The 72,089-nt window shown below is 38.7% G+C and overlaps 1 long non-coding RNA gene across 1 annotated transcript; it reads right to left on the reverse strand.

Moving 5' to 3' along the window:
* Nucleotides 1–828: 828 nt before the first annotated feature.
* LOC126298461 (uncharacterized) lies at nt 829–53,539 on the reverse strand. The gene is made up of 5 exons (XR_007552611.1): nt 53,424–53,539; nt 46,130–46,227; nt 45,707–45,797; nt 23,199–23,273; nt 829–1,161 (listed from the first exon to the last, which is right to left on the reverse strand). It is a non-coding gene; the product is annotated as an uncharacterized LOC126298461 (long non-coding RNA).
* Nucleotides 53,540–72,089: the final 18,550 nt, after the last annotated feature.

The raw sequence follows: 72,089 nt of genomic DNA on the forward strand, positions 1-72,089 counted from the left end.
CTTCTATTTCACATGAACTATTCTTCTAGGAGTCTTATCAGCAGAATTCTTTAAGTTCTCTTCATTTGACACATTCAATAAAGTGAAAACTTCCCAATGCATACTTGTTTGGGGCAAGAAACAATGCAAACATCCAGTTCAAATAAAACTTAAGAACTTCCAGAAATGTTTGGTTGTTGAATTTACCTATACATTTTGTACCAGTATCCGACATGCAAGTAAGAAAGGAAGACTATCTTTTAATGTCTTGTTCACATAGTGGTCACTTGGGATGGAACAAAACTTGGGTTGGGGAAGGGAATCTATCTTATCCCTTCCAAAGGAACCATTTTGATCTCTACCTTAATGAATTCAGCAAAACCACAAAAAACTTAAATCTGGATGGATGGATGGATGATTATTTGTACTGCCAGCTTTCTGAAAGCCACTACTGTGTCTCACTGCTGTGCCACCTCGCTAATACATGGAAGTAAGGTCTCGTTGAGAGTGAATGGACCATTAGAACATAAAAACTTATATCTTCAATTTTATTCTAAGCTGTATGGTTCAAGTCACTACAAAGGATTTATGTATTTTAATTGTCATTTTTTTGACTGAAATTTTATGCTTTAAATAATGAAATAAATCAACTACACACCAAACAACTAAATGTGGTCAAACCTCTTCTGCCTTCCATTCTGACCACTGTAAACAGCAAAGCAAATGTCACGTACTACTGCACACGGCTGTCTTCATATTTTTATATGGTAGCATCCACATGTAAATATTCACCTTGTTTTTATGCAGTGTAGTACAGAAAATACTATTCAAATAGAACAAATTGTTGAATTATTTTTATAATTAGAATCAGTATGTATTTCAAGCTAATTTTTTGTGATTTTTTTTTTACAAAGTACTATTTCAGTTTCTTGAAGAAACATTATATTTCAGGTACATTACATCACAAAATGTTCATATCCATAATACCACACTCAAAAGCACTGTCAGTTGCTGCAACATCAGATTATCTGAAGTAAAGCTTAAAGCAAAGTGGTGGTTTTACATGTGAATATGCATTATCTGCTATTAAGAAGGTTTTCTTTCCATTTTTTCGAAGCCAAACTGACCAAGCCACACAATCTTGGTTGTCAGTGTTGGTTGAAGTTTGCTCCAGATGTTTCACTGTAAAGAAAAAAAAACCTTTATATAGAGTTGTAGAACTGTCTATAGCACACAAAAGAGTGGTGTAAAAATAAATCTTAGTCTTTATGGAAATGCTTGAAATTCCCCCCGTCTCACAGCAAATTGATAACACCTTATATGAAGGTTAAATTAAATGAAATTTAAACAACAGTTTTGTCGACGAGACACTTCCATTTCACAAATGATATGGAAACATGAAATAATCTAACACAGATGTTTCTAAACGATAATGGAAATGATTATTCGTGCAATATTGGTAGTCCTTAAAATCAGGCTAATATTACAAAATTGTGTCTAGTTTACCTCATGCGTGTGCTAGAACTACAGTATTTCATGACACACACACACACACACACACACACACACACACACACACACACACACACACACACACACACACAATATTACTACATTTAAAAAAATCTTTTACGAAGGCGGGGCGGGGGGGGGGGGGGGGGGGGATAGGGGGGAGGAGAGAGGAGGAGGAGGAGGAGGAGGAGGAGGGGACAGACAAGTGCAAGTAGAAGACTGACTCTGAGGGTTCCGAACAAACTTAATAACAATAACTTCATGTGCCTCAGTGACCTAGTGCAAGTCTTTCTACTGGGCATCACGTGGGTGACTTGTGTATCCCTAACCTACCCACATCCAACCACGGAAAGGGAACCAGCAGTTTAACATGGAAACTAAACCACGTGTGTTTTTGGCAGCAGCTCACATAATTGAGATGTGAAAGCTATGTTAAAAATAAGACAGAAAAATCTGTCCAACCAAGATTTGATCCCGTGACCCCTCTGTTTCTAGGCATGAGCTTTACCGCTACACCATAATGTGTATGCAGATAATTCATCTATTACTTTAGATGAGCGAGGCTGCATTAATTTAAAAGTTTAAATTGCTTACACTGCCAATGGACCATACACCTTAGTACCTGACATAAACTTCAACTTAGCATTTCTACTCATCGCTGAGAAGAAGAGTTCTAGACAGACAGACAAATGAAATTATCTTAAAAAGAGTTCCATTTTACTAATTGAGCTACAGAACCCTAAAAACCAAACAAGGTACTCTACTATTAACTTACATAACATATTGTGTGATATAATTCATAGATTTGCCGCCTAGAACTACAAGAAATTGACACCCCCTATCATGAGAATAATGTTAAATTCTTGTATTATTTTATCCATATACATATTTTTCAAACATACTGCACTGTACATAGTGGACAGTTCTTCTTACCACCATGTCTCATTCTTTGTATCCCATCTGTGAATGGTGTGAGGGTAAATTTACTGCTATTATTTTTGGAAATTTGTGGCAAGGTCTTATGGGACTAAACTACTGCCATTATGCTTCTGTATGCACAACAATATATCTTATCTTACTTTCATGACTCCTGTGAGACTTACATGACTGCAGTGGCAGAATTGCTGCACACTGTTCCTTAAACACCGATTCTCTACGTCTAACGAAGAGCTAATGTTTCTATCATCTTCCACCACCAGGTAAGTTTAATGAACAAGGTTCCGTAAGAACAATACTGCCTTTTAAAAAGGCTGCATATCAGCACACCAAGTGAAAACAATATGTAAGTGATTCTGAATTTCTTTAACGCATTCAATGAGGATACTTTCCAGTAAATAGCACCCTCAACAACCAATGAGATCAGTGTGTATTTACATCATTAGCAGTCCAATTTCACTACCTTGGGCCACACCCGATGTAACTTGCTTCAGTTACATATCTACTGTTCAGTACAACATATTAAATTGCATCAACCAAAAATTATGTGAACTAATCACATGCCCAAGAATTTAATTACTATGACTATTTCAATTAACAACTGACAGTGTAATAAAGTGTACAATGCTTGTTGAGAACCTAATAACACACACCTGCTCACCTGGAGTAACATTTTGCAAGATACTGTGTGTGAGAAAAGAGACTGTGTTTCACACCTTTAGTTTCCCATGGACCAGTGCTTGTTCTTGGAGATTTTTCCTTTCCTTTAGGCTTAAGATGTAATTTAGAGTCCACAACAAATGCATAAAGTTAATAATCAGTATCATCAATGTCCAGTAAATTAAAAAAAAAAAAAAAAAAAAAAAAAAAAAAAAAAAAAAAAAAAAAAAAAAAAAAAAGCACAACTAACCTTATACACTCTTTCAGTCGCAGGACTTCAATGCACACAAGATTTTTAATAAATAAAGCAAAGAGAGAGATGATTCTGCAGTGAATCCAAAGGAAAACCTAAAAGGAATTCTGTCAGAGCCTGGTACATAGCTCAACTTGAATAACCTTTATTTTCAATGACATTGTTCTAGACTTACCCTATACACTCACGATATGGCCGCACATGGCAAAAATATTGGTAGCTTCCTGTAGAATCTACACCTACCTGCACTGGCACTAATAAACTGTTAACCTTACACTTACTAGTCTTGCACTGGTATCTCGCACATTTGTGAGGCCTGCCGTTATAATGCTTAAGCCCTTAAATAGGTACCTACAGGATGTCCGTGGGTGACCACCATGTATTATTCTTACTGCTCGCATTGGTGCAATCAATACTTTCTTTCTAAGTGATGAGTTACCCTAGAAAATTATTCCGTACAACATTACTGAGTGGAAATATGCAAAATGTGTCAGGAGGCTGATGTGTGTTTCCAAGATTAGGAACTGTACAAAGAGCAAACATAGCTGAACTTAATTGTTTGAGAAGCCCTACTCTGTAGGAATCAACATGGATTCCAGAAACAGTGATCGTGTGAGACCCAACTCGCTTTATTTGTTCATGAGACCCAGAAAATACAAGATACAGGCTCCCAGGTAGATGCCATTTTCCTCGTATTCCGGAAGGCATTCGATACAGTTCCACAATGTCATCTGATAAAGTAAGAGCCTACGGAATATCAGACAAGCTGTGTGGCTGGATTGAAGAGTTTTTAGCAAACAGAACACAGCATAGACAAATGTAATGTAATGCAAATACATAGAAAGACGGATCCTTTATTATATGATAGCGGAACAAACACTGGTAGCAGTTACTTCTGTAAAATAACTGGGAATGTGTGTACGGAACGATTTGAAGTGGAATGATCATACAAAATTAATTGTTGGTAAGGCAGGTGCCAGGTTGAGATTCATTGGGAGACCCCCTTAGAAAATGTAGTCCATCAACAAAGGAGAACAAAGGAGATGGCTTACAGAACACTCGTTCGACCTATACTTGAGTATTGCTCATCAATGTGGGATCCGTACCAGGTCGGGTTGACAGAGGAGATAGAGAAGTTCCAAAGAAGAGTGGCATGTTTCATCACAGGGTTATTTGGTAAGCGTGATAGCGTTACGGAGATGTTTAGCAAACTCAAGTAGCAGACTCTGCAAGAGAGGCGATCTGCATCGCGGTGTACCTTGCTGTCCAGGTTTTGAGAGGGTGCGTTTCTGGATGAGCCCAAGGAGATCACAAATGTAAAATTAGAGAGATTCAAGCTTGCACGGAGGCTTTCCAGCAGTTGTCCTTCCTGTGAACCATACGCAACTGGAACAGGAAACGGAGGTACCATACGCAACTGGAACAGGAAAGGGAGGTAATGACAGTGGCACATAAAGTGCCCTCCGCCACACACCATTGGGTGTCTTGCGGAGTATAAATGTAGATGTAGATCTAATACACTACTTCACATTGAAGTTTTCATTAGTATGTACATACACAAAAAAAATTGGAGCAGTCTAACCTATTAACTGAATCCTGATCATGGGCAACATGAATTGTTGGTGTGGCTATTTGTGGAAGAGAACCGAATGGAACCTTTTTTTTTTTTTTCAAAAATTTAGGGAGAGTCCATTTTCAGAAAATCCTGTAATTATTTGGAAAATATCATTTACCAACTCTTGTTGCTTTCTCTAAAATGGTATTTATTATAACACTAGTACTGTCTGCAAAAAGTACCAATCTTGCTTGTTGGTGTTCAGTGGAATGTCGTTCACATATAGAAGGAATAAGTGTGGACCAAAATTGAATCCTGCAGGACTCCCTTTACGTTTTATCCCTGTCACTAAAATTTTCAACCTTCCTCACACGGTCTGAAATATTCAGTGCAACTTTTTGCATTCTGTCTGTTTTAATGCTTTAATCCAGCTGCGAGTAAAGCCATCAGTTCCATAAAACTTCAATTTTCTATGAGTGTATAATGATCTACACAATCGAGTATCTTAGAAAGATCACAAAAATAGCAACTGGTGATGTACCATTATTTAAGGCTAATACTATTTGGTGAGTGGATGTATAAATAGCATTTTCAGTGCAGCATACCTTCTGGAATCCAAACTGTAATAGGCTTACAAGGGAACCTCCCCATCGCATCCCCCTCAGATTTCGTTGTAAGTTGGCACAGTGGATAGGCATTGAAAAACTGAACACAGATCTATCGAGAAAACAGGAAGAAGTTGTGTGGAACTATGAAAAAATAAGCAAAATATACAAACTCAGTAGTCCATGTGCAAGATAGTCAACATCACAGATAGTCGGAGCTCAGGAGCGCCGTGGTCCCGTGGTTAGCGTGAGCAGCTGCGGAACGAGAGGTCCTTCGAGTGAAAAGTTTAACTTTTTATTTTCAAACAATTATTATCCGTCCGTCCGTTATGTTTTCATCACTTTTCTGGGAGTGATTATCACATCCACAAGAAAACCTAAATCAGGCAAGGTAGAAGAATCTTTTTACCCATTCGCCAAGTGTACAAGTTAGGTGGGTCAACAATATATTCCTGTCATGTGACGCACATGCTGTCACCAGTGTCATATAGAATATATCAGATGTGTTTTCCTGTGGAGTAATCTGTTGACCTATAACCTTGCGATCGAATGTTTTCGGTTCCCATTGGAGAGGCACGTCCTTTTGTCTACTAATCGCACAGTTTTGCGGTGCGGTTGCAAAACACAGACACTAAACTTATTACAGTGAACAGAGACGTCAATAAATGAACGGACAGATCATAACTTCGCGAAAATAAAGAAAGTAAAATTTTCACTTGACGGAAGACTTTTACACTGACTGGCTGTCCTGGCTCCCATTTGACAATGTTTCATAAAATTTTACTCTTATTATTGGCATCACTTATTTCTGTAAGGACACACACACTTCTGCACATCTTGAGGACTTTACCTTGAAACAGTACAGTATTTTTTGGAGTATACATGTAGTGTCAGATCTTTACTTGGGTCTTTACATAAATTTCTCTCTTCCTCTTATATGGAATCTTAATTCCCTTTGTTATCCACAGCTTACTTTTTTTTAAATTGATCTTCTGGTGAATTTTTTAGGGAAGTAAGTTTCACAAACTGACACAAACTTACTATGGAATAAACTGAATCTGATGTCAGCATCTCTTTCTACACATACCAATTCCATACCACCCCTTTAAGGTTATTCTTAAAATACCGCATCCTGTTGTCATTAATAAGCTTCCCTGCTTTATATTGGAAGCTACTGGATATGACGACTACTATATTACAAATCACTGATGGGGAAATTCAGTGTTTCCCAGTAAGTGACAAGAATGGTAAATGTTGTCATACCCATTACAACCATTGTACCTATGGGCATATTCCAAAAAGATAATGCAATACCCTACACTCCAGTTCAAATCACAGACACTTTGAGGAATCTATGGATCCTTGACTGGCTGCCCATTTTCCTGACGTATTGCCGACATAGCATGTCTGTGATGAAATGAGACTACTTTTACTGTCCTACCAGGCCCCAGCCTGCAACCTTCATGAACTACTAACATTGCATGTGTTTGAAGAATGGCAAAAAGTCCATCAGTCAGTCCCTCATGGAGTCAGTCTACTTTCATGCCATAGCAAACACAAAGGTGTATTTCTGCCTATGGGCGGGTGGGGTGGAGGGGGGTTTGGGTCACACTTAGAGGCATCATCATCATCATCATCATCATCATCATCATCATCATCATCATCATCATCAAGTTTGGGGTGTTCAGCATCCAAGTTGTTACTAGTGTCCGCAAATAATTCTGTGAACATGTGTGCTTTAAAGGTAGTAAAATCTTTCTCCTAAATACGTCAAAATGACAAGTAGTCATACAATAATATAATTCTCAGTAAAAAATACAATAATAAAATAGAAGCCTCAAAGTTTGAGGCTGGTTGTCCACCAGTAAACAAAACGAACAAAGAACTTGACAATGACAAATGTTAAAGCTTGTGGATGCATACAGTGCTAACAAGCAGCTCACTGCAAGCAGACCCCATTTTTCACAGCATTGTAGTAGATACTACACACACATCCTTGGCTGCTGCAGCCACAAATTTGTTACCCCAAATTCCCACATGCCTTGGCCCGTTTTAAATGGGCACAAATTTGGTGAGCATGAGGTTTCTGAGTGTCACCAGTCTTGTAACCTTAAGCTCTGGGGATGCTTCGACAACCACCATGCAGAATGAACATGTAATACCATATGTCACAGGGAGCAAGGGACACTTGAAAAAATTTCACGTATTACAGTAAGAAACTCTTTGGAATATATAACTCTCACTCAAATCAGGATGTAGCAAGCATTACTGCCTACTGTTGAAAGGGTTTGGCCTGTGTATACATAAAGTGTGTATAATCTCTCTCTTGCATATACTTATCAAATTAATCGCTCAAGGCAGTCATCAAATAATGCATTAAGTATTATTTAGCTACACATAATAAAATGACAACTGCTAGTTAGTCTCCACCATACAATTTCATAGAGTTGTCTATTTTTTATCCTGATAGACCTTATGTATCTGCTTGTTGCTACAAATACACAGTCCTCTGGTCACCTTTCTCATTCCTCTAAATTCTGCTTAGGGTATTAACTAATTCACAGTGCTCAGTATTATTCAAGGGCAGTTACTTTTTTAAATAATGGGGAGTTCTGGGTCTTTTCTGCAAACTTATGTGCTGTTAAATACTGGAATTTTTATTTTATGGCTACCAGTATTTCACACCCGATATTTTATTCAAATGTTGTTTGTGAGCCAGCATTATTTTATTTGAGGATATCTGACTTTGATTAATGTCAAAAACAGAACACATTAATTTTAAATCCACTCTGCTACCAAAATGACTGCTATCACTGTACACTTAACCTATCAACCACCTCTCGGTAGGATGCTGCAAATCAACTGTTGTTCTGGGACACTGTCACTTCTTGTGATCTACAGAAAGAAAAATTGCATCAGATCACAAGCAGTATACCTCATTTGCACCAACATTATAATGATCTACATCTAACTACAATCCATATTCTTGATTGGTATCATTATGACATCTTTCAAATTGTAGACAATTCCACCCAAAATGCAAAGAGTCCACAACGAATTTTTCCTCTCTTGTAACACTAATTTCTTAACAGGAAACACCAGTCAATTAAATCTGAACAGCTACCAACAAACAACCTCTTTAGCTTCCATCTGGTCTTCAAAGGTGGCATCAATAAATAGGGGCATGTTCTGCTGGTTCTTTCCTTCTCATCCGTGGGACAAAGTGTCTCAAACCTATTCCTTTGGAGTATGGGGTTAGTCTTGTCCAATTCTCTCAGAGATTTTCACCACACAGCAACTACAGATCTACTCAATGACTCACGAAAACTTCAAGTGTGTGTTGAGAATGCCAGAGCCCCATGAAGCAATCATTAATAATCACCAACCAAGGTACCAGCTGTCCACTGACTGGAAAAAAAACCTACTTAGAACTCCATGAAGTTTCCACAAATCTCAAACATGTCTATTGTTGAATGGGAAGCAATCTACTTTAAATATATCTACAAGATGAAAAGCATGCAACTAGACGTTACATGGACTACTGCACCAGAATGATCACAAGAAGTCCACAGTATTCAGCTCAGCAGCCATGCTACTTCTAAACTATAGGTCTGTATGGTTATACACTAACAACTTCTAAAACATACAATTCAGCACTACTAAACTGTTGTGTACTAAATAGTGTCTCTTAAGGATACAAAAATCTCATATTGGATAGAGCTTCAATCTACATCATTTTTACTCAATTCATACTAGGGGTTATGAGAAGTATTTACAGTTGTGGAAAGAAACAGTTTCCAAGTGATTCTGAAATGTAATAAGGTATGTTACTCAAAAGTCGTTCAAATTAGTGAAATACATAAAAAATAGACACTAAGTGAAGAGCTATGACTGATGTTTAATTTTTACTGATCACTTCAGTGAGGGTGGTACATGAAATATAATTCACAAAAATTAAGAGAAATCATAGCAGACTGGTTGATAAGGACAATCCTTAACAGATAGAAACCAGTAAATATGCAGTTTTATACAACTATTACCATCCAGTAATAAATACCATCAATATGCATACTGTTGTGTAGGGGTGGTGGGAGAGAGAATAAAAATTTGTAATATTCTATTCAGACATTTGGAGATTCCATGTTTACTCAAATCTAAGCTGCATTTTTCCCCCTGGTTTTTGTAATCCAAGAAACTGCCTGTGGCTTAAATCGAGTGCAAAGTAAGCAGAAGTTCTCAAAAATGTTGGTAGGTGCCGCCACAACTAACTTCTGCTTTCGAATATATGTAGCGCTACACAGGCATGCTTTGCAGGCCCAAAGGTAAATACTGGCGCCAAAACCTCTGCATTAGGAAAAAAGAGAAGAAGAAGAAGAAGAAGAGTAGAAGACGAGCTTTTTTTCTCTGCCCCAAGTTTTGACCACTGCATTTTCATACATTATCCAACAAAGTAAATATAAATTACATATTGTTCATCTTTCAATGTAGCAGCCTTTCAAATACTCGTAGCAACAAAAATAAATTTCCCTACACAAAAATACCAACAATGTTGCAGCTGGACTGATCTGTTTATGAAGTGCTGGGGTTTTCCACTTTGGAGGTGAACTTCAGTTCCATAGAAGCTGCCAAAAAATTATGAAGAAAAACTTGTGAAATTTCAGCACTTCATAATTAGGCGGCGCACAGAAAAGCAATACCTTCTTGGTCAGATACGAAATACTGACCAAACTCCCATATATTTTGAAATGCCATCTAATTGGATGGTTGACGCCAAAGGAAAGGAAGACGTAAGTGTTCTTACATCAGGGGGTGAAAAGCAGTTGATGTCCATCACACTTGCCCAGCAGATGGACATAAATTACCCCATTCATAGTTTTCAAGCGAAAGTCTTTACTGAAATCAGAAGTTTTTCCAAAGACTGTAATTGTATGAGCAAACTAAACTGGGTGGTTTTCGGAGGATATGGTGCTGGAACTTATTAGGCGTATGTGGAATCGTCGTCCTGGCACAATGCTTGGTTTACGCAATCTGTTGGTATCAGATGTGTATACAGGCCGTACAACACCTGCAGTAAAACGAAAATTACAGCAAAGCAAAATGGATTTTGCAGTAATTCCAGGCAGCATGACATCAATTCTGCAAGCACTTGACATTTGTTGGAATAAACCATTTATGGAAAAGCTGAAATGCATGTACAAGGACTGGCTTATGAAAAGCGACAGACAACTGACACCAACAGGACTTGTAAAATGTGCAAGTTTGTCATAAGTGTGCCAATGGATTTAAGATGCATGGAAGTGTGTTCCAAATCAGACTGTGCTACAAGCATTTAAAAAATGTTCAATATCCAGTGCACTAGATGGTATGGAGGATGATGCTCTGTATGAAGAAATGAGCAACAAATAATCGAGTGATGGTGACTCAGAATCATGACCGATATTTTAAACATTTCGTATATGATGTATTACAAACCTAATAAAATTTTGTTTTAAACTTCAGCATTTAATTTCTAATTTTCATTCTTATTTTGTAAGTGTTGCTACTCTGCATTGCACAGGATAGAAAAGCGTGGAGAGCTGCATCAAACTAGTCTACGGACTGAAGAGAACAACACACACTGCATTTGAAGTCATCACTGAAGATCTACTACGAAAATCCGACTGGCATGAATGTTTGGGATGTATGTCAGTATAGCCAACTCTACATTCTGAATTTTTTCCTACCTGTGACAAGAGATGGTTGCCAATAGGAACTTTTATGAATCATAAATCACATGCAGTTTTCTCTTCACCACAGGAATAATACCCCATGCGGAGCTGCTACTCTCCCATTGGGCGCCTCCCCAGGTGGCAGATTGGGGAATACGGAGTTGGCACACATCACATCTTTATAGATTTCAGAGCAGCTTATGATAGCATAAATAGAGAGCAGTTATATCAAGCTCTAGATGAACTGGGAATCTCTAGAAAGTTGGTAACGCTGGTGAGAATGACAATGAGCGAAACACAAGGTAGTGTAAGAATAGGAGGAATGATGTCCAACACATTGAGTATTAAAAATGGAGTGCGACAAGGGGATGCATTGTCATGCCTTCTCTTTAATGCTGCCCTGGAGGAGGTGACGAGAAACGCAAACCTTCTGAACAGAGGAATGGTCTTCTACAAATCGGTGCAGGTACTGGCCTACGCAGACGACATATAATTGCAAGAACACAAAAAGCAATGGAAGAGACATTTACAGCTTTTGAACAGGCCAGTAGGAACATGGGGTTAATTATTAATGAACAAAAAAATTCATATATGGCAGCTGGAAAAGCACAGAGAAAATATGCCGAATACAGTAACAAAGGGCAACTATACATTTGAGAGAGTTGAACATTTCAAGTATCTGGGCTTGATAGTTACACATATAAATGATACCTCCTTTGAAATTAAGCAGAGATTACTACTGGCCAACAGAGCTGAAATTAAGCAGAGATTACTACTGTCCAACAGAGCCTATTTTGCCCAAACAAGACTTCTATCCTCAAGGCTCCTGACTCGTACCACGAAATTAACTATGTATAAATCACCTATACGACCAGTGCTAACATATGCCTCTGAAGCCTGGACATTAACAACTAAAGATATTGAAACGCTGGACGCATTTGAAAGAAAGGTACTTAGACGAATTATTGGTCCAATCTGTGAAAGAGGAAGATGGAGGAGGAGATACAACCATGAGTTGTATACTACATACAAAGACCAACCCATCACAAGGATAGTGGAATCATCCAGACTGAGGTGGGTGGGACATGTGGCTCACATGAATGATACAGAAGTACCAAAAAGAATATTACAAGGAAAGCCAGGAGGGCATAGAGGACGTGGTCGACCAAGAGCCAGATGGGAAGATGAAGTAATCGAAGATCTTAGGAAGATGAGCTATAGAAACTGGAGAGTATTGGCAAAGGACCAAGAGAGATGGAAGGAAATTTTAGAAGAGGCCAAGGCTCATCATGAGCTGTAGAGCCAAGAAAGAAGAAGACTAGAATAATACGAATGTAAACATTATGCCATGTATTCTTTCGTGTTTGGTGCTACCTCATTTAAAATCCTGTCTGCCTAATAAACTATGAAAGTAGAGTGAGACAATAGCAAACGCAGAAGAATATACATATCATGTGATGTTTATATTTATATTATTCTTATGCTGTGTAGTGATACAGTCAGAAATGAAGCATGTCAACTGACTAGATTTTAAATTTAAGATGACTAATTTCTGTGAAGAATGTAATTTACCAAAGAAGTGCCTGCAAAGATTTTCAAACTGAGAAAATTTTTTGTTAAGCTCTCATTCAGATCATCATCTATTATACACAATCTATTATTTGGTTCTTGCTGATCATTATAAAAGAAAGCAGCAGTGTGAGCAGTCTCTTGCCATTGTTTCACTATTGAGACAATTCCTCTATTTTTTTATTGTAAGTGGCGGTAGCTCACACAAAAGCAAGCCATGCCGCGAGTGGCGACAGGTCGTAAAAACTCATTATCAGAATGTGACAAACAATGCATGACACAGTATGTAATCTAATCAACTGTTGGGGATAAAGTTTATCTCATGCGAAAAGTACGATGCCCACAGCAAAGAGTTAAGGTAATTTCATTATGTTGCCAGAAAATGTGTTTAATTTATTTAATTATGAATATTTTCTTTTATGATAAATAATGAGTTTATTAAGGTCAGTAGACCAAAGAATCTACAATGCAGGAATGTCTGCAACTTCCGGGCTCATGTTGGCTTGCCTGCCACTCCTTTGACAGTATTGGAGGGAGACGGACATGCTTATGTGACAAGTGTAGTATAATGGAATTAGATTAGCAATGTTAACAGTGAAAATGGTGTAGTTGCTAACAAAAAGTACGAATAATCTATAATTTATAGCTGAAAGTATTTCAGATCTGGTGTAGTTTATTTCCAACATAAGCAAACCCACACCATGCTTGTTGAAATGATTATTTTGCACACACAACTACAAAAAAACCCTAGACAAACGAGATCTGCACTGTGTAATCTTTCAGCAGCTACTAAAAAAATAATTCTTGTTGAAATTCTGCTGGAACTGCTCATAGTATCCCCATTCAAAACCACGTGGTGAGAGTGGTCCTACCACAATATACCACGGAAGATTCTACAAACAATTTTTCAGTTATCTAAGAAACAAAAAAGAGAACAACCAATACAATATGGTGGCGGCTTCTGGGATTATTGAAAAAGTTATCGAAATAAATTACCACCGAGATTGCAAAGACAACGACAGAATTAGTACATCCTGGATGAAAATGTTCAAGAAAGTCGTATGCCGATACCTTCAAGACAACAGAATGCAGTTACTGGAGCAAGAAAAACGGTGCAATGAACCAAGAAGGAAAAAAAAGTGTAAAGTGTTGTAAAAAAAATCAATATTCATATAAGTGTAGTGTTTCAGTGTTGTGAATTCCATCTGGCACCAATCAACAAAGAAGATTTTATAAGATAAGAAAATCAGTAAACTGTGAGTAATATAATTTAGTATCATTTAGCAAAGATAAATTTATTGTTTGTTTATTCCTGTGTAAAAACATGACGATTGTAAAAGAGGAAAGTATAGACAACAGTATCGCCGATGCTAGTACCGATGTAAATTTATCATACGAAAGTGAATGCAACAGTAATAGTTTGGATCCTGTAGAGGAAGTTGAAACTCGTACAGAAAGACAGGATGAAGTTAAAGACATGTTATCAACAATAATGAATTATATGGAGGGAAAATTTAAGGCAATTGATGACACTAACAAACGAAATAGGCAGTGGTTAGGAAATATTCAAGACAGACTCAATGCTAATGAGATTTGTTTGGAACAAATGGAGAAAAATAATGAGATTCGTTTTAATCAAATGAAGCAAAACAACACTTCTTAGTAAGACCAGAATCTTAAGGACATCTGTGATAGATCTGAGAAACAGTTCAAAGAATATGAACAGAAAAATGACAATCACTTTCAAAAAGTAGAAGGAAATATTTCCAGTTTGAGTCGTAATATGGTTAAGATCATGGGTAAGGTTAATTATGTTGGGAGAAAGGTTGAAAATGTAGATGTAAAAGTAAAGAAATTTGAAAACTGAAGTTAGCACGGGTAGAGAGAAAATCCGTAATACGTTTAAAGTTGTGCATGCCGATATCAGACATGTACAAGATACAGTATCTGATCGTATTTCTATTGTAGATGATAAAATTGTTCAAGTAGAAGGTAAATTTGAACAAAAGATAGGAATCATTACTGACAAAATAGATGTAAATAAGCAAATAAGCAAATAAGCAAAGATGAAGTCAAGAGTTTAGAAAATAGTATTAGTGACATCACTAAGAAACTTTAAAGTGCAACATTCCAGTAAAGAACTTTTCAGGTGAGAGCAGTATGCATCCGGTAGATTTCCTGCAGCATTGCAAAGATAACTTTTTACCAAATATGAATGATAATTTTAAGACTAAATTTGTGAAAAGATTTCTGGAAGGTAAAGCATTGTCACTGACTAATCAATATTGTATTCAGAGACAGAACAAGCTAGAATAAAAAGCAAATTCTTGAATGGTACTGTTTATAAACATGAGTTTGGTAGTATGAAGCAATTTTGCAAAAATCAGTTAAGGAAACTCACTCACCTAAGCAAACCTTTTGATGAACTCACTCAAATCGATGCACTAAAATAAAGGCTAACACATGAATTATAGTGGGAGTTAGCTTATGGACCGGATGACACAATAGACCAGTTTTTGAAATATTTAGACAAAATAGACAGAATTATTGAGACAACGGGTAAACCACCACACCATAGTCAAAACCATTTTCAAAAGATAAGAAATACAAATTGGGGAAACACACAACACGACAAAAAAGAACCACATAATTTTGGAAGTAATGATTCTCAGAGAAAACAACAGTACAACTTCAAGGGATAAGAAGGAAACAATTTCCATTACAAGGGTCAATATGGAAATAATCATAATCAATTTGGTAACAGGCACTTTGGAAATAAACCAAAAGAGTGGCATAGGCATAATGGTATGGGGAGAACTGAACAGGAATTAAAAAACTGAATAGGGCTCCTTTGGTGGTCCGCAAGGTAGGAGCTACTTATACACAAATGGAAAGGGCCAACCCAAATTGTCAAACTAAACAGAAAAATAGCAGTGACATAATAAGTAATTATTTTAAAGAGAAGTGTTATCCCATTAATGTGGTATCTGTTACAAGTGTCATACAAACAAACCAGAAACAAAAGGTAAATTATTTAAAGACACTGATTGCTAAGAGAACTGTGAAGAAGAATTAAACTTAGATTTATTCTACGAGTGGGCTGAGAGGGACACCTTGCTGGAAAATAGTTGTTCAAATGATCAAAGCGTGTTAGGAATTAGAGAACTTATGGAAAAGTCTGGTGGGCGAAGAATGAAAATTGCACCTAGTGAAGATGATTTAGATGTGTATCTGCACACTGAAGGTAAGGCTGCAGAGGATCAAGAGGATATTTCTTGTGATGATTGGGAAGAAAAGGAGATTGAGGATAGTAGTGAAGAAAGATGTTTTATTGGTGTAAGTGAAGAGTTGGAAGCTTTAGCGATACAAAAGTTAAGAAATAAATATAAAAGAGAGGTGCACAATACCACAAAAGAATGTATCTGGATTAATGAAATATTCAGGAATAGTAATCAGGCCAAAGAAAATTCAATTAGGTTATTAACAGCATATAACGCTGGTAATAACGATACTGGTGAGGACACTAGAAAGGGATATGGATTTAGTGAAATTCACAACGACTTATTACATGAGAATATTAACAAAAAATTTGACTTTGATGTAACCAGTCCATTTATTGATGTACAGATAGTATCATGGAAACGAAAGTGTTTAGTGGACACAGGAAGTCAAGTATCTGGGATATCAGAATCATTAAGTAAAAAACTGAAAACTAATAAGGATTATGTTGAATTACCTGTAGTACGAATTAAAATAAGAGGTGCCACTAGGAGGCACAGTAAATCAGTAAGGAGTCAGGCAATTGAAAGAGTACCATGGTCACATGGGTGTCTCGTTATTCCTGATCTCTCAGAGGATTTTATCCTAGGCATGTCTTGGATAACAAAATTAAATGCAGCATTTGATTGGGTGGGACAGAAATAAATGATTACTCTACCAACTGGTGAAGTCATAACTACGAAACTTCTTACATCAAATGTGTCGTGTATGAATAAGACTGAACAGTATTGAATTTACAAAAGAAAGTAAGTACATTGAAGACCATACCACAGATTTTGATACAAATGAGAGTGAGTTTGAAAACTTGGTAAATGAAAAAGTAGCAGAAGCTAGAGAACTAACTGAGAACCAGAAACGAGTTGAAATTATTTTTGTGGGAATATAGTAATGTATTGAGCAACATACCAGGTAAAGTAATTGGATACCAATGTACTTTGCAGTTTAAGCCAGATGAACATTCCTTTAGAAAACCATAAAGTATTCCAATCTCAAAAAGGATAGCAGAGGAGAAAGAATTACAAAAGATGGAAGTGTGTGAAATCATAATCCCTTGGTCATTGTGAATAAACCTAATAACAAGTCAGATTAGTAATAGATTCCAGACAGTTAAATGTTTATACAGAGAAACTGACCACCCAGAGAACATCAATGAGTTGTTATATAAATTTGAAAATATCCAAATTATGTCATGCCTTGACCTAACTTCGGGTTTTCATCAATTACCTCTTGCAGTTCTAGAAAGTACACTGCTTTCTTATACAATGGAAGATGTTACCAATATTGTGTAGTGCCTTTCAGATTAAGCTACTCAGTTGCAGAATTTGTAAGAGCACTAGACTATGTACTTGGCCAAGAAGTTGTGTCAGAATTAAACATTTATGTAGATGATATATTAGTGTCAAATCTAAGTTGGGAGAATCATTTGCAGTTATCGAAAAAGGTGTGTGAAAAACTCAGAAGAGGGGGAATGACATTAAAACTAGAAAAATGTAAATTATGTGTCAGAACACAAATTTTTATGTCATGTCATTACTAAGGAAGGGTAAGTGCAGACCCTGAGAAAATAAAATCTATCGTAAACTTTCCATCGTCTAGAAACCTAAAACAATTGAAATCTTTCTACGGAATCTGTGGATTCTCTCAAAAATATATAAATGGACAATGCCATAATGTAACATGTTTAAGCAACTTACTTAGAAAAAATGCTACATGGAATAGGTCCGAAGAGTGTCAGCACGCATTCGAGAAAATTAAGAATGAACTGTATAAGAACAATCTTTTACACAGGCCAGATTTTAGTTTGCCATTTTGTCTTCACACTGATACTAGTGATTATGGACCAGGAGCAGAACTATTTCAGTAGAGAGTCGTGAATGGAAAAGTATTCATTGTACTATTGCATTTGGCAGTAGATTGTTACTTAAACATGAGAGAACTTACACAGTCACAGAAAAAGAACTACTTGCGGTACACCTGGCATTTGCAAAATTTAAAACATACCTGTTAGGACACAAGATAAAAGTGTATTCAGACCACAAAGCTTTAAGTTATTTACAGGAGTGTAGACCATATCACAATAGATTGACCAGGTGGGCAATGTTCATGCAATATTGACTATGAAATTGTGTATATTAAGGGGTCAGAAAATGTAGTGGCTGATGCTTTATCTAGGTTACCAGTAGGAGGAGATGAGGAAATGTTTGATCAAGAGGAAGAAAAAGAATTTAAAATAAGATACATTAAGGGAATCCAATATGGAAAGCTCATAAGGGCACTTTGCAATAACATCAGGAGGGGACAAAATAATGATCCTAATTGGAAATTGGTTAAGGACTGTATAGGCAAAAGAGGGTATGATAAACTTGACAAAAAGCATAAGTTCTTTAAGGGAACACTCTTTAGAAGAACAGATGTGGACTCTGACAATTGGAAGCTATGTTGGCCAGAGTGTGAGGCAGACAAGTTAATAAAGTACACCCATGAAAGTTATGGTCACTGTGGAATACAGAAATGTGTAAAAAAGTTACAAGAAAACAACTACTTTTATAACACAGTAAAGCAGGTGAGGAACGAAATATCAACATGCGACACATGTCTAAGAGTAAAAGTAAGCAACAGAACGTGTCAGAGAGAAATGCAGAACATTATTCCGGATAAGCCATTAGATTCAGTAGCTGTAGACTTTTATGGTCCTTTACCTAAAAGTAAAGGTGGTCATTGTTTTATATTTGTCATGGTTGATGTATTTTCCAAACTAATTAAACTTTATCCTGTTCAAAAAGCTACAAGTAAAGAGATCTTTACAAAGATTGAGAGAGATTACTTCAAGAGCGTAGGGAAACCTAAAGCCATATTATCTGATAATGGTTCACAATTTGTCTCAACAAACTGGAAAGCATTTTCAAACCCAGCAGAAAAGTACATGAGGGAAATAGGAAGGAATTTGCAGGACGTATTGTAGTCATAAACATCCTAGTTTGTCCGACCATGTAAACAACTTTGATGACATCATCATGAACAGCATGCAGCATAACTCTACTGGATTTTCACCACATGAAATTTTATTTCATCTCAGACCAGCGAAACTGATTTCCGAATTAATAGACTTTCCACACTGTGCCTTAATATCAATGAAAGAACATGAAGAGACCATAAAGAAAACCATGAAGAAACTAGGTGAAACTAGGAAAAACAGACATGATAGGGAAATAAAGGTTACCACATTCAGAGTAGGTGACCATGTCTTAGTGAATCCCCATGAACGATCGGAGTTACTAACAGCAGAACTCAAGAAGTTTTTTGACATTTACATTGGGCCATTTGAGATTATTGAGAGCCCCCACCCAAATGTGTACCGATTAGTATATCCCAAGTCGAGAAAGCTCTTTGGTCTTAGGAATGATGTTTCTTTGAAGCTGTATATTGAGAAAAGGACAAGTTGAGCCTACAAAGACGCCTTTATCTGGAAAGAATTTTACTGGAAAAATGAAATGCTGTGAAGTAAAGTCACAGGAAACTGCAATCGCCATACTGTGCCATGTAACGTATCTCACGCAAAATTATGATGTATCTACGCCGATTGTCACTTAATTCTGCTGTAAGTTTAGATTTCATGATTCCAATGTGCTTGTTTACGTAATTGTACAGTATTTAATGAACTGCTATATACGTAAACTTGATAAATGAAGGATTTTATTTTACTGATTATGCTAGGTGACAATACATGTCACCCACCCCGACAATTTGAGAATAGCCAATCTCACAATTTTTGAAATCTTTCTTTTATTCATTTAAATAGGCCATATCGCTTATAAAATAAGTTCTATAGTTAATAGACTATACTTTCTTGTATATGCAAGTGTGCTTTTGTTTTACATCTTGCTCACCATGAATAACCATTTTTATTCGGCTGTGTTGATCACACAACACAGACACTTTATATTGGATTATTTCACCCCTCAATAGTAATATCTATCACATAATCTACAAGGTTCACGAGAGGATAGTATTGGTGAACTGAAACACTTTTGTAACATCAGTGATGGTATAAGAATTTAGTGCTATGTTTATTCTAATATGAGAAAATTTTTTACCTTTGGTATTATTTTATAGTAAGTTTCTGGGCAACAAACTGATATATGTGTTTATGTAATTGATGTTGAGAGACAGAGGAGGGAGTCAATGGGTGATGTAAGAATGAACAATTTACTAGAATTGTGATAAAAAGTTGTATACAAGCCAAAACAGTGATGCAATTTCTGTACTGGACTGACAAGTGGGCCAGTGTACACTTTTAAGTCCTGGTGAGCTATTGTAATGTAATCAACCATTGATTGGAGATAAACTTTATCTCGTATAAAAAGTAAGATGCTCACAGTAAAGAGTTAAGGTAATTTCATTATGTTACCAGAAAACATGTTTAATTTATTTAATTATGACTAGTTTCTTTATATAGTATGAATAAATATAATTTTTAATTGAAAGTATTTCAGATCCGGTGGAGTTTATTTCAAACATAAGCAAACCCAGGCCATGCTTGTTGGAATGATTATTTTGACATCCAACTACAAAAAACCCCTAGACAAACGAGATCTGCACCGTGTAATCTTTCAGCAGCTACTAAAAAAATAATTCTTGCTGAAATTGTGCTGGAACTGGTCATATCCTCATTCAAAAACACATGGTGATAGTGGTCCTACCACAATATACCGCGTAAGATTCTACAAACAATTTTTCAGCTATCTAAGAAACGAGAAAGAGAACAACCAGTACAAGTACAATAATGCATTTTCAGCTTATAGTGACAAACACCCATAATAAAGAGAATGGCAATTATCAGAACAGAGCAAAATAAGCAACCGATTCAAACCAGACAAAGCTCGTGAAAGGAAGGGTACCCGTATAAATACGGACGGAGAGCCTGACGTATAGCAAAGGCTACCTGCCAAAGCTTAACTGCTAAGCTCACGACTCTAACCAAACTACAGTAGCTGTATCTTCATCCATTCAACCTAAATTGTGTCCAATGTTACAACTGGCCAACTTTGTTTCGATTTGGAGGTGTGGTTTAAAACATATCTCTCACCTCGAATTTCGAGTCTCAAATTTCAGGTGCGGCTTACATTTGGGAAATTTTTTTTTCCCTTGATTTTGAATCTCTTTTTCATGTGCAGCTTAGATTCGAGTAGATACAGTACACAGAGATATTCCATTGGTATTGTGCGAGTTGGCATGGTACTGTCAAGAAACACTGCAGGCACAGTTTCAAGAGGCAGTGTTTGTGGCTGGATATGAAACAATTCTGTAGTTTCCAATAAATCTTTCACATACGCAGGGTGTATCGAGCCCTTTGGGTCAAATTGAAACAGGTGTTAGTGGTTCCACAAACGATTATATTGAGGCAGGGAACCAACAGATGGAAATGCATGTTTATTGTATTACTGACACATACACCATATAATAATGTAGCTCAAAGTAGTTGTTCAAAGTGGCGACCACCAGTCTCAATGCGAGTACTGCAATGGAGCATGGTGTTCTGCTGCACTCTCATGAAGTTCCTGACTGCTTGTTGTGCAATGGAAGAGGCAGCTGGCGATAAACAGCACAGACCCCTGTCCATCCTAAAGACATACTGCACACAACTTAACTCATAGTACATGTTGTGACTACCACATGCATTGCTCTGGTGCATTAGCCTGTGGTGCATGCATACTACTATCCCTGGTGTCAGTTTTCCATTGCATCAGACAGCTTGTAATGTGTCCATGGTAAGGTATGTTACTGTGTACAGCGTATGACGGATGGAACATTGTCACAAGAGTTGGCAGACATGTATTTAATGTAAGGTGTGGTAGGATGCAGTGCCCATAAAAACGGCATGAATGTACAGAGAACACTTTCCTAATAGGCATCATCCTAAATAGATTGAGTTTACTGCATGGATACTAACTTACGAGAGACAGGGTCATCCACATCACAGAGGGCCAGCCAAGGTGCCACCAAAGACACACCCAAACAGCAGACTGTGAGGAGATGGTGTTGGATCAAGTGACTGACTACCCGGCATTAATTAATCACCAACATGCCAGTGAAATTCAGACTTTGAAGGATAGTGTGTGGAGAGTACTGGTGGAACAGGTATTACACCCCCCATTATAAAGACTGCGTGCAAGAGCTAGGAATTTGAGCCCCATATGCACTTCTGTTAATGGATTATCCACTGCAGTGCTACAGTGCCAAACTTCATACAGTTTGCATTGTTCACAGATGAGGCCTCATTCACCTGTGGCTATGTTTTTAACAGCTGTAGCCGTCATGTCTGGAGTGAGGACAATCCCCACACCATCCCCATCCATCAGTGGCTACCAGCAACAATTCTCAGACAATGTATGGGCGGCCACTATCCAAAATTACCTAACAGAATCTTAGTTGCTGCCTCCCCATTTGACTGGTTCACATTACCTGGTGTTCCTGCAAGTCGACGGCACAGTTCTTTGAGAGAGCACCCCTTGTCCGCAAAATGGATGTGGTTTCAACACAGTGGTACATCAGTCCACTTTGGTGTTAATGCCTGTGAGCACCTGAACAGCACATACCCTCATTAGATTAGAAACAGAGCCCATGTCATGGCCAGTACAACTGCCGGATCTCACACCACTGTACTTTTTCCTGTGGCGATTGTGTCAAGACATTGGTGTACAAAACTCCTGTAGAAATGGATGAAGATCTGCTTACTAGGGTCCAAGCTCCCTATCTCCTGATAACAGACACCAGGTATCTTTGACAGTGTGTGGCAGACCTACATGCGTCACTGCTATGCATGCATTGAGATTGGTGGTCACCACTTTGAACAATTACTATGATCTATGTTATGTGGTGCACGCTGCATATGTCCATAACACAATAAATATGCATTTCCGACAACTGGTTCCCGCTCTTGATACAAATGGTTGTAGGCCCACTATGATCTGTTTAAATCTGCCCCAAAAAGTTTGAGACAATCTGTAGATCAGTGATAAAAATAAATGACCTGACCATGTATGGAGCGGAGGGGAAAAAAAAAAAACAGTCCTGTACTAATTTCTGTATTAAATCTGCATTTACTACAGAATGCATTCTTTGTGTAAAAAAAATGCCATTACCTGCTGCATTGTCTCTTTCTTCAAAAGCTTTTCAACAGGACAACGGTTCCATCTTCCAATTTTTGTGTGCTGGTCCTGAAAATATAGAGAGCTGCTTTTGAATACACACATTTTGTGAAAAGTTTAATGTTAAATCCTGTCCTAAACTTGTGATTTTTTCTGGTTTATTACCACAACATTCTTAGTAATCCAACATTTTATTTTCAGTTACAGTTACTTAAGCTTTCTGGACATAGCACCACATCTTTTCAACGTTATATGTTAATTGGAAATGTACTAATTGGGAGAGTTGCACGACTAAACAGTCTCTAAACACATTCCACCAAGAGACTTAATTTGAATGTAACTTAAGAGCTATGATGCAACACTATTTTATTTTTCCAGTGGCTGTAACCCAAATTTTATTACTCAAAAATTTTGAATAGTTTCTTAGGGCCTGTCCATGAAATGTACTAATATAAATTAGGCTACTCTCTAGCGCTCAATCTCATTTTCAAACATACGAGTATATTGCAATTTTATAGGCATAAAAGTAAATAAAATTGTAATACACCCGAAGTAACAAAAGCAATCTTTTTGTGATTAAAAGTGTGATTTTCAAATAAGAAAGAAGCTTGCCTGATGCTGAATACAAGACAGTAACAATGCAGCTTCACCTCTCTTTCAGCTGACATGGTGAAGCATTTATTGAACATGAAGCACAAATCATTTCTCTTGTAAAATTTGTGAGAAATGATCACCTGATCATCTTAGTTAGGGATTGTTGTTGCTCCTGACAAAGACGATACAGGTGATTATTTGAAACTTAATGTTTTACGCAGATCTGATGCACCAAGAAAAAAAAGAGTGTTTTCTAGAAGAATGTAATTGTGAGAAACTTAATTTTTGTAGTAACTACGACACTTATACCTGGATCAGAACAACAAAGTGACTGGCAACTAGGCACTTGAGACAGCTATGTGGTTGGATACATGATACTTGGGAGCAGAATATGACAGTGACAGCAACAGCTGTGCAGTTCAGAAGTGAAAATGTTACACACTTCCCTTTAATGTGTGGAAGCAGTTTGTTTTACAGCATCCCAGTAGCTTTGTCACTTTTCTGCTCACTTCAGCTGCCAGTTTCAGACATTATGGTACGTTAAAAAAAAGGGGGGGGGGACAGCACAGAGAAAAGAAATGAAGTACGCGCCCGTGCAGGCGTTTGACCAATACTGCTTGTCAGTATGACATCCGTAACAGATAGGATTGATAGACAAAATAGAGAAGGTCTGAAGGAGAGCACGGCACTTCATTTCAGATTCATTTAGTAAATACGAAAGCATCATGGAGATAATCAACTCCAGTGGCAGACACTGGATGAGAGGCATTCTGCATCACAGCATGGTTTACTGTTAAAGTTCTAAGAGCATACATTCTTTGAAGAGTCAACAAGGGTTTTGCTTCCTCCTATGTATCCATCATGGAGGCTTATTGACAATCTTTCTTCCCAAGAACCATTTGAAACTGGAACAGCAAATAATGGAGGTGACAGTGGTACACAAAGTACCCTCAGCCACACACCACTGTATGGCTTAAGGAGTATAGATGTAGATACAAAACATGCTATTACAGACTGCAGTCACACTATTTATAGCAAATTTTAACACAATGTGAATCAAGTATAGTTCACTCAAGACAGCAATAAGGCCAAAAGACTGTATTTTGTCTTAGTAGCAGTGTCAGTTAAATTATAAATTAAACCATAAAATATCATTGTTTTGCTTGAAATTTTTAGGAAACATGCAACAGTGGTACAAAAGTGTAGACTCATACTTGGGCAAAGAAGTAAGTCACTGCATTTGCAAAAACCATTTGGGATTGCACTGGAAACTATCTGTATCCTAGAACAATTAAGCAGTCATCAATTATTCCAAATACTCGCACTCATGTGCAACAATTACATCACAGGGAGTAAACATTAAATTACAGTTTTCACACATTACCTACAGATCTTGCAAATTACTAAAAACTGCAGCTAGTATTAGAGGAAGAGAAAACAATTACCTCCAATTATTTTAGTTTCACCTTGACACACAATAATTAATACACACAATGTGTTTTCAATAGCCATCATTATAGCTATGTTTACTATGAAACATGGAACATCCCTCAGTAATCAATACACCTGTCAAACACATTTTCCCCAACAAGGAATTAATGTTCCCCATGTTTTAAGACTTTTTTCTGAGAATTTGTAACACACTTCATTTGCTAGTAATAAAAATGTTCTTACAAATTATTTCGTAGAAGCAATTTGCTGAATATTCACTGACAATGAGCTGTCTACAAAATGCAAAAACAGTTACAACAGTAAGTATTCGACTTATTCTGTTGTCTGCTCCAGTATTTGTTTATGCTTCCCTTTGAATATAACCAGTCTGATCAGCCAGCCATCAGTAACCACAGACATTGCAGCTCCAGTGATATATCACAAAGTGCATTACAGTGGTATTCATTGTTACTTTGGCACAGCAATCAATTGACACCACCTGAGGCTCCCTACCTCTTTCTTTCCATTCTGCTTTTGTCAGCCATATTTCTCCTTTGTCATACTGTGCCTCTCAAATGTACTTGTGGTTTATAGATATTCTGTCGCATTTGTGCCAAATTTTAAAGATTGCCTGGGCATATTGCTGATTTGCTTCACTGTGAGAATCACAGTTTCTCAGCACTACATTTACTCATGCCACCTCTTCCTAATATCATTAAATATATGGGGAAAGATTGATAGGAGGAGAGCACAAGTTGTCACTGCTTATACCTTGATTCATCTACAATTTGATATTCATGGATACCAGTTCTTCTAGTTCTGACATTTGCTAGCAACTTCTTGTGCAAGAACTTTGTGTGGTAAACAAAAGTACCATAAGATGAGGTGAACAGAAACAACCAGTCCAACCATGTAAATAGACAATCTCCAGGAGAGTGATTTGCTGACCATGTGCCCCTCCACAACCACATCCAGTTACACCTATCATCTGAGGATGACACAGCATTTGGCTGGTACCGGTGGACCTTCCAAGGCCTGTTTGGATGGAGTTTAGTGTAGTATGTTAGAAACAATCAGTAAACATGTACTTCTTTTAAGAATCAAACTCCCATGAATAAAGCAGCTTCAGACTTCTGGTTACTTTACAAATGAGTTAATGGGTTAAATATTTAAAGTTAATCTAGAGACTGAGAAAAAGTTGAAAAACAGTTTCTGTGTTACAATTGTATAATTTTGCAGGTACATTCGGTGGTATATGTGAATACTGTACACAAACTGTGTTGCAAATAGAGTTGGCAGTAAAGAAGTAACATGTGGGCATGCTGAAATGTAATGCCTCCAGATTTTTATATGTAAAAACTCAAAGCTGTTAAATAAAACAAATTTCATTAACATCCTACATCTTTGTTGTTCATGTCTACAGATTTATTTCTCAACATAATCATCCTGGTGACAAACTCAATTTTCCCAATGAGAGACCAGTTTATTGAGATCATCACTGCAGAATGAATTACTTTGTTGACGGAGCCACATCCCCACCTCTGCCTTCAACACTTCATTACTATCAAAATGTTTATTAGTTGAGAATGCAGGGTTGTGTTTCTAGAAGAAGATCAGACTGTGATGGAAGTGAAGAATCGTCTGGCACTGTTCTCAATCCAATCAAGCCAGTGATTCAAATATATGCAGTTATAGATTGTATGGAAGTAAAATTTGTTATTTTTAAGCCAAAGTTATGTTGGTTTACAAAACACACACACACACACACACACACACACACACACACACACACACACACACCCATTCATTTTAGTATACAAGGATTCATTTTTCAGTCAATGAGATGTCTGGATGCTCTTCATTTGGGCTGAATGAGACAACCGAGGTTTTATGTTATATAAAACATGGGCTAGGTCCCAAATCTATTTATGAGTTAGGTACAAGACCCACAATTCTGATTTTCACATTTCCTTTTTAAAATTATCAATTTTTTTCTTTTTAAGTTAAACTTTTTCTATTAACTCCATTTTACAGTAGTTCAAAGGACGATCATCATCATAACAGCAGACATCAGCTCATCAGACAGTTGAAAAATCACACATGGAGGCAAATCTGTTGTGTTTAATAAAGCAAGGCCAAGGGCACACAGAAACACACATCATCCTTAAATTTCTTACATTGTTAACTGCTGTTGTTTCAGAATAAAGCAAAACCGAGTGCAAAATGTGGAATAGCAACAAGGGTCATTGGTGTTTGTTCAGGATATATATGATAGAGCAGAACGTATGCAAATCATTAGCCATTTCATTCTGTTGCCATTCCTATGATTTCAGGAAAACAGCCATGTGCGTGATATCCATAGTACCCAGTGTGTCTTCTAAGATGTTCCTGAACTCCACTACTCAGCACAATTATCAGATGGATCCACCATTGACCATGCATAAAATATTGGGGGGCATCGTTACTGGCAATATTCCTTTCCCTATTGCACCTACTGGTTGGAATCAGTGAAAGAGGCGTCGTCACTAGGTTGAGTCACTCTAACAAAGTTGTGCAAAAACAGAAAAGGAAACCTCTATGTGGAAACAAACCAATATGACTCATCTTGTATGAATGAAAAAAACAACACTATAGCCTTCCAAAATCAGAATGATGATTTTACTGCCTACTCCTGCTACTGGAAGCTCCAGCCAATCATTTCTCTCATGGCACTCAACTGTGTCTTGTCCAACAAAATCATATTTCATACTGAGCAATGCACCTCAGTTACAGTATCAGTAACGTCCCAGCTCTTTAGAAACAGAGCACCTTTCTCAATCTTTATACCAAGTTTGGAAGCTGGAGCATGTTTATTCTTAAAGCAATTTGTAAAGCAAAATAGATGCACCCATACTGGCTAAATGGCCTGTATTCTTTAAATTAAAAAAGATCAACAGAAGAAATGCTACCTTAATTTAGAATATAAATCCTGAATATCAAATTATGGGAATAAATTAGCAATTAATAGTCTTCATCAGTAAACAGAAGAACACTTCTGAAATTTTCATAGAATATAGCAAATACTTGTAAACATATGACATAACAACAAAAATACGTGTGGCACTGATACGGTGCAATATAAGTAATGGATCATATGTTGGCAGAGTAGGAACCATGTACTGAGCAATAAAACTGCTGAGCACAAAACAACCACATCTGACTTGCTGAGTGGTTCAATTTAAACACTGTGTGGGATTAATAATCATCAGTTACCCATCAACACAATGCTAACATGGGCAATTACGGGCCTACGACATGCTGAATGTTTCTTCAAAACTGTTGAAAATGTAGAACAAAGTTCAACAATATAAGAACAGTGTGTATACGCGGACAAGGAAAAAAATTTCCAGATTTTTCCAGGGTTTCCCGCTTAAAAATACACTTTCTCCCAGATGAAAAAACACTTTTTCCGCGTTATTAAGTGACAGTATATTTTCCCTCGGAACTGTAAAACTTGTCAATCCTTTTGAATGGTTATGTTTTTATATACGGGCATAGTCTTTCCCAGCACTTTAGAAAACCAAAACTCGGGGAAGAGAACCACTTTTGGAAAGATTTTTGATGCGCAGCAACATCTACGCTGCATGTTTTCGTATTATGGAAACATAAAATCTAATTCCATCAAACAACCCATGTTACTTTCCGACCCATTGTAATTGAGATTGTGATGCACTTTTGTAAGCCAGCCGTAGCTCATGTCACATGAGCTCGCCAGCTGATGACAGCAGACATCCAGACCCCAGAGCACATGATGTAGACAGCTAATAGCAACATCATTGTTAAGTAGCGCGGATACACAAACAGGAAAAGTTAATGTTTTAAATTAACATACATAGTGTGGCTACAAGAAAAACAAAGCTTTCACATATAATATTGGACTCTAAGGTTAATAAGCTGCAAGAGAAGCTAAGTTTTCACATATAATGTTTATATTTTTTGCACGTGTTACACTTTAAGATAGATCTCACAAATGCGTCGGGAAAATTTTTAGCAGAGTCCAGTGCCTTGTCCTCAAAATTTTCTACAAATAAATTAGCTACCACACAGGAAAGTAAGTTTCCTGTAGCACTACATCAATTTGCTCATAATAATGACATTAATGTCTGATCTTTTGGGCTCAAAATACTTCTAAATGGCTCGTCATCAAACGCTCTGCGATTTAAGAAATTAATCGTACATTCTCGCACACAGTTCAACTTGCGTAAAAGGATATTTACTTTGAACGTAACTCGTTTCAAACCATCATTCCCAATATTTTCCTGCAACCTGTTAGAAATAGGTTCGTTTCAGTAGTTGTCAGAGAGCGCCAGATAACAGGCGCCACCGCACTTTGGCAGCTACTATGATGCATGAAGCCCGTCTGTTCATGTGTGTAAATCATTAAAAGATCTTACATTGTGTCATAAAAGAAACAAAACATCAGAGAATACTCCAAGAGCATCAGAATTTCGTGAACCAAACTAAAATGGCACATTTGAAGTGCATACTTAGAGCACATTCATATATCCAAATTCCCAATGAAGTAGGCCTCGACCTGATATTAAGCTTTTCAGTGGGGGTTTCGGGATGTAAATTTTCTTGGAGTACCAGTACTGTATTAACTCATTTTTGATTCTTTATTATGAAATAATGCAGTATGTGCTAGAAGATGAAAACGTGCACTTTAAATGCAGCGAGCAGTTGAAATTAGCCAATAGTACAGAACTAAACACTTCCTTTCAAACACATTGACTGCCTTCTTCTACAAGGCAATTAACGCATGACTGTCAGAAAAGTGGAAATAAAATAAAATCTGAAACTAATCACATATATTAGCTTTCTATAATTATGTGAATGTATACAGGAAAATTAAAGAGACCTTTGGAGAAAAGAGAACCACTTGTATGAATATCAAGAGCTCAGGTGGAAACCCAGTTCTAAGCAAAGAAGGGAAAGCAGAAAGGTGGAAGGAGTAAATAGAGGGTCTATACAAGGGCGATGTACTTGAGGAAAATATTATAGAAATGGAAGAGGATGTAGATGAAGATGAAATGGGAGATACAATATTGCGTTAAGAGTTCAACAGAGCACTGAAAGACCTGAGTCGAAACAAGGCCCCGGGAGTAGACAACATTCCATTAGAACTACTGACGGCCTTGGGAGAGTCAGTCCTGACAAAACTCTTCCATCTGGTGAGAAAGATCTATGAGACAGGCGAAATACCCCCAGACTTCAAGAAGAATATAATAATTCGAATCCCAAAGAAAGCAGGTGTTGACAGATGTGAAAATTACCGTACTATGAATTTAATAAGTCACAGTTGCAAAATACTAACAAGAATTCTTTACAGATGAATGGAAAAACTGGAAGAAGCCGACCTCGGGGAAGATCAGTTTGGATTCCGTAAAAATGTTGGAACACGTGAGGCAATACTGATCTTACGACTTATCTTAGAAGAAAGATTAAGGAATGGCAAACCTCCACTTCTAACATTTGTCAACTTAGAGAAAGCTTTTGACAATGTTGACCGGCATACTCTTTCAAATTCTAAAGGTGGCAGGGGTAAAAGCGAAAGGCTATTCACAATTTGTACAGAAACCAGATGGTAGTTATAATAGTCGAGGGGTGTGAAAGGGAAGCAGTGGTTGGGAAGGGAGTGAGACAGGGTTGTAGCCTATCCCCGATGTTATTCAATCTGTATATTGAGCAAGCAGTGAAGAAAACAAAAGAAAAGTTTGGAGTAGGTATTAAAATCCATGGAGAATAGATAAAAACTTTGAGGTTCGCCGATGACATTGTAATTCTGTCAGAGACAGCAATGGACTTCGAAGAGCAGTTAAATGGAATGGACGCTGTCTTCAGAGGAGGATGTAAGATGAACATCAACAAAAACAAAATGAGGATAATGGAATGTAGTCGAATTAAGTCGGGTAATGTTGAGGCAATTAGATTAGAAAATGAGTCACTTAAAGCAGTAAAGGAGGTTTACTATTTGGGGAGCAAAATAACTGATGATGGTCAAAGTAGAGAGGATATAAAATGTAGACTGGCAATGGCAAGGAAAGCGTTTCTGAAGAAGAGAAATTTGTTAACATCGAGGCTAGATTTAAGTGTCAGGAAGTCATTCCTGAAAGCATTTGTATGGAGTGTAGCCATGTATGGAAGTGGAACATGGATGATAAATAGTTTGGAGAAGAAGAGAATAGAAGCTTTTGAAATGTGCTACAGAAGAATGCTGAAGATTAGATGGGTAGATCACATAACCAATTAGGAGTTATTGAATAGAATTGGGAAGAAGGTAAGTTTGTGGCACAACTTGACAAGAAGAAGGGACCAGTTAGGAGGACATGTTCTGCGGCATCAAGGGCTCGCAAATTTAGCATTCAAGGGTAGCGTGGAGGGTAAAGAAGTAGAGGGAGACCAAGAGATGAATACACTAAGCAGATACAGAAGGATGTAGGTTGCAGTAAGTACTGGGAGATGAAGAAGCTTGCACAGGATAGAGTAGCATGGAGAGCTGCATCAAACAAGTCTCAGGACTGAAGACCACAACAACAAACAGCATTTTAATTCACTTGATAGCTCCTGGCCACAGAAGTCCATTTTGTTTTCATTTGACGTAAGACCAGTAAACGAAGAGGAAACAGCAAAATCACTAGATGTAAACATGGTTCACGTGGAGACTACACACTTCCCCACTATAACTCTGAGTGCTCTGGGCATCAGTACTGGATCTAGGATATTTCTGAACCGAGGAAATACTGAAACCAACAGGGATACATTTCAAAATGAGGAGAGCAATTGATAGACCAATGAGCGCTCGATGCTAGGTGCTTTGTGATACGAGGTTTTTTCTCCGTAAGAATATGAATTTGGCAACAACAAATCTATGTCAATGAAATTGGCCGGTAATTATATGCATCCGATTTTCTACCCTTTTTATAGATTGCTATGACCTGGGCCTTCTTCCAGTCCCATGGAACATTCCCCTGCTCCAATGATCTGTGATAGATGATGGATAAGAATTGTGCTGTATCTGCAGCATAGTCAACATATAATCTTACGGGGATACCATCTGGGCCAGATGCCTTCCTGGCATCTAAGATCTTAACTGTTTTACAATCCCAGATACACTAAACACTATGTTAACCATCCTTGCATTTGTTCAATAATTGAAAGGGGGAATGGTGCTGCAGTACTCTACCAGAAATGAGTTTTTGAAAGCTAGGTTTAGAATTTCAGCCTTGTGTTTATCATCATCATCATCATCATCATCATCATCATCATCATGTCACATTACCCATACTGTTAGCAAGAGAAGCTATTTAATTATTCATAGTGTTCATAGATTTACATATGACCAAAATTTTTTGGGGTTACTTTTAGAATCCGCAGATAAAATATTGCTTTCAAATTTGTTAAAAGAATCTCTCATTGTCCTGACAGCTGCTTTCATTTCGCTTCATTTCTGTTTGTCAGCAGGGCAGTAACTACGATTAAAACAACAGTGCAAAATTATCTGCTTTCTCAGCAACTTCCTAATATGTCTGCTGTACCAAGGTGGATCTTTTCCCTCCCCTATATTTTTGCTAGGCACATACTTCTCTAGCACATGGTAGACAATACCTTTAAATTCCGATCAAAGATGCTAAATATCTTTGTGTCCCACGGTGAATGCTTGGAGCTGATTAACAAGATATTCATTAATGACACTTAATTGCTTTCCCAAACAAGAAAACTCTACTCCATTTCTTTTTAGCTTCCATGGACATAGAAGCCACAAAGACATTATGGTCGCTAATACCTTCTTCTAGATTAACTTTCTCAAAAAGATCAGGTCTATTTGTCTCCAAGATATCTAATATGTTCCCATCTCGAGTTGGTTTTCTAATCAAATTGCTCGAAGTTATATGTTGAGAGTGCTCCTAGAGTAATTTCACACGAATCTTTGCTTCTGCCTCCTGTGATAAACCTGTAATTTTCTCCGTCAATGGATGCCGGATTATAGTCCACCTATAACTAGTGGATAATTTGGATATTTAGTTCCTATATACTGAAAACTTTCCCTGAAACATTCTGCGACGTTTGTTGCGGATGCTGGTGGTCTATAAAAACATCCTAATACAATGGTCAATCCTTGCCCGATTGACAGACTATTTCACAGTCTGGCTCAGTATTTATCTGAGCTGCATTTAAACAGCTTTAAAACTGCAATGAACACACCACCTCCCATAGCATCAGTCCTATCCTTCCTAAACATTTCCCAATCCGAGTTCAAAATTTCACTGCTTTTCATGTCTGGTTTCAACCAGCTTTCGGTACCTAATACAATATTGGAATTGCTACTGTATTTCAGAGAGTAACTCGGGGATCTTGCTACAGACACTTCGACAATTTACTAACATGAGATTAAGCATATTTAAATCCTTTGAAATGACCTGTTTAGGCGAACTAACAATTTTTACTGTCACTTTAGTACAACAACAATGCAGTGTTAAGCAAACATAACTATTTCTACCTTTTCCTCCCTTTACTATTCTTTAATAATGGATTTTACCCTACATATTAGCAATGCATATTATCTTTAGCACTGTTTATTATCCGTAAGTGTAATGGCTTGTCACATATATATTTAATGCTTGACATTTATCTGTAATAAAAATGATTATGTATATATATATATATAATTTCATTTGTATCTATTGTTACCACATAAATTGTTAATTTCCAGAATGACTACATTTAATGAAAATGGCCAAAATGTAATTAATTTTATTGCATTCGTCCATTGTGTAATATGTTTATAATATATTTATTTACATAATAAATCATAGATTACCGATGTCACATTTATAGGGTATATTTTATAGGGCCTGAAGATGACGATGTTACAACTTTGAAACTAGCTGCCAAAATAAAATAGACACCTTAAATACTGCTCGAGGCATGTCTTCATTTTTAATATAAATTTATACCAGCTGATGTCTCACTGTCTTCCATTTAAGCTATGGATGTATGAACAATTTTTACAGTTCACATCAGTGATATGAACTGGTAATTTTTCAGGCCAACGGTTTGTTTCCCATGGGGAGGAACCTAATCATGCGTGAATGGAACAAGATATGCCCAACATCTGTTAAGATTGGAAGAAAGATTCTACTTAACTGCCTTGCATTTGCAGACAATTTGGCACTGTTAGAACAATATTTATGAAGCAAAGGTTCAGATAGAACAACTAGCACGGTTAGTGGCAAAGGTTGGATTGCAAATTTTGTTTGAGAAAACAGAAATGATGCCCAGCTTCCCAGTTGACACATCCCATATCATACTTCATAATGATCAAAAAATTAAGGTACTATAAAAGTTTAATTATCTTGGTGAGATTATTACCTGGAATGCTAATGAAAGAGCATCATTAATAGAGAGTAGAACACTAAAACTACAGCGAGCGCAGAGAACCACATGGCCAACCTACAAAAGACGATCTCTCCCAATGAATGCTACATTTTGACGTTACTCCTCCGTTGTTCAACCGCAAGCAACATATGCAAGTGAAATACTATCAAACTAAATATTCAAGCAACAACTTACAAACTGCAGAAAGTTGACAGAAGAATACACCGAACAATTATCAGTAAAAGACATCAAGTTAATCGGCAGTGGAGACTTTTGCCCAATTTAGTAGTGTATAAAGAAAGTGAATCCATTATTGAAACAATGCAGAAAAGAAGGATTGCATTTTTCAGCCACATATCTTGCCTACTAAATACTAGAGTCCTAAATCAACTTTTTGACTACTACATCTGGTTTAAAGAAGTACAAAGTGATCTGAATGAATTGAAGATCACCAGACACCAAATTCAACACAGAGAAGAGAAACTACTTCTGAAGAACAAATGTAATATCTGCAGAAGAGCGAGCAGCCTCATCACAGTGAATGAGGAAATTTTGGAAAACAAAGAAATTGCTCACTGCTAAGACCGTAATGGTGTATCAACATTCAATACCACACTTGTTAGGGGTTGCAGTTACCGACTGCGGTCCATATTAGTATCACTGGACCCACAAGCCGCGACCAGCACCGCTAGCATCGTTCCGTGGCTTGTATCAAGCTTCTAGCGAGCTCTCGTCCACTCTTGCTTGGGACGTCAAGTAGTAAAGTAGCATAGCCTTCAGCTGATCGGAAGCAACCTCTAACAAGGCACTCAGTGATGTATGGCCTAAGCGAGGCCTCAATAGCTATTAGTTTATAATTATATGTATGCAGCCAAGAAGAATCCTGCAATGACTTCTAATTGTTTTAGTCATTGCAGATCCAGACCATGCAGCCAGCAACTTATTGACATGATTGACAAACCTGCTGTGATTTGTGCATTTCTATTTAGTATTGGCCACCAATCAACATTGGCAATGACTCGTTCATGATCATAGTAACACATAACCCATGTAAATAAATAAATAAACAAATTTTGGGATATGTTTGTCTGTAATGTTTGTAGATTGAGAATGGTAGCAACTGTTACAGAAGCCACGAGAAGTCCATGAACTGTAGTGGTGTCATGTACTGGGCACTATTAATTCAGAAAAGTTCTGACAGTGCGTATATGAGAAATCTGAAACACAGAGTTTTACTTCAATTTACATTTCGTACTGGGCACTATTAATTCAGAAAAGTTCTGACAGTGCGTATATGAGAAATCTGAAACACAGAGTTTTACTTCAATTTACATTTCTCGTTTTAATAATTTTACACCAATTTCTATATTTCTAAACTTGTGCAGACTCCCCAATGTTTATTTCGATCAGCCATAAGAAGAAATAACAGGGTGTATACGGGGACAAGGAAAAAAATTCCGGATTATTCCCAGATATCTCGTTTAAAAAATATGCTTTTCCCAGGCAAAAACATACTTTTTCTGTGCTAAGTCACAGTAGGTTTTCCATAGACTTTCCAACGGAACTGTAAAACTTATCAATCCTTTGAATGGTTAACGTTTTTTACAATTGCGTAGAACATCCCGGAAAAAAAAAAAAAAAGAAAAGACAGGGCAGAGAAGTTTTGGAAAGACCTTTGATTTGCAGCAACATACACGCTGCAAATTTTCGTATTATGAAAGTATAAATTGAAATTGCACCAAACACAGAGCGTTAGTTTCAGGAGCTTTGAAACAGAGGTTGCGATGTCCTTTTGTAAGCGAGTCATATCTCAAGCCACGAGATCTCGCCAGTCAATGACAGCAGCTATTCAGAGCATAGGACACGTGTTATAGTCAGCCAATAGCAAGATCACTGGTTCCATAGCGCAAACACGCAAGAGGAAAAGTTAACAGTTTACATTAATGTACACACTACCATATATCTGCAAGAAGAGCTAAGCTTTCACATATAATTTTGGTATCTAAGATTAACACGCTACAACAGAAGCTAAGCTTTCACATGTAATATTGATTTTTTTTGCGTGTGTTATACTTTAACATACATCACACTAATGTGCCAGTAAATTTAAAATTCTGACATAAATGTCTCGGTTCGAAATTCTTATAAGTGGCTGGTCCTAAAACTGTTCACTTTCAAGCGTTCCATGATTTAGATATCCATCCCACTTTCTCACACTTAACATAATTCACCTTGCGTAAAAAGAAATTTACTTTGAAAGTAACGCTTTTCTTAACTCCCGTTCGCAATACTATCCGGAGACTGTTAGAAATAGGTTTGATTTACCAGTTTCCAGAGAGCGCCAGCAAGCAGGCATTATTGTGCGTGTGCAACTGTAGTGGTGTAGAAAGCCCGCATGTTTGTGTATATAAAGCACTAACAGAGCTTACATTACACCATAAAAGAAACAGGGCATCAGAGGATACTCCAAAGAGTATCGGAATTTCGTAAACAAAACTAAAATGCATAATTCACCTTGAAGTGCCATTTGGCTTTTTCCAGATTCACAATGAAGTAGGTCCCATCTGATATTAAGCTTTTCAGTGTGGTTTTTGGGATGTAAAGTTTCTTGGAGTACCAGTACTCTCCGATCTCATTTTTGGTTCTTTATTATGGCATAATGCCATATATGGCAGAAGATGATAACGTGCACTTTAAATTCAGCGAACAGTTGCAACTAGGCAATACTGTACAATGAAACACTTCGTTTCAAATAAAATTATTGCCTCAGCGGAAAGATTAATAAAGCCAATTTTTTTTAGCAAACTTGCAAAAATAACTTCACTGTTTTGCAAGGCGATTAATGCTTGACTGCTACTAACTTTGAAATAAAATAAAATCAGAAAACTGAAATTAATAATATATTTTTGCCCTCCGTAATTATGTGAATGTATTTTAATTCATTTGATAGCTCTCGGCCACAGAAATCCGTTTTATTTTCATTTGACGTGGGAGCTGTACACAAAGAGAAGCAGCGAAATCACTTAACGTAAACATGGGTCACGTGGAGGTTAACCCCCTCCCATCTACAACTCGGACAACTCTGTGCAAGCGTGAATCTGGCAGCTAGGGCGCGGGAGAAAAATTTTTCTCGTTTGCATCTGGCTGCTTGCTGCTACTACCGATACAGCTAACAGACAAACTTCAAGTAGTGGGAGAAGGTACTGCTTATACGCAAGTCAAATGCGCACGCGCAACAGACCACTGGAAATTGGTCAAACGAATTAACCGTGAACAGTTGTGACGTCATGCTCATAGCAAGCAGTTTATTGTTATGAAAAATAACAGTCTGCACCCTACTGCCTTCGACATATTTTTGCTATTTGCAGACGCTTGTGCGTGCACGGTGATTTTTTTTTGTTGTGTAAATTGCACATTTCCTTTGCCACTAAAGTTTTATTTTTTCCCTCTCGTTTGTATTTTATTGATGCAGTATCATTCTCCAGTAGCAGGATACAATAACATTCTTTGCTAGAGAATCAATTCTGCAATCAAAAGTATAAAAATTTAACTGAAAGCAAAAACAATGAAAAATTTAACTGAAAGCAAAAACAATGAAAAATTTAACTGAAAGCAAAAACAATGAAAAATTCCCGGAATTCCCGGGTTTTTCCCGGTTTTCTCCCGGATGAAAAAATTCCCGGGTTTTTCCCGGATTTCCCGGGTTGTATGCACCCTGATTAATGACATAAAATGAAATTACACACACACACACACACACACACACACACACACACACACACACACACACACACACACACACACACACACACACACACACACACACACACACACACACAAAAAGCAAAATGTTTTTGTTTATGAACTATTTTAGTCAGCTTTAACTTCTCCCAATGTTAGCAAAGTTCCTTTGCCATCTCGCATATTGGTATCGACAATACCTGTGGCAGAGCAATGAGACACCAATTGTATGTCTTGCGACACAATGACGGATCTGTCGAGTTTGAAGCAGCTGTGACTTGTGCGTTTCTTTGTTTCAGCACACTTAAGCCATACCATTACATTTAGTTTCTACAGTTTTCTCTTCTCACTACATTTAAACCATAGGGACAACAACAGGTAAAACTGAGGGTGCAGCCGTAGTGTTCTCGTTTGAGGTCTGGCAATATCTTTTCTGCCCCTCATATGCCTATCTGGTTCTGCAAACTGTTTTGGCACCCGAGGCACAGCATATCCACTGTGTTACCAAACAATAAATTTCCATAATTTCGTAACATATTCCACCAACTGATATCCCATTAACAGAAAAACTATTTACTCATGTTGTTACCCATTGAAATCACAATGCAAATTACAGTTTTATGTTTTTCTAACTTTGTGACATGCACTCTTTTGTAAATATTATATTAACTACACTTAAATGGACCCACTAAAATGTAATTTGGGTGAGAATAATCCATAGAAACTGCAATATGAAGAAGGGAGGGATTATCAACATTCCTTTTGTAGCAAGTTGATGCTATAAAATCATGTAGTTTCATTACATTAATCAATCAGCAGGCTGTCGCTAACATTTGAGGAAGCACACTTTCTCCTATCTGCTTCCCAAAATAAATGGACATATTGTTCAGAAATTGAAAGATATCCTCCACTGCTGGTTTAATGGCACTAAAGAATCAAAATAAACATGATCTGCTTGCACTTGGCTAAATAAGGGCCATGACAGGTAAGAAATGCTGATGTTTTTCTGTTAATTTTCAGTTGTTGCAGATGTTTACTGACATGATACTACCGACATAAAAAAAGGACACCTTTTACAGCCAGTATCTAAATTAACTAGTTGACCATAATCTCCGAACTTTTGACAACTACAGTCCTCTTTTTTCCCCATCCATGATTATAATTTCTCAGTAAAGACAGTACAACACATGGCAGTAAGTACATTCCAAACCTGAACCACAATCTCGGAAACACCACAAAATACCCATCTATGATTGATAAAATGTCTTTAATAGATCCTAAATGTTTTCTAGCAATAATTTCTTCACATGTTGTAATGGGTAGAAGTTGGCTGGATACAATCTCATGAGGTGGGTAAATGTCTCAAAAATTTGTATTTCAAATTCCACTGCCAAAGCATCTTTGTTGGCAGGAGCGTTGTCCTTAGGACAGAATTTTCCCTCTGTTCTTCTGAAATTCAGATCTCTTCTTACATACTGTTTCAACCAGCTACTCCAAAACACTTCCAAAATATTCAGCATTTAATCGTTTATGCTTTGCAAACAGACCCATAACAAAGTTCTTCAACATCCCAGGAAACATGGGACATAGCATTTTAAGCAGATAAAATACATTTCACATGCGAGCTCAACTTTCCCTACCTATGTAATCTTTCCATAATATACATGTAAAGGAAAACAATGTATTGCTTCCAGGGTCTTTAGGTGTACTGCGAGATGCAGTCATCTGAAGTCCATGATATTTCAGCAGACAACCGTTTCGCCACCATCAGGAGGTGTATTATTCTCAATACATTAAATTTGTTTATGTTGAGGGATACATGCCAATCCCTGCACCAAGTGTATCCATTGCAAGTTGTCTTGTGTTTTGTTACAGTTATCCCCTTGTGACTTATCTGTAAACATCACCATCACCGAGACATTAATGTGAGTACACTATAATGCTCTTCAAAGCACTGTAGCATGGTTCTGTCTATGAGACATGGACAATTATGCCGTTGAAAGATGACATTGCCATCAGGGAAGACATCAAGCATGAAGAAATGCAAGTGGTTCACAGATATTAGTGTGTCTTCGATTACTACCACAGATCCCATGCAAGCACAAGAGAATGTCTCCCATAGCATAATACTGTTCCAACTAGCCCGCGTCCGTGGCATGCCGCACATTTAGAGCTGCATTCACCTCGATTCGACCATCGATCTAGTGCAGCAAAAATGTGATCACTCGAAAAGCCAACACAATGGTCTCGTGCCCACTGCAATCTTAACTTACGATGACACTGGGTGTGCTCAATGAAGTGAAAATTATAATTTTTCACATCTCTACTACACTTATCACTCTGATTCATGTGAGACTACTTCTGTGGTATAAAAGAATGGACATGGTTCAAAGAAAAGAGTATCTGAGTTTTATTAACAATCTTTCATAAAATAATGATAATTAAGAATAATTAAGAATTTATATTTGAAATCAGAACAGAAATTTTATGTGCAATACGTAATTGCAAACAAGATGACACGTTATTCATAAAAAATGATAAATTATACAATTATGAGATGTAGGTATTTCAAAAATGCATGATAAAGGCAAGACCTGAACAGTGGCTCATGAACTGCACCAGATTATCAATCTACGTCACCACCGATTCCGCTATACATCCAGGGTGTATTTGTATCTCAGTTCTATCAAATACAGTCCCTCGGAAAACTTCAAAGGCAATTTTTTCTGCAAATTTAAGAAAAATCTCTTTCTCAGCACTTTTTAACCTTGTTCCACATGCATGTTTCACTACACAGCAGGAAGCAGCCTCAGCCATTTTCATAGTGTGTATTAACAGCATGACAATCAGAGAACAACAGTACAGAAACTGTGACTACACACAATTTGCGAAATAAAAATTACATAGCTGAAGTGTTAGTAATGTACCATCTTTTTAACTCATCTTTTATCGGATGAGCAAAACCAATTGCAAAACATTGTAGACAAGGTACCTGTATGGTGCAAAAAGTGGCACCTGATTATAAATAATGGAATTGTGACCTCATCCACACGAGTACTGAAAGGAATCCCCTAAATTTCAGTTGCAAAATAAATCTAAAGGCTGGCCATTCAACTGTAGGTGTCAAATCATCTGTAGCTGATGAGTAGGGGTAGAGGAGAGCAGTACACACATAAATTGCCCGAACGTAAGATTCATTCTACTGGGCTTTCTAACTGTGGAGGTCTTGCTGTTAATAGCACTTGCAAAGAAAGTGACACTTAAGAATATTCCATTTTAGGACATCATTTTATTGGAACACATTGTCAGAACATCTCTTATTCTTTACTGTAAATATGTAGTCTTGAAAAATGGATCACAACAGAATGAGCTGTCACCCTTAAAACCCAATAATACTGTTCACCGACATGCCTTGTGTATGGCTGTATTCAGCAAGATCAGATTTTGAAGGTCTATGTGCAACTTTCCGAGGCCACAACAGAAGTGACAAGACCCCCAAACTTTTAGAACAAAGTGAAGCAGCAATAATAATTCTTTGAAGCATTTTACACAGCCTGGGTAGGAAATATCACAGGAGACATTCGGAGTTGTATATATCCCTTCTGTTTCAGAAAGGGACAGTGAGTACTTTCTTCCACACAACTGGGGCAGTCGCCATTGGCCTGTAGTTTATTAAAATTTTCCCTTTGGATGTAGTTCTCACTACATACAACAGTGGATGTTATCAGACTCTGGTACTGTCTCTCCACTTTCTGGCTGGTTACAGTCAATCTCCGCACTGAGGAAGGACAGCATTTTTAGAAATTAAATCTAATCTACCTCTCTTTGGCAGAGCTGTACAGTGCTAAAATGTGTATCTTTGACACAGTCAACATTAGGTAATTTATGCCAAAGTTTACTGTGTGATTCCAGAATGCACTCTTACTCGCAAGCCTCTGGATGAATTAAAATACATGAGATGACTGAGTAGAGCAATTACCAAACTGCAGGAAATTTTTTCATTACTGTCTCTGACTTTAAAATCAGTTTAGTTTCACAGTGAATCTTTAATTAAAAATATGTCAGTTTGGTTACCTCCCAACCACGATTTTTGGACAAGGCCATTGTACAAATCAGATTACTATGTGTTTGACAACAAGGAATGTCGCATCAGTGGAACTACGTTGACGTAAGTACGGTGTATGGCGCCAATGTGATGGGTAACAGTTAGGTGCCTAAGAGGTTGAGAGCTTTTATGACACACGGGAACATGTCCACGAGAGAATTGCAATTAGGCCAACCGTCAGTGATCCCAGAAGATTTAGTCAAAACCATGGACAAAAAGATTCGTGAAGACCGGCTATTCATAATTTCAACTTTAGTATTGGAATTTCTGACTGTAGGTAGACTAACTTAGCACAAAATTGTCTTCAAAAACGTTGAATTTCGCAAATTCTGTGCATGTTGGTTTCCCACACTGCTTACTGAGAAAAACATAATGGGAAGAAACGTTTGTACTCTAAGGTTTTGGGCCATTATCATAAGGAAGATGATAAATAATTACAGAATACTGTGACAGGGGATGGGACATGGGTTTCTCACACAACCCCAGAGTCTAAATGTCAGTCAATGGAATGCCATCACATGACATCACCAGTCAAAGTCAAGGCCAAGCAGACGATCTCAACATGCAACTTTATGGCAATCTTGTTTTGGGATTGACATGGGATCTTGTTGGTTGAGTTTATGCAGCAAGGTCAACAATAAATGCAGCCACTTAACTGCGCGACCCTGACTAAACTTCTATGTGTAATACAGAATACGTGACTTGCCCTTCTGATGTCTGGGAACACATTTTCCACCCACTGTACAGCCCCAACTTGGTACCAAGCAATTTTCAGCTCTTCTGCTACCTGCAGAACTTCACAGTGGCAAGTGCTTCATAACAGACAATTAGGTGAAAGAAGCAGTTGCAGATTGGCAATCCTCGCAGGCAGCAGATGTTTATGACTTAAGTATAGAAAAGCTTGTAGAGTGTTATGGCAAATGTTTAAACAAATACAGAAACTATATACAAAAATAGATAAACATGTAAGGAATTAAATAAATTTTTTTTGAAAAATCTGTGATAGTTTATGTTTCACAAGAAAACAGACCTTACTTTCCGAATAATTCTCATACTTATCTGATTATAAAAATCAGAAACAAGAGAAATAATTTTAAGTTCAGGGTTTGTAAAACCATTAAATAACAATTTCATCTCTTCAGACCTCAATATTACTTTTTGAACAGGTAACTGCTGAGCAGTGAATGACATAGAAAATGGAAAATTTGTAGTGGGAACTATAAGGCAACATACACATGTGGTAGGGGTCAAATAGGAAACAAGGCAGTGTAAAAGGCAACATAAGTATATCTCACTTGTGGAACATAAGTTTCTCCTCGTGTATTGTATGTCAAACAACTTACAGGAATGTAGCTAAGTGTTCACCACAAAAACCTCCAATACTTCAACAGGTGAACACATCCTGCTACTTCGTTGAGCCTACTAGTAGGTCAGTGTTAACATCACATAATGAATTTGGCAGATTTCATATGTCTGTTAGAGGAACTGACATTTTAGTAACTGACATTTTAGTAACTGGCATTTTAGTAACTGACATTTTAGTAACTGACATTTTAGTAACTGACATTTTAGTAAGTTTTGATGTGGTCTCTCCCTTCACTCATGTTCCTCTGTTGGACATTGTGTTTAACTACCCTGTTTCATCTCATTCATTTATGTTACAAATCCACAAATTGCTACTAAACAAAAATAGACTGGGGAAAAAATTGAAAATGAAGTCTGTGAGCTCCCATGAGACAGTTAATAGCTCACAATCAGGTTAGACCCAAAAAGCTTGCAAAGAAGAACAGGTCCATAAAAACTGTCCTTGTCTTCTCACACTTTAAGCCCTACAGAATACACATACTTGTGTTTTATGGTGTTCAATACCAAAAATGTGGCAACAGTTATGACATTAAAATTGAAGTGACATTTTTAAGAAGAAAGTTACCAGTTTTATACAAGAAATGATAAACACTGAAAAATATTTCAAAATGAAATGCTCCAGGCCATCCACAAAATGAACACTACAGAATCATTCACAGTGAGGAAGTTTCTTGGAATAAGAACTCCATACACATTGTGCTTTTTCTTCCACATTTACAGTTCCTTGGAAAAAGTATGCTTCTACTGTAAAATATGTAAAATTATTACAACAACAAACTTAAGATTTTCATGGTTATACCCAATCTTAATTTACAAATGTTAATTTTAATGTCCTACTAAAAGAGAGGTAATTATAGATAAAAGTGGGAAATACATATTTACTTCCTTAGTAACGCACCAAACTACACATTTATTTGTCAAACCACAATATGAAGTTTTTCCCCAAATTATTGTTGCTGGATTATATGTAATTTCATTTATTGATTGCTCAATGTGTTGTCAATGACGACAACACCAGTTAAGGGGTACTATTCTACTTTATAATGCATACTTATCTATCACAGCTAGTGTTAAACTGTGTTTCTGACTAGCAATGGCACTGCGAGACCCTGTTCCATCCTAGCCAGCAATATGACCATCATATATTTCCTTGCAACAATATTTTGTAGTGGAATACCAAATGTCATCATTATACTCCACATGTGTGTCATATGTACTGATATTAAGACATCATTGAGGCTCAAGTACCAAATACTGCTTGTGCCATGCTGACAGTCTGATTCGATGTGATGTTAAGTCTTGCTCACAGAAAAACTACTGCTGTAGAAATTTAGCTGAACTTTAAACATCATTCGTTAGTAAAGCAGAGGGAACTCACATACTTCACAATACATTACATTTCAAGTGTTAAGAGACAGGTAAGGAATGAGAAGGTTCTCCGCAGAATTGGCGAAGAAAGGAACACATTGTAACACTGACAACAAGAAGAGAGGCTGGTAGAACACATGTTAAGATATCAGGGAATAACTTCCATGGCACTAGAGGTAGCTATAGAGGGTAAAAACTGGAGAGGAAGATAGATATTGGAATACATCCAACAGATAACTGAAGATGGAGGTTGCAAGTCATACTGTGAGATGACGAGGATGGCACTTAAGAGGAATTTGTGGTGGGCTGCAACCAACCAATCAAAATACTGATTACTATGTGTGATAGGTCTTCTTTTGTCATTTATATGAAATTGTATTCATTAATAGTTTATATTCATTAATTTTTCTCACTTTTTTATTATTTTTCAAGCATGTTATTTTACTTGTGTCCTTTTCTGATGCAATCACACAGTTACACTTACTTGGAGTTTATTGGATCACATCTACTAATTCACGTGCTGTCTGCCTGATGACACATCAAACAGTTCAGTTTTCCGTCATTACTTCAGTCCCCTGTACACCAAAAAATTACATTACAAGTTGTATAGTAAAATGAATTATAGATATAAGCTGTGTGATTCCTCAACATTCAAAAATCATCATGGTGCCACTATTCACTGACATACTCTTGTGATACTACAATGAATGCATCCTGAGGTGGCTAAGAAAAATCACCAATAAAGTATATGTGCATAACACACATATTTTAAAACTTCTACCAACTATTAAATTTTTTTTATTGAACATAGGTTGTAGTCTGTCATTCTGAGAGAATAAAACTAAATACTTTGATCTTTAACTTCTTTATTTAAAAAAGGGTACTGAAGAAATTTGCTGCAACTTACTGTTGATTCTGCTTCTTCATAGCACTTTCTCAAAACCATAAAAAGAGAAAGGTTTTTCTATCCAACGCCCTGAGCGTCACTGCTGTCCGTGTGCGTGCCTGGAAATGAAATTCCACTCATTCAGCTGATTTCATCGCAGAGAGAGAAGGTGATTACCATCAAATTATGTAAGATGAAATAGCAACGCTAAACAGACACAGTGAAAATTGTGGTCCAACCAAAAAAGTTAAATCAGATACCAGTGAAGCTGTCAATAGCACAAATGGCATGGAAGGTAGGTTAAGAAGAAAGGAAGGAAGGAAGGAGACTTAAGAGTTCAACAGTGAAGAGAGAGAGAGAGAGAGAGAGAGAGAGAGAGAGAGAGAGAGAGCAATGAAATGTCAGGGTAGTGCATAACACACCAAATACAATGCCTGTTAATAGTCAGGCCTATACCAATAAAATAGTAATAACACATTTTTTAAAAATATAATGATTCGAATCCAATTATTAAATGTGGAAACAGAGAATAATGAGGAAGAGAAGTTATGAATGGAAGAAGGCAAGTTTAGTGTAAGGAAAGATCAACTAGGCAAGGTTTTGCATATTCTCTTTCTGGACTGCTTTGTCTTTCAATCATTCAGTCATACCAATTAGTTTCTGTTATTCTACCTTCTTTCATCTCTCCATGTCTCAACACCATAATCATTTCCTTTCTTTCTTGTTTCCTTTTTTTATTGTCAGTAGCCTTTACTCAGTATTTCTACTCAGAGTTGCCCAACCTAAAGTTTGTTATGTGTCACACTATTCCAGTCTTAGTCTCACCCCCCCCCCCCCCCTCCCAGGAACCACGGACTTTGGCAATGCTGGGGAGGCTTGCGTGCCTCAGCAAAACAGATAGCTATACTGTAGGTGAAACCACAATGGAGGTGTATCTCTTGAGAGGCCAGACAAATGTGCAGTTCCTGAAGAGTGGCAGCGGCCTTTTCAGTAGTTACAGGGCCAACAGTCTAGATAATTGACTGATCTGGCCTTGTAACATCAATGAAAACAGTGTTGCTGAGCTGGTACTGCAAATGGCTGAAAGCAAGGGGAAACTACAGTCTTAATTTTTCCCAAGGGAAAGCAGCTCCACTCTTAAGGTTAAATAATGACGACATCCTCTTGGGTAATATTCCAGAGGGCGGGGACTACTCAGAAGCACGTTGTTATCGGGAGAAACAAAACTAGCACTCTGCAAATGGGAGTGTGGAATGTCAGATACCTTAACTGGGCAGGTAGGTTAGAAAAAATTAAAAAGGGAAATGGATAGGTTAAAGTTAGATATTATGAGACTTAGTGAAGTTCAGTGGCAGGAGGAACAGGACTTCTGACCAAGTGAATACAGGGATATAAATACGAAATCAAGTAAGGATAATACAGGAGTATGTTTAAAAAAAAAAAAAAAAATTCAACATGGATAAGCTACTATGAAGAGCATAGTGAACGCATTATTGTAGCCAAGATAGACACGAAGCCCACATGCCCCACAGTAGCACAAGTTCATATGCCAACTAGCTTCACAGATGAGGAAGATATTGAAGAAAGGAGTGATGAAATTAAAAAAAAAATATTCACATAGTTCAGGGAGCCAAAAATTTAATGGGGGACTTGAATTCAACAGTAGGAAAAGGAAAGAGAATGAAAAGTAGCTGGTGAACATGGACTGTGGTAAAGAAATGAAAGAGGAAACTGCCTGGTAGAATTTTGCACAGAGCATAATTTACACTTGGTTTAAGAATAATGAGAGGAGGCTGTATGCATGGAAGAAACCTGGAGACACCGGAATGCTTCAGACTGATTATATAATGGTTAGAGATTCAAGAACCAGAATTTAAATTTTAAGACATTTTCAGGGGCAGATGTGGACTCTGAAAACAATTTATTCGTTATGAACTGCAAACCTAAACTGAAGAAATTGCAAGACACAGGAATTTAAGGAGATGGGACCTGGATAAACTGAAAGAATCAGAGATTGTAAAGGGTTACAGAGGGACTATTATGGATTGACTGACAAACCCAAGGGAAATAAATACAATACAAGAAGTATGGATAGCTTTGAGAGACGAAATAGTGGAGGCAGCAGAGGTTGAAGTAGGTAAAAAGACAAGGGCTCGTAGAAATCCTAGGCTAACACAAGAAAAACTGAAGTTAATTTAAGAAAGGAGAAAATATAGAAATGCAGTAAATGAAGCAGGTAAAAGGGAATACAAATTTCTAAAAAATGAGACTGACACAAAGTGGAAAATGGCTAAGCAGGACTGGCTAGAGGACAAATGTAAGGCTGTAGCAGCATATATCACTTGGGATAAGATACAAAATTGCCTACAGGAAAAGAGAGACCGTTTGAGAAAAGATCTAAGAAAACGTGAAGCAATACTGACCCCACAACTTACAGAAGATAGTTTAAGGAAAGGCAAACCTTTGTTTATAGCATTCGTAGACTTAGAGAAAGCTTTTGACAATGTTGACTGGAATACTCTTTTTCAAAGCCTAAAGGTGGCAGGGTAAAATATAGGCAACAAAAGGCTATTTACAATATGTACATAAACCAGATGGGTTATGAGAGTCAAGGGGCATGAAAAGGAAGCAGTGGTTGAGAACGGAGTGAGACAGGGTTGTAGCCTATCACCAATGATGTCCACTCTGTATATATGAGCAAGCAGTAAAGGAAACAAAAGAAAAATTTTGAGTAGGAATTAAAGTTTTGGGAGAAGAAATAAAAACTTTAAGGTTTGCCAATGATAGTGCAATTTTATCAAAGATGCAAAGGACTTTGAGGAGCAGTTGAACAGAATGGACAGTATCTTGAATGGAGGATATAAGATGAACATCAACAAAAGCAAAATGAGGATAATGGAATATAGAGAAATTATATCCGGTGATGCTAAGGGAATTAGACTACAAAATGAGCCACTTAAAGTATGAGTTTTGCTATTTGGGAAGCAAAATAACTGATGGTTGAAGTAGGGAGGATATAATATGTAGATTGGCAACGGCAAGAAAAGTGTTTCTGAAGATGAGAAATTTGTTAACATAAAGTATATACTTAAAAGCCACAAAGTCCTTCCTGGAAGTATTTGTACGGAGTGCAGCCAAGTGAAACATGGACATTAAGCAGTTTAGATAAAAAGAGAAGTTTTCGAAATGTGGTGCTACATAAGAATGTTGAAGATTACATGGGTAGATCACATAACTAATGGGGAGGTACTGAACAGAATTGGGGAGAAGAGAAATTTGTGGTGCAATCTGAGCAAAAGAAGCAATCACTTTGTAGGACACATTCTGAGGCGTCAAGGGATCACCAATTTAGTACTGGAGGCAAGTGTGTGGTGTAAAAATCAGAGGAAGACCAAGATTTCCGAAATTCCTTCACCAGCGAAGACGAATGGAATATTCCAGAATTTGAAACACGAACATCTGCTAGCATGAGTTTCTTAGGAGTAGATACCTTAGGGGTTGCGAAGCAACTCAAATCGCTTGATACGGGCAAGTCTTCAGGTCCAGATCGTATACCGATTAGGTTCCTTTCAGATTACGCTGATACTATAGCTCCCTACTTAGCACTCATATACAACCGCTCGCTCACCAATAGATCTGTACCTACAGATTGGAAAATTGCGCAGGTCGCACCAGTGTTCAAGAAGGGTAGTAGGAGTAATCCATTTAACTACAGACCTACATCATTGACGTCGGTTTGCAGTAGGGTTTTGGAGCATATACTGTATTCAAACACTATGAATCACCTCGAAGGGAATGATCTATTGACACGTAATCAGCATGGCTTCAGAAAACATCTCTCTTGTGCAACGCAGCTAGCTCTTTATTCGCACGAAGTAATGGCCACTATCGACAGGGGATCTCAAGTTGATTCCGTATTTCTAGATTTCCTCACAAGCGACTTCTAATCAAGCTGCGGACCTATGGGGTATCATCTCAGTTGTGCGACTGGATTCGTGATTTCCTGTCAGGAAGGTCGCAGTTCGTGGTAATAGACGGCAAATCATCGAGTAAAACAAAAGTGGTATCAGGTGTTCCCCAGGGAAGCGTCCTGGGACCTCTGCTGTTCCTGATCTATATAAATGACCTGGGTGACAATCTGAGCAGTTCTCTTAGACTGTTCGCAGATGATGCTGTAATTTACCGTCTAGTAAGCTCATCCGAAGACCAGTATCAGTTGCAAAGCGATTTAGAAAAGATTGCTGTATGGTGTGTCAGGTGGCAGTTGACGCTAAATAACGAAAAGTGTGAGATGATCCACATGAGTTCCAAAAGAAATCCATTGGAATTCAATTACTCGATAAATAGTACAATTCTCAAGGCTGTCAATTCAACTAAGTACCTGGGTGTTAAAATTACGAACAACTTCAGTTGGAAGGACCACATAGATAATATTGTCGGGAAGGCGAGCCAAAGGTTGCGTTTCATTGGCAGGACACTTAGAAGATGCAACAAGTCCACTAAAGAGACAGCTTACACTACACTCGTTCGTCCTCTGTTAGAATATTGCTGCGCGGTGTGGGATCCTTACCAGGTGGGATTGACGGAGGACATTGAAAGGGTGCAAAAAGGGCAGCTCGTTTTGTATTATCACGTTATAGGGGAGAGAGTGTGGCAGATATGATACACGAGTTGGGATGGAAGTCATTACAGCATAGACGTTTTTCGTCGCGGCGAGACCTTTTTACGAAATTTCAGTCACCAACTTTCTCTTCCGAATGCGAAAATATTTTGTTGAGCCCAACCTACATAGGTAGGAATGATCATCAAAATAAAATAAGAGAAATCAGAGCTCAAACAGAAAGGTTTAGGTGTTCATTTTTCCCGCGCGCTGTTCGGGAGTGGAATAGTAGAGAGATAGTGTGATTGTGGTTCGATGAACCCTCTGCCAAGCATTTAAATGTGAATTGCAGAGTAGTCATGTAGATGTAGATGTATATGAAAACAGTAAGTCAATTCAGAGGGATGTAGCTTGCAATAGTTATTCTGAGATGAAAAGGCTTGCACAAAATGTAGTAGTATGGAGAGATGCATCAGACCAGTCTTTGGACTGAAGGCCACAACAATGACACTATTCTAGTACACCTGCACTCATGTTACTATCAGCTTTTGTCTGTGTTATGTCCTATATAAAAATGAAATGTTTTTATTAAATCCCTGCATGTCAAATACACGGGTTTGTGGGAAGTCTTTTCTAAAAAAAATGCTGTCTTCAATGCAACAAAAACTGCTTACAGAAAGTGCCTGGAAAGTCTGAAAATGGCAACTGGCTGCTCATAACCAGTTATGTCAATGTGAATTACTGATCTGATAAAAAAAAGAACAATATTATTCAAGCTCCAAGACAGTACACCACTTTTCCCAGAGATTAGAAGTAAGTGGTAGTCAGCAGATCCAAATCGATGTAGGTTGCAACACTACTGCCACTATTGTACAGGACAGATTAGCATGGAAAGCTGCACCAAACCAGTCTTCCAACTGACAATGACTGCACTGATGGTGTAAATAAATGGCAAAGTTATAGATTTTTCTCAATAATAACACTTTAGAATGAATGCCTCTACCAAATTTACCTTTGGCTCAGAAAGTGGGTACAAACCGAGATGTTAAACCTTATTCAATGTTATGTAAATGATAATTTAAACTGAACATAATTCCACAAACATTTGTACAGAAACGTATATTGTGGCATTAAATAAAGCACACACCGATTTGTTCCTGGTGTACTGTAATGACCAGTACAGTGCATTGATTTTGTGCTTTGTTGATGGGGTGTCAAAATCTTATTCCATCCCTTATTTAGTTCTCAAACTTGAGCATACTTTTGGTAACACACTAAGGAAGTTTACACTGAAATAACATCCTTTAATCAACATAGTACTCTTCTGCAAATGCCGATCCCATCTTCAGCACCGTATAACACACACGGCTTCTTACTTAGCCTGCTAATTTGCCTGTCAAGTCAGCGAGTGACTATACATACCACTGTGTCATTTAGTTGATATCTAGGGATTACGGATGTGTCCGATTCCACCCGTCGGCTTTGGCCCATGACGTCATCAATATGGCGGAAACGGCTATCCTAAGCGTCATATGGCGCCTATGATGTCACTACATAAACACGGCAACAAACACGAAAATACGTGTAAGTAAGACAATAACATCTGCCTCCTAACATACAAACTAATGGGAAATTGGAGGTTTTGGGGAGGGGCAAGCCAAACAACAGTAAAAAAGCACACCATGAGCTCAAAACAAACAAAAATGACTAAAAAAATGCGATTGCATAGCTTGCTGCTGTATGCATATAGCATTTCACTTTTCCTTGTGCCTGAATAACATGAATGCACTTCCTATCCGTCCTAATGAACGCTTACTTTGTCCCTTACATCATCAGAAACATTTTACTCTACCATTGTTCCCATTATTACTGGAGAGAACGCGCACCCCAGGATCGCTTGTAAGACCCAGTGTTTAAAAGCGATCTTGGTTAAAATTACCGTCTTCTCTTAAGTAATTATTAAAGATCGTCCCCCTATCACTCAAGATGAGTAAACTAATGGGTTCCTATTATTATTATTGATCACCATGGGATAATGTTTTCATCCAGCTACAAAGTTCTTACAGCCCAATACAATGTATTATCCTGACAATCTTCTCTTAGGACACCGCTGACTTACTATAATGAGAAAGGGATATTTTACTGTTAACTAATAACCACTTCTGAATCTGGTTGATGCTAGCTCGTGCAGAATAAAATTTAGGATCACTTTCTTTTATTTCTAAAAACAATTACTTACCGCGGGAAAACGATTTACGCGGTTACATTTGTATGAAACACGTGCGCTTCGACTGCAAGCTTTTGTGCATACTGAGCAAAGAATGAAAGATTAATTTCGAAATTATGAGGTATGTAACAGAAAGGTCTCCCGATGCTACCATGTTAAACTGGGTAATACACCTGATGTTTATGTACTCCATATTTATTATCGAAAGTCTGTATTGATTACCAAAATTTTCTTCGCGGATGGACTGGTTGTGAAATTTGACATTATAACATCGGTGTATAGTTTTATTTTCTGTACATATCGCAACAACATATTCTCAAAACAATGTTTCCTCCCAATACAAATTAAACATTTTCCGTGAGGATATCTGCCTCTTCACATAAATGTCTGAAGCTTGGCATCTTTCTAAAAACTGGTCCACACATACACATCGTCCATTTACGGCAAACTAATGAATGAAAATGCGAAGATTGGATAACTGTACTTACTGCAGTTAAAGTTTCTAGCAAAGCACAGCATCCCTCAATCACTCACATATTTTCAATTTAAACGGCAAGCCTCATCACAGAGACACAGACATCAAGACAAACATCAGAGATTACGTTTCGAATTCGACTGGAAGGCATTGCAGCCAACGGACACAATTGAAATGCCGATACTGTTAAAGGAGAAAACGGGTAGAGGCCCGTCCACGCGCAACGATATGTCTGCGCACATCGCATCTGCGCAGACAGATCGTTGCGTGTGGACAGAAGATTTGCACCAACCTGAGGTGTTTGCAAACCTGGAAGTTGGAGGTTCGAGCGAAACCTCTCAAATCTGTGGGTTCAAACCACATCTGCGCATACAAGTTGGAGCGTGTGGACAGGAGATTTCCGCAAATCTGGCGCGAAACAGCGGTTTGCTCAGTCTAGTGTTTGTATTTGTGCGCACAGGGCATTGAAATGGCTGATACTAGTCAGTGTTCTCGAGAGTTTGTACGTGAATTCATTGAAATATGTAGAAAACACCCATGTTTGTGGAAGATTAGAGTAAAGAATATAGTGACCGAGACAAAAAGACAGCAGCGTATAATCCTGTAATTGAAAAATTGCGATTATTATTTCACTCAACTCTTGTTTCGATATTGCAGTTGAAATTTCCAAATCCTTGTAGCTCCTTCCTGTTGCTAGGAATCTTAATCTTAGCGCCAGCCGTTCATGAGGAGAAATTGCCCTTCTCTATTCAAGTATTTTTTCTCATAATATGAGGGGTTACAAGCTTTAAGAGACACTTATAAGTTTTGACATCCATCCATAAATAATTTCGCCAGTCGTTAGGTTCGCCCTGCAACTCTCGCAGTAAATTTACGTGAGAAAACTGCTTTCGCTTTAGCAGCCTCTGTCTACACCATTTTGACCGCTTTCTCTGTTTCCTGCGGGTGGTCTGAACGTTTTTTGCAACACAAGTTGCGAACACAGACCACAACAGAACATCTTTCATTTCTATATTTCAAAATAACTGAATTAAATTTTTGACGTTTATGGGGAGCGTAGTCGCTTGCCACTGATATTTCTTTTCTGCACCGACAAATGGCGGGCGAGTAGTAGATTGGGGTTTGTGTCGTGTGAACACACCACATTTGCTGCTATCTTCTGCATGTAGAGACATCTGCGCCGATGTCTGCGCAGACGGATCGTTGCGTGTGGACCGGGCTTAAGGAAGACTGTATTTCTATCAAACTCAATGAAAATTTTGTTAACCAAAAGTAATAAGTAGAAAACATTTTAATAACCATTTTAAGTGTTGTAGACAAAACAGGATCCAGCTATTGATTAGAAAATGAAAGGCAGTATATGGAACAGGCAAGAGCGTGTAATAAGAATAATTTGTAAATTGACGAATATCATGCAGAAACCTGTTCAAGGAATTTTGTATTCTAACTACTGCTTCTCAGTATATTTATACCCTAATGAAATTTGTTGCAATTAATGTATCTCTATTACGAACCAACAGGTCAATACATGGTACCAACTATGGTATCAATGACACAAATAAGAAAAAAAAAAGGCTCTGAGCACTATGGGACTTAACTTCTGGAGTCATTAGTCCGCAAGAACTTAGAACTACTTAAACCTAACTAACCTAAGGACATCACACACATCCATGCCCGAGGTAGGATTCGAACCTGCGACTGTAGCGGTCGCATGCTTCCAGACTGTAGCGCCTTGAACCGCTCGCCCACTTCGGACGGCTTAGGAATAAGAACAATCTACATAAAGACCTAAAATCACTTACCTTGGTCCAAAAAGGGTCCAATATTCAGGAACACACATTTTCAATAAATTGCCAGCAACCATTATAACTTTGTTTTAGATAAAGCATGGTTTAAACATATTTTGAAATACTTTTTGATAAGCAACTCCTCCTACTCTATGGATTAATATCCTCACAGGGACTGTTAGACCAGTTTAAGTAAAAATGTATGTTAGATTTCAGTCTTGATAGTACTTGGTCACAACAGTCAAGATTAGGTTTTCTGTGTATGATAAATTTATAAAACTTTTTATTGTTTAGAACAGTGTATTCATTCGGTAAATATTAGCAGTTCCCGTTTACTGTATTGTATTCACCCATTTCGACTATTTCCTGATAAAATGATAAGGGTAGTAAGTATTATATTAAAATGTTTTATGTTTCTCATGTGTGACATGTTTCTCACCTACAATAAGTATCTCATTTTTGAATCTATGGAATGAAAACTGTATATAATCTACGACATTTGATAAAACTGAAATTCAATCCATCTCTCTTGCTGAAATTAGGACAATAATAAATTCACTCGAAAGTAACAGCTCACACACAAATCATGGCATTTCCAAGAGAGTATTAAAAGCTTGTTCCAACAGATAAGTGGAATTCTCAGCCACATACATAGTAGCTCACTGAAACAGCATTTTTCCGAATAGACCGAAAGATGCTATTGTTAAACCATCATATAAATAAGCAGCTAGGTCTGATGCTAACAACTAACGCCCAGCCTCCCTTCTGACAGACTTATCCAAAACTCTTGGAGGAGTAATTTATTCAACAGTACCTTCACATATTTGTAAAAATGAAGTACTAAGAAAATGTCAGCTTGGTTTGCAGAAATGATTTAACAAAGTGCCATATATGCTTTCACTGATAAAATATTAAATGCTCTGAATAACTGAACATCACCCACTTGGGATTTTTATGATTTCTCAAAGGCTTTTGACTCAGACTCATGAAATTCTTCTAGATAAGCTTAAGTATTGTAGTATGAGTGGGACAGTGCACAAATGATTTAGTTCGTCTTTAACTCAAACAATGCAGAGGGTTGAAATTAACAGTACAGATAGTCTGCAAAAAGCAGTAGAGTCCTCTAACTGTTATCAGAACAGTTTCCCATGGGGTTGAGTCATGGGTCCCTTATTGTTCGAAATGCACCAAAAAAAGTTTTGCATCACCCCAGTCCCCAGAACTCCTGAAGATAGACGTTGACTGTGGATACTGTATCACCGAGACAGTCCCTTTAACTGTTCATATATGTCACTAAACCCACCCAAAGATGTAAATAACAATGCATGAGCAGTGTCAGGCAGTCAGTACTGCGGCTCAATCGCGTATGTATCGTTACTTTATGCCAGGAAGGGTTCGCAACAAGGGAAGTGTTCAGGCATCTTTGAGTAAACTGAAGGGATGTTGTGTGGACATAGGGAAGATAGAGACACAGGAACTGTCGATGACATGTCTTGCTCAGGCCGTCCAAGGGCTACCACTGCAGTGGATTTTAGCTACCTATGGATTATAACTGACAGCAACGCCACCATGTTAGATAATGCTTTTCGTGAAGCCACAGGACGTCGTGTTACGACTCAAACTGTGAGCAGTAGGCTGCATGACGCGCAATTTCACTCCCAACGTCCATGGTGAGGTCCATCTTTGCAACCACGGCACCATGCAGCGAGGTAGAGATGGGCCCAAAAACATGCTGAATGGACGGCTCAGGATTGGCATCACGTTCTCTTTGCCGATGAGTGTCGCATATGCCTTCACCGGACAATCGTCGGTGACGTGTTTGGAGGCAACCCAGCCAGGCTGAACGCCTTAGACACACTGTCCAGTGAGTGCAGCAAGGTGGAGGTTCCCTGCTGTTTCCGGGTGGCATGATCTGGGGCCGATGTACGTCGGTGGTAGTCATGAAAGGCGCCGTAATGTTGTACGATACGTGAACGCCGTACTCCTATCGATAGTGCAGGATACTGAGGAGGCATTCGTCTTCATGGACGACAATTCGAGCCCCTATCATGCGCAACTTTTGAATGACTTTCTTCAGGATAACTACATCGCTAGACTAGAGTGGTCAGCACGTTCTCCAGTCATGAACCCTATGGAACATGCCTGGAATAGATTGGAAAGGGCTGTTTATGGACGATGTGACCCACCAACCACTCTGAGGGATCTACGCCAAATCGCCGTTGAGGAGTAGGACAGTCAGACAACAGTGCCTTGATGAACTTGTGGATAGTATGCCACGACGAATACAGGCATGCATCAATGCAAGAAGACGTGCTACTAGGTGTTAGAGGTACCACTGTGTACAGCAATCTGGACCATCATTTCTTAAGGTGTCACTGTATGGTGGTACAACACGCAATGTGTTGTTTTCATGAGCAATAAAAAGGGTGGAAATTATGTTTATGTTGATCTCTATTCCAATTTTCTGTACAGATTCCGTAACTCTCGGAAACGAGGTGATGCAAAACTTTTGTGTGTGTGTGTGTGTGTGTGTGTGTAGTTCTTTTCGCTGATGATACAACAAACAAGAACTAGCCAAGAAAATTTTAAATTATTATAATAATTTCAGAAAATTAATAGACTCACTAAATTTTGAGAAATACAACACACAGTTCTGTGCAGTAATTGGCATAACACCATTAATAAATACAGACTTTGAATAGAAGTCTGTTGTGAAGTCAGAATATTCAAAAAATTTTGGTTAGTGTGCATTGATGAGAAATTAAATTGGAAGAAACACATTAATGATCTCCTCAAATGGTGAGGTTCAGTTACTCATACTATTAAGGCTATTGCAAATTTTGGTGATAAATGTATCAATAAATTAGCCTACTAAGCCTATTTTCATTCACTGCTTTCATATGGCATCGTATTTTGCGGTAATTCATCATTAAGTGAAAAAGCCTTAATTGCACAGAAGTATTTAATCTGAATAGTAGCTGGACTCCACCGAAGACCATCTTGCAGACATTTATTTCAGGAACGCGGGATATTCACTGAACCTTTGCAGTACAAATATTCAGTTATAAAATTTGTTATTGATAACCTATCTCAGTTCAGAAATAACAGCGAAGTACATAGCTGCAACCCCAGAAGAAATGATTATCTTCACAATTCTGGATTAAATCTGTCCTTGGCACAAAAGTTTACCAACTGGGAGTTGAGAAGGGGCTCTACATTTGTGTACATAATGAAGAGGAAAGAGTCCAAAACAGAGCCCTGGCGTACAGCTTAAGTTATTAAACAGAGTTTTCCGAAATTCCTTCACCAGAGAAGACGATTAAATATTCTTGAATTTTAATTGAGATCAACCGTGAACATGAGTAACTTAGAAGTAAATGCCCTTAGTGTAGCAAAGCAGCATAGCACTTGATTAAAGCAAGTCCTCTAGTCCAGACATCATACCAATTAGATTCCTTTCAGAATGTGCTAATGCAATAACCCCACACGTAACTATTATATAACATCATACCAAAACACTGGACAGTTGCACACCTCACACCAGAATGCAAGGTCGAGCATCGCTTCAGTTATGCAGCTAGATTCATAATTTCGTTTTAAAAACAGTCACAGCAAGTACTAATCAATGGGAAGTCATCGAGTAAAACAGAAGTAATATCCAACATTTCAGAAGGAAGTATTGTAAGCCCTCTGCTGTCCCTGCTCTATGTAAATGGTTAAGGGGACAATCTGATCAGTCCTCTTAGACTGTTTGCAGATTCTGCTTTCATTTACCATATAGTGAAGTCATCTAAAGACTAAAACCAACTGTAAAATGGCTTAGACGACGTAGCGAGCAAAGTGGCTCAGTGGGTAGGACACCAGACTCGCAATCTGGAGGACGATGGTTCAAACCCACGTCCAGTCATCCTGATTTAGGTTTTACATGATTTCCCTAAATCAATTCAGGTAAATGCAAGGATGGTTCCTTTGCAAGGGCATGGCAGACCACCTTCCCGATCCTTCCTTAACCCGATGAGGCTGATGATCTCACTGTTTGGTCACCTCCTGCAAATCAGTCAACCAACCATTATAACTGTATGGTGAGGTAAGTGGCATTTGTCTCTGAGTAAGGAGAAAGGAGAAGTGTGAGAAATCCATTAATTTTCGATTACACGATAAATCACACAAATTGGAAGGCTGTCAATTCGAGTAAATACCTGGAAATGACAGTAACAAATTCAGACAATCACATAGATAATGTTGTGGGGAAGACAAACCAAAGACTGTTTTTTTGACAGAGAAACTGCAACACATTCGCTGCCTATACTACACTATGAAGAATACATATTGCTGTGCTGTATGGGATCCTTACTAGTATGATTAAAAGAGAGTATCTAAAAAAGTTAAAAAGGGCAACTAATTTTGTATTATCGCTAAATAGGGGAGATAGTATCACAATACAAGCAAGTTGGGATGGCAATCACTAGCAAATAAAAACAGCATGTTTTCACGAAATATCTATCACCCACTTTCTCCTTGGAATTTAAAAATATTTTATCTTCGCCAGCCTACATAGGCAGAAATTATCATAATAAAATAGGAGAAATAAGAGCTTGTACAGAAAGATTTAAGAGTTCATTTTTCCTACACGCTGTTAGAGTGGAATGGTTGAGAAAACTCCGAAGGTGATTCGCACAGCCCTCTGTCAGGCATTTAAGTGTGAAACACAGAACAGTCATGTAGAAGTAGGTGTAAATGTAGATTGTTTCATCTCGATGGGAACTTTATGACCTGATGACTGATTCTGTAAGTCAGCTTTGTACACTGCCTGAAGTTAACTAGGTATGCAGTCAGAATTTGCATGGCTGCACCATTTTTATTGTAGGCCTCAAGTTTACTTAAGAGTAACTCATGGTTTACCGAGTCAAAGGCTTTATTAAAATATAGAAATACCTACACCAAGGACACCATACACTTTATAAAGAAACGCTATAATTGCTGTGATTCTTTCAGAAGCTGGGCTCTCTCTGCCAGCCACTTACTTTTCGAGAAATAATCACTGATTTGTGTCAGCAGTACAATAGTGAAGCTGGGTCTTAATGATGTCGAACTACTACTTTAGACCTTTTTATGCCCAAGTTTTACTTTAAATTTACAAAGTTTTGTTCTGTGATGCTACAGTTAGACAAGTAACAGTAACTATTTTAAGTAATTTTTTATTACTTTTTTTGATCACAACATTACACAAAACATCCCAACCTGATGAGTACTTAGTCTTTAAGATTATTTGTTATCCTGCCTATTTCAGTTTTACGCACTTTTTTTGAATTAAAAAGGTAACTTCAGTGGGGTAGAGCTTTACCTTACCACATATGTTGGTGTGATTAACTGGCTTGACAGCTGGAGATATGAAGTAGGACCTATTTATTAAAAAACATTGCAGATCTCATAGGGGTATTTAATTTTGTTTATAGAAAACTTTTTTCACATAGGAGGGAAGTTCGTAATATATCATGGATTCACAACTATGGGGAATCCATATAATATTACGACTGATCATAGAAATGAAAGCACAAGGAAGAGTGAAATCATGTGGTTTCCCACTACAGTGTTTAACAACATCCAAAGGTATAATCATTGTCAACAGTGTTCAATGTCTTCACTGTATGAGACACTGCAGAGGTTTGGGATTTAGCACAGTCTGGCGATCAGAAACTGTTTCATGTTCGAAAGATGCACTTCCCAGTTTTTACAGTAACTTGTACCGTAGTTATTAATATTGTCACAAGCCTAATAATTCATCAAAATCTAAGTGGGCATTATAAAAAGAAATCTGAATGTCTGACTAACAAGAATAAAGTGCTTCATTCTCTCAAGGTGTTTTTTTCTTTAAGACGTTTGCGTGAGTATTAAGTATAGAATTCAGGTGTTTTCGTTACACATATATTTAGTTGTACCATATCTACTGAGGGAATCAAAGGTTTTAAGTTCTGTCTTTTATTCTTTTCAAAACACGTGAAGTCCATATTGCATACATACGTTTTGGGCCCAATTTTTCGGGTATACAATTTTGCGTTTTAACATTTTAAGTGCATTACTTTACAATATTAATAGTATACACATATATTAGTGTTCCACATAACTTTGGTGAGTCTTGTGATCTATGGTTAATAGAGTATTACTGTTATTGTCTAGATAAATTTTGTAAAAAAAATGTAAACAACCATGAGCAAGAAATGTGAGCTGCCATAGGAAGTTCATCCTAAGGTTCTATGTGGCTCTTTTGACATATGGTTACATGGGGGGGGGGGGGGGGGGAGTAAATGGGTCTCTTCCCTGGCACTGCACAGTATGCTCAAGGTATAGCAAAATAGCTGAACAGGAAGGGAAGATTAGAGCCCTTAAGTTTGAACTTTATAGAGCTAGGGAGGAACTAATGAGGTTAAGGAGGAGAAAGGTGGAAACAGGTGGGAAATGGCAGCAAGAAAAAGGGACCACAGAAAGAGAAAAGTTTCTAGCAATTTTTTCATTGGCACAGAAAAATGATTTGCCTTGCCACCTAAGTTAACTAAGGATGAGGCTGAAGTAGATGTAAGTGTGGTTACTACTCAACAAGCTTTCACCAGGAACCCAATTGTTTAAAAAAAAGTAGAAAGTAGGAAGGAAGTTCTGTTGTTAGACAGCAGCCATGGAATAGGTGTGGGGAGATCCTGCAGGGAAAATTGGGCGACAGGTAGCAGGTCACAAGTTTTTTCAAGCCAAATACATGTCTTAGCCAAGTGACAGGATGTAGGATCATGATGCAGGGATTTTACGAAGCAGGATCATGTTGTGATAGTGATTGGACCAGGAAACAGGATTGATAGCTATTAAGGCTACAATATTGAGCGACACCTGGTAAAAATAGCATCTACAATGAACCACACAAATGTTGGCTTGGTTCCTGCTTTCATGTGGTATGAACGCCTCCAATTGAGCAACTATGTCAGGAGGATCAGTATGGAGTTAGATCAGCTGTTTTGGGTGGCTACTTTGTCAGGCATGGGTTTAGTTGCCATTGATACTATTGGTAGGTGGGACATAAGTCATGGCCTGTATCTCAGTAGGAAAGGGAAGGGTAAACTGGCTAGGATGACAGCAAAATCTAAGTACGGGGCACAAACTCATGGGCGTACCTCTTTTTTAGTCTAAGACCAGTGTCAGCATTGAAAGAAATTAAGTTTAATAAGAACCTCTGGGAGGTAGGTGCTAGAGATGTCAAAATATCACTAGGTTCTCGTAAAAGAACAGTGAGAAATAATATTAGCACATTTCATTTCATCAGAATATCAGGGGATTAAAAAGCAAAGTATATGAGCTTGCTGTTTGTTTAGAAGATTTAGAAACAGAGGATGGGACAAATGTACTATGCCTGTCTGAACATCATATAATCACCGATATGGAAAAGGTAAATGTAGCTGGACAAGCGTTCGGATCATGTAAGTAGAGAGCCTATGGAGAGAGAAGGAATTGCCATGTGTGTTAAAATTTACAATAGTATGAAAAATTAACAAGTAAAAAATTTTGTGTAGTGCAACATATGTAAGCATGTGCCTGTGAACTTTAATTAATGATACTTTTCAAATTGGAGCTGTGTACAGGTATCCAGTGACAAACTTTCAGCTCTTTCTGAAAAACTGAGTTTCTTTGTTAGTCTATCCGTCCAACAGAGGGGATTTCAATGTAGAATTTTTGAAAAAGTTTGATAGAAAGTTTGACCTTTAAGTATTATGTGGTTCTTTGAATTTGACATCAGATACTAATTTTTTTACTTGATTAATACAGGAAAGCACACACTGACAGATAATGTTTTTATAGACCAACATAAACTTAATCAAATACAAACTTTTGCTGTTAAGAATGGACTTTCTGATCATGATGCACAGATAGTTACAGTACATGACATAGCTCCATACAGTGCATTCAATTAATGATTTAACAACTGCAAATTTTAGGGAAAGCTTGCAACACTTAGAATGGAATGTAGTGTACAGGGGACCTGATGCTAACTTAAAATTTAAGTTATTTCATAATACCTTTGTGAGTATACTTGAAAACAGTTTCCCTACGAAATCAGTGAAACAAGTATCTAAAAAATATGGCTTACTAAAGTGATAGAAGTATCTTGCAAACAGAAAAGTGAAATGTATTATAAATGTAGAAGGATTAATGATCCAGAAACAGCCAAACATTATAATAGCTATTGCACTGTATTAAGAAAATTTATTACAAAGACCAGAAGTATGTGCATTATGTCTGAGATTAGTACCTATAATAATAAAATTAAAACAATTTGAAATATTGTTAAAAGGGAAACAGGACAACAGAGCAGAGGAAGAATATTTTTATCAAACTCAATGAAACGTTTGTTAACAAAAAGTCAGAAGTAGAAAATATGTTTAATAACCATTTTTAAGTGTTAACGAGGAAACAGGATCAAGCTGCTAAATGAAAAATGCAAGGCTGTATAAGGAAAAGGCAATACCTATGCAATTTGATAAAACAAATATAAACCACATCTCGTGCTGAAATTAGGAAAATAATAAATTCACTCAAAAGTAAAAGCTCACACACAAATGATGGCATTTGAAACAGAGTCCTAAAAGCTTGTTCTTAACAGGTGTGTAGCATTCTCAGCCACATATATAGTAGCTCACTGAAACAGGGCATTTTTCGAAATAGATTGAAATATGCTATTGTTAAACAATTGCATAAAAAGGGGGATAGGTCTGATGCTAACAACTAGCGCCCAATCTCATTTCTGACAGCTTTAGCCAACATTCTTGAAGAAGTAATTTATACAAAAGCACCTTCACATATTTCTTAAAATGAAGTACTAACAAAATGTTTAATTTGGTTTGGAGAAACGCTTTTCAACAGAAAATGCTATATATGGTTTCATTGATCAAATATTAAATGCTCTGAATAACTGATCATCATCCATTAGTATTTTTGTGATGACTCAAGGGCTTTTGACCGTGTGTGTCAGGAAATTCTTATACATAAACTTAAGTATTGTGGTATGAGTGGGATGGTGCACAAATGGTTTAGTTTGTATTTAAGAATGCAGAAGGTTGAAATTAACAGTACAAATAGGCTGCCAAAATTAGCAGAGTCCTCTAACTGGGGAGGGTTAAGAACAGTGTCCCACAGGGTTCAGCCATGGATCCTTTATTGCTCTGAATATATATTCTTGACTTGCCACTCTATATTCATCAAGATGCAAAGCTAGGTCTTTTCGCTGATGATTCAACAAACAAGAATTAGCTGAGAAAGTTTTAAATAATGTCTTTCAGAAAATTATTAAGTGTTCTCTGCATTTGAGCTCACTAAATTTTGAGAAATTCGATACATAAAATTCTGCACAGTAACTGGCATAACACCATTGATAATTTTCAAATTTTTTTGGGTGCATGCATCGATGAGAAGCTGAATTGGAAGAAACACATTGATGATCTGCTGAAGTGATTAGATTCAGTTACTTATTCTATTAACGCTATTGCAAATTTTGGTGCTAAACATATGAGTAACATAGTAATTCCCATTCACTACTTTCATATGGCAATATATTTTGCGGTAATTCATTATTAACTGAAAAAGTCTTAATTGCACGAAAGTGTGTAATCAGAATAGTAGCTGGAGCCCACCGAAGATCACCTTGCACACATATGTTTAAGGAACTTGGGATATTCACAGTCTCTTTGCAGTGCAAATATTTCGTTACAAAATTTGTTATTGATTACCCATCTCAGGTCAAAATTAACAGCAAAGTTCATAACTACAACACTAGAAGAAAAGGAGAATCATGCTGCCACAGAAACCTTTTGTCGTTTACCAAATAGCATTAAAAGTGTGACAGATAGCGAACCAACATTTAAAAACAAATTAAAAGTATTTCTGAATGGCAATTCGTTCTATTTAATAGATGAATTTTTTATATGAATCAATAACTGTAAAAAGAAAATTATATTGTGTACAGAAAACTTCTGTTAAACTGACATGTTCCATATCATTAGAAATTGTCATATTCATGATCTATGGAAATTTATTAATGTAACCTTGTTTAGCTGTGGAGATTGTTCTTGTTTTCAGCACCATTAGTAGCTTCTGATATTCGCTTTTGCAGTGGTAAATATAACATGTGTTTGGAAAGTTTGGTGAATGGTTTCGCAAAACAAATGGGAGATACAAACAAAATACCTTTACTGGCTATTAAAGTAATCATTAGTTACACTGCACTGCTGGCATCAGTTGTAAAGTAGTTGGGAACTGTCAGCAAACGCTTCTTATGGCATAGATGGAAGCACTTTTTTTGTGGTTTTAGGGCGCACGACTACAATGGTCAATAGCGCCCACACTAAGTTAGAAATGCACTGTGAGGCACAAGGTTAAAACGGCAACTAAAAGGGATAACACTATAAAAGACGTATTAACAGGCATAAAAAAAAACAGCACAATCAGGTGTCAGACAGGTTTGTCAAGTTGATAAAACTAAGAACACGAGCAGCTGCTCCTAGGTCATCCGCTAAAATGGCATCCAGAGTACATGGCAGGCCAAGATCAAGACGCAGTGTAGTAAAATCCGGACAGGACGTTAAAATGTGGCGACCGTCAGTAATTGCCCACATGGGCAGAACGGCGCCGGCGCAGCCGTCAGCCAATGGCGATGGCTAAACCGGCAGTGTCCAATTCGTAACCAGCCCAAAACGACCTCCTCCCGCCAAGAAGGGCGTGAGGAGGAAGTCCAAATCGCGGGAAGAGGTTTCAAGGCACGAAGCTGCTTGTCCGTATGTGCAGCCCAATCGGTATGCCACAGCGATAAAATGCGCCGACAAATTACCCTGCTACAATCTGATGAAGGGACACAACAAGAAGCCGTCCGAGGCTGGAGGACTGCAGCCTTGGCCGCGGCATCTGCAGCTTCATTCGCAGGGATACCGACATGGCCAGGAACCCACATGAAGGTAACCAGAGAACCGTCGTCCACCAGCTCCTGAAGAGAGCGTTGGATCCGGTGCACGAAAGGGTGGACCAGATACGGATCACTGAGGCTCTGGATGGCGCTAAAGGAATCGGAGCAGATGACATAAGAAGAATGCCGGTGGCGGCAGATGTAAAGAACAGCCTGGTAGAGGGCAAAGAGCTCAGCTGTGAAGACCGAACAATGGCCAAGGAGCCGGCATTTGAAACTTTGTGCTCCGACAATAAAAGAACACCCGACCCCGTCAATGGTCTTAGAACCCTCGGTATAAATGAAGGTCATATTAATGAACTTCGAACAAAGTTCAAGAAAACGGGAGTGGTATACCGAACCGGGGGTAACCTCCTTTGGGAGCGAGCTGAGGTCAAGGTGAATGCGAACCTGAGCCTGGAGCCAAGGTGGCGTGTTGCTCTCGCCCACACTAAAGGTTGCAGGGAGTGAAAAAATCAAGGTGTTGAAAGAGGCGACGAAAGCAAACTCCAGGGGGTAGCAGGGCAGAGACATACAACCTGTATTGACGGTCAAGAGAGTCGTCAGAAAAGGAACGATAAGACGGGTGGTCGGGCATTGACAGTAGCCGACAGGCATACCGCCAAAGCAGTATATCGCGCCAGTAGGTGAGTGGCAATTCACCGGCTTGAGCATGAAGACTCTCAACAGGACTAGTATAAAACGCTCCGATCGCAAGACGTAAACCCCGATGATGTATGGATTTGAGGCGGCGTAAGGTGGATGGCCGTGCAGAGGAGTATACGAAGCTCCCATAATCCAGCTTGGAGCGGACGATCGACCGATATAGGCGAAGTAGGACGGTTCGATCCGCTCCCCACGACATACCACTGAGAACACGGAGGACATTTAGAGAACGGGTACAATGGGCAGCCAAATATGACATGTGGAGACCAGTTAAGTTTCCTGTCAAATGTAAGACCTAAAAATTTGTTGTCTCCACGAATGGGAGAGCAACGGGATCGAGCCGTATGGGCGGTGGGAGAAACTCTTTGTAGCGCCGAAGTTAATACAGACCGTCTTCTCGGCAGAAAAACGGAAGCCATTGGCGAGAAACATGTACGCTGCGCTCTGCAATGGATGGTAAAATCGTCCACGAAAAGGGAGCCTGATGCATCAGCTGGGAGGCAATCCATTATTGGATTGATTGCTATGGCGAAGAGAGCGACGCTCAAAACTGAGCCCTGTGGCACCCCATTCTCCCGGCGAAAGGGGGCTGACAGGACAGAACCTACACGTACCCTGAACTGTCGATCCATTAAAAAGGAACGAATTAAGAGTGGGGGAGAGGCGGGGGGGAAACGGTGGAGAAGGGGGGGAAACGGTGGAGAAGGGGGGGAAACGGTGGAGAAGGGGGGGGAAACGGTGGAGAAGGGGGGGAAAGTGGGGAGAAGGGGGGGAAAGTGGGGAGAAGGGGGGGAAAGTGGGGAGAAGGGGGGGGGGAAAGTGGGGAGAAGGGGGGGAAAGTGGGGAGAAGGGGGGGGAAAGTGGGGAGAAGGGGGGGAAAGTGGGGAGAAGGGGGGGGAAAGTGGGGAGAAGGGGGGGAAAGTGGGGAGAAGGGGGGGAAAGTGGGGAGAAGGGGGGGAAAGTGGGGAGAAGGGGGGGGAAGTGGGGAGAAGGGGGGGGAAGTGGGGAGAAGGGGGGGGGAAGTGGGGAGAAGGGGGGGGAAGTGGGGAGAAGGGGGGGGAAGTGGGGAGAAGGGGGGGGAAGTGGGGAGAAGGGGGGGGAAGTGGGGAGAAGGGGGGGGAAGTGGGGAGAAGGGGGGGAAGTGGGGAGAAGGGGGGGAAGTGGGGAGAAGGGGGAGGAAGTGGGGAGAAGGGGGGGGAGTGGGGAGAAGGGGGGGGGAGTGGGGAGAAGGGGGGGGGAGTGGGGAGAAGGGGGGGGATGTGGGGAGAAGGGGGGGGATGTGGGGAGAAGGGGGGGATGTGGGGAGAAGGGGGGGGAAGTGGGGAGAAGGGGGGGAAGTGGGGAGAAGGGGGGGATGTGGGGAGAAGGGGGGGATGTGGGGAGAAGGGGGGGAAGTGGGGAGAAGGGGGGGAAGTGGGGAGAAGGGGGGGAAGTGGGGAGAAGGGGGGACAGACTGTCTCAAACGCTGAGGTGGAGACCAGAGAAGGCAAGGAGGAGGAGACAAGGGAAAGAGTAAGTAAGACAGTAACATGGAGAAGAACAAAGAAAGGAACCATCCAAAGGAAGGAAGAAACCAGAGGAAGTGAAAAACCAAAATGACCGCAAATATAGGTCGTGGAACCGTCTGTCTCCGGACGCAGGCGCTAACTACCCCTTTGAGGGGGAGGGACTTCTTTTAGTCGCCTCTTACGCAGGCAGGAATACCTCGGGCCTATTCTAACCGCAGCGGGGGCGGGGGGGGGGGGGGAGAACAATGTCTGCGTGCTCAGCAACTCGCTTAATGGAAGGTGACTTCTTCAGTACCCACATTCTACAATTTGAGACTGCGGACGTCTTTTTGTTTCCCAGGCTTAAATACTACTGTAAAGCACGAGCAATTCCACAAAAATCGTTTGCCAACTGTTTCCAACACCTTAAAACTCGTGTCAGAAGTATGTTGTAGTTAATGGCTATTACTCTGAAGGCTAGTGAAGCTTTGTTGGCTTTATTTTCTGATACCTTTCAGTGAACTGTATAATAAATCGTTGCAATATTCAGTTATTTTTCCTTTGTGAAGGAACATTAAGTAGCCAAGCACTCATTTTGCTGTTTATTTTATTAACAAGCATGTGGACACTAGTTTTTGGTATTTTTAGAATCCCTGTGAAGATGTTAGGAAGTTTTTGTCACATTGTGGCTATAGCTATGACTATAGTTCGCCATAGTAGTAATATATGTTTCGCATATTGCTCTTATGGCTTCAATAGGCATCTCTGTGCGAATGTTTCCCTAGAAATTGTATTTGTAAGTAATAAATAAATCTAATATTTCTCCATCGTGGCTAGAGTACCAACGTAACTTTCAGAGGAAGATTTTCACCACTTACGAATTTATATTCACAAACTGTTTTGGTTAGCGTAAATTCTCACGCAGCTATTATGGCAATTCATGATACATTGTCACATATCTAATGTATCTTTTCTTCTGAGTGAACATCTAGTAATTTCAGAAAAAAGTGTCAGTTACTGGACATAGCCAACTTTCAGTATTGGGTATCATATGAACTTTACTAATATATTTGAAAGCTTCAAACATTCTTGAAAATAGTTCGAAAGGACGTCTAATACCATAATACTGTCATCGGATGAACATTTGTTAAGATCTGATCAGTACTTTGGAGCAATCTACAGCTAGATTTTCTTTTTTTGTGTGTACTGTTTTCGCAGACTTGTGTGTAATGCACTGCTGATTAGTTTGAAGGTGCCCTGCAATCGTCACACCATGCCTGAAGTCTAGAAAGCCTCATCCCAGGTCGTGAGGTTCACTATACTCAGATCACCTGGCAAAAGAGAAAGCTAATCTAAATGTGACATTATACCATATTAATAGATATATTTTGCGGATTCAGAGGCAAATCCTTCGTCAAAATGACTGAACGGCACAGCAATTGGTAACGCTTTCCGCAAAGTAATTTGCAACATGTGAAGCCTTAAAGCACTTTACTTTCTTAAGGCTGTGTCTTTAACGTGAGTGTTACAAAAAACAACGTGCAAAATTAAGTGGTGTGGCATTTCGGGAACTAGCGAAGGAAAAACGAGAATGAAAATCTAATGCTCGTAAAACGCTTGGCAGAGTCCACACATTTTTCACGAAAATGTTGTTGGTTCGACTTCAAGCAGTAATGCAGCTGTAGTGAAAGTAAATGCGAAAGAAAAATGAAGAAAAAAAGAATTGTTCCTGAATTCGAATCTCTCAATAACCTACGTGTCGAATCATATTACAAAAAGAAATAACCTCGTTCGTGATGTACTTGCGGAATGACATGCTAATGAATCAACAATCGACCTTCTTCTACACCATGGCATTAATAAAAATTGCGCAACGTCATCAATATAATCCGACAGAGTGGCGGTGAATGTAACATCAGAGACATACAAAGGCCAGTTGTCTCTAAAGTTCGCAACGTGGTAATCGGTTTGTCTATTTGCAATGATGCTGTGGCGTATAGGGAGATGTCTAAGTTGAGTGACTGTAGAACGACACAAGGTGACGTAAACAAAATTTCTTGTTGTGTGATGAATGGCAACTAGCTCTATATGTAGAAAAATGTAATCTAATGTGGATGAGTAGGGAAAACAAACCCAAAATGTTCGGATACAGCATTAATAGTGTTCTGCTTGACACTGGCACATGGTTTAAATAGCTAGGCGTAACATTGCAAAGTGATATGAAATGGAACGAGCATGTGAGGATTGTGGTAGTGAAGGCGAGCTTTTGGTTTATTTGAAGAGTATTGGGAAAGTGTGGCTCATATGTAACGGAGACCACGTACAGGACGCTAATGCGACCTGTTCCTGAGTACTGCTTGAGAGTTTGGGGTCCATCCCAGGTTGGATTAAAGGAATGCAGCAAAGTTATTCAGAGCAGGCTGCTAAATACACTCCTGGAAATGGAAAAAAGAATACATTGACACCGGTGTGTCAGACCCACCATACTTGCTCCGGACACTGCGAGAGGGCTGTACAAGCAATGATCACACGCACGGCACAGCGGACACACCAGGAACCGCGGTGTTGGCCGTCGAATGGCGCTAGCTGCGCAGCATTTGTGCACCGCCGCCGTCAGTGTCAGCCAGTTTGCCGTGGCATACGGAGCTCCATCGCAGTCTTTAACACTGGTAGCATGCCGCGACAGCGTGGACGTGAACCGTATGTGCAGTTGACGGACTTTGAGCGAGGGCGTATAGTGGGCATGCGGGAGGCCGGGTGGACGTACCGCCGAATTGCTCAACACGTGGGGCGTGAGGTCTCCACAGTACATCGATGTTGTCGCCAGTGGTCGCCGGAAGGTGCACGTGCCCGTCGACCTGGGACCGGACCGCAGCGACGCACGGATGCACGCCAAGACAGTAGGATCCTACGCAGTGCCGTAGGGGACCGCACCGCCACTTCCCAGCAAATTAGGGACACTGTTGCTCCTGGGGTATCGGTGACGACCATTCGCAACCGTCTCCATGAAGCTGGGCTACGGTCCCGCACACCGTTAGGCCGTCTTCCGCTCACGCCCCAACATCGTGCAGCCCGCCTCCAGTGGTGTCGCGACAGGCGTGAATGGAGGGACGAATGGAGACGTGTCGTCTTCAGCGATGAGAGTCGCTTCTGCCTTGGTGCCAATGATGGTCGTATGCGTGTTTGGCGCCGTGCAGGTGAGCGCCACAATCAGGACTGCAGATGACCGAGGCACACAGGGCCAACACCCGGCATCATGGAGTGGGGAGCGATCTCCTACACTGGCCGTACACCTCTGGTGATCGTCGAGGGGACACTGGATAGTGCACGGTACATCCAAACCGTCATCGAACCCATCGTTCTACCATTCCTAGACCGGCAAGGGAACTTGCTGTTCCAACAGGACAACGCGCGTCCGCATGTATCCCGTGCCACCCAACGTGCTCTAGAAGGTGTAATTCAACTACCCTGGCCAGCAAGATCTCCGGATCTGTCCCCCATTGAGCATGTTTGGGACTGGATGAAGCATCGTCTCACGCGGTCTGCACGTCCAGTACGAACGCTGGTCCAACTGAGGCGCCAGGTGGAAATGGCATGGCAAGCCGTTCCACAGGACTACATCCAGAATCTATACGATCGTCTCCATGGGAGAATAGCAGCCTGCATTGCTGCGAAAGGTGGATATACACTGTACTAGTGCCGACATTGTGCATGCTCTGTTGCCTGTGTCTATGTGCCTGTGGTTCTGTCAGTGTGATCATGTGATG

This window comes from Schistocerca gregaria, chromosome X, assembly GCF_023897955.1.
Source record: "Schistocerca gregaria isolate iqSchGreg1 chromosome X, iqSchGreg1.2, whole genome shotgun sequence".
Taxonomy (NCBI): Eukaryota; Metazoa; Arthropoda; class Insecta; order Orthoptera; family Acrididae; genus Schistocerca; species Schistocerca gregaria.